Below are 71866 nucleotides of genomic sequence, written 5' to 3'. Positions count from 1 at the left end.
GCTGTATCAGACATTTTTGTCATTAATGTAATAAATAACATTCGTATTTCGATTTATTATATCTTATTCGTGATATGTGCTGTGATATACTGTTCATTCTGTTGTATATACGTGTGACTTGATCCTGGCACGTATATGATTGCTCGGTTTATGCTCTTTTATAAACCGGGTGTTACATCATTCGAGCTTCCCAAACTGGGGTTCTGATGGCCGGCGGAAAGAACCTCATTGGCGTGGGGGCTAGGTGTTCTTCGAAAATCCGGCACAGGTAACGGAGTGCCTTTCTGATGGCCAAGGGATAGGTGTCTTGGTGCCTAAATCCTGTAGCGGTCACTCGCCATGGCTGGATGTCGGGGGTAGCGATCACTCCTGGCGATGACCAGGATCACCCTGCAGCGGAGGGTACCATGGTGTTCGTACTCTCTGCTGTAGTACCTTGGGTGTTCCGTAACACCAAGGCTTTCCAGGGCGTTGATCAACAGCCTAGGGAAGCCAGGTGCAGCTTGGCAATTGCCCTGGGTCCAACCTTCCTCAGCCATCTGAAAACAAAGATAGGGTGAATAAACTTGCACAATTATTTGGGGTACACAAAGGGAGTATTTAATATTGCAACATGGCGGGATACAGACTTCATGGAGACACGATTATTAGGGCAGAGGTTCTAGCTTAGGGTGCTACTCCTATCATAGGGACTCTTCCTCGATCTAGATAGGGCGCTTCTTCAGTGGAAGACACTGATCCATCACGTCATCTTCGGTTTGAGTACCTTTATCCCAGTGGGTTTCTTCGGGTTCTTCCTCTTCAGTCTGAGTGCCTATGTCCCAATGGGTTCCTTCGGGTTCTTCTTCTTCAGTCTGAGTGCCTACATCCCATTGGGCTTCTTCGGGTTCTTCTTCTTCTTCCTCAATCCACCCACCTATTCTTCTGCGAGCCTCGTATTCTTGCATTCGGGCTTGGAGAGTGGCTAGGGAATTCTCGGCATGTGCGGCTCTTGTCCATTGTTCCTCCAGTTCTGCCTCACAATTTTACATTTGGGCTTGGAGAACGTCTAGGGAGTACTCGGCGCGTGCGGCTCTTGTCCGTTGTTCGTCCAGCTCTTGGGTTGCCTTTTCTGCTCTGTGGACTTGTTGCTTTAGTTGTGCCGCTTGTTCGCGGTAGAGCTCATCCAGGCCGGTGAGATAGATGGATAGGTGGGAGAACATATCTTCTAGGTCTTCTTCTTCTCTTCCAAGTCCTCTCATCCGGGCAATCCATGTGCGTCCTCTTCCTACAGTGGGCGGGAAAAATCCCATAGGATTCTGCTGAAGATGGTGCTTGTAGATCACACGCAGACGTCGGAGGGCTTTACGGGTGGCTTTCCGGTAGGTGTCAGGGAAACAAAATCCAGTGGTGGAGATGAACTAGGGATCCACATTAGGGTAGCGGGTGCTCTTTCCCACGAAAACCATTACGTCGCACCGAAGAGTGCCCCTGGAGTCGTACTCCCGGTAGACGTACTCTGGTGGGTCCACCACTCAAATGCGTTCCAGGCTGAGTATCAATAACTTAGGAAGGCCGGGCTCTGCATGACAGATTCCGCCAATCCATCCATTGTCAGCCATCGGGAACAGGACAAGAACCAGTGGTGAGTGTTTGTGTGAAAGAAGGATTAAGGCAAGAAAAGTCCTAGTGTGAAAGGGCTAGAAAAAGGGTTTCGCTCCTAGGGTCACGTCCTACAGCCAACCTATGGCTCTGATAACACCTGAAGCATCCCCTCATGAGAGAAGACTTAAATGTGATACAAACATCAGTCCCAGGAGGCTGATGACACATTTATTACATCAGATGGTTCATCACCGTACAACTCTACTTGGTAGTGAGCAGAGAAGCGCCACTATCGCGAGGATTACAACCCACACCCACACAACGATATTAAATATAAAAAGGGGGTCATCAGAGTCTTGCGCCATGAGGTATCTCTTGCGGGAGAACCTAATCCACAGGCAAGGCTGGGTGCAGGACGGTACCCTACTCAACGTCCTCTGGAATGAAGTCTGGGTCTTCCTCTGTAAAAATTGAGAATGGGGTGAGTACAAACGTACTCAGCAAGTCCAACTACACCCACAGAGGGGGAATAAACAAAGTATAATGCACAGGGTAATTCAAGGATAAGGTTAAGGTTTACTTTTGCGGAAAGCAATATTTTATGCAAGGGTTCATTTAAAAGAAAACATTTCCTAAACCAGTTTTCTTGTACCGAGTAACACGAAGGGTTGATCCACACAGGATCCAAGTTTTAGACTGCTACCAGACTCCTCATCCGTCGTAGCACACGGCACAACTGCCGGACACATTTTCGAAACAACTCACGCCAACCTGTGACACCCTAGGTGTCTGCACAGTAGTTGTGTATCTATTGTGTGCATCATGTGCTTGAATTGCTTGAAAAAGGATCTTTTTATAAATATAAAGGTTATATGTGTAATTATGATTTTATGCAAGGTCCTTTCTGCAGTTATATTTTAATAGGTTGTGAAATTATAGCTTTTGTGGAGGGTGTTTTTGCAAAATATAGTGTAATCATTGCATGGCAGGAAACTTTTCAAATCAGCCTAAGTTTGAAGTGAAATTGCAGTGAATTTGACAAAATTCCTAGAATTCAAAATCCCTTCTATGTTTTCAAAAATAGCTCTTGAATCTTTCATCAAAAAATTTTTTGCACAACATCAAAGTTGTAGATCTTGAAAAGTTGAACAACTTTAATGTTGGGCACTTTTTCATTTGAGCCCTATTTTAAAAGATATCTCTGCTTTCAGTTTGGTCCCTGGAAATTTCAGAAATTGCGTTTGGGTCCTTTTCCCTTTCCTCCAGCTCCTCTGCTCTGTCTCGCCGCCGCTGTGCAGTGCAGCGCCGCCCGCCCGCCGTGGAGAGCCGCCTCCCCGCGCCACCTCCTGCTCCTCGTGGCTTCCACACGTCGCGCCTGTGCTTCCCACCGCCCTCCTTTCTTCGCGCGGTCGCCACCTTGCCGTCGCCGTGGCCCGGCCAAGGCAGAGGCCGCCGCCTTCTCCTAGCGCGCGCCGGGCACTACAAAAACCCCAGCGCCCCATTCCGCACGCCCTTTTGCTTGCTCCTTGCTCCCACGCCACAGAACGCACCGCCGCTCCAACCAGAACGCCGGCGAGCTCAAGCCACCGTCGAGCCCACACCTCCGCACTTCCCCGCCCTCAATTGACCCCGTCAATCGCTCCACCTCATCCCCGCACAGCTCACGGGCAACTCCGTCTCGCTCAGAACTCACCGGAGCCACTCGCCGTCGTAGCCCGAGCTCCGCCGCCACCTGCCCGCAGTAGAACTCGTAGCTCCGCCCCTCCTCCGCCCGCGCTGAACCTGCCACTAGATCCGCCTCGCCCTCGCACAGCTGGTCGACCACTTCTCGTCGCCCAACCCTCACCGGAGTCACCCCGCCGCCATTAAACCTTCACCGCCGACCGCCCTGCTCCGTCGAGCTGCCGCCTCCGAGCCCCTCCCCGCACCCCAAGACCACCCTGAGGTGCGCTTGGAACCAGTGGAACTCCCACACCCCTCCACCCTCGCCGCCGGTGAGCCCCTTGCCGGGAAATGGCCGGTCAAACCCTGCGCTCCCCCTCTGACCCAGCCCAGGGACCTCGGGCTGGAAGAAACAAAACCCCAGGGGGTTATTTGAATAGCCGTAGACACATATGAATAGTATCTCTAGGGACTCCTTTGTAATTTTTTACAGTGCACTTTGAAATTCAGTAGAAATTCGTAGAAAATTCATAAATTAGCAAATCCAGTTGTTCTGGAATCCTTGAGAATAGATCTTTGCAGTAGAATCAAAATATGGTATATGTTTGTTGCAAGTTTTTGCTGTACAAGTTGTTTTGTGTCACTAGGTACATAAAGACTAGTTGTTTTATCTTTTCCTTAACTGATGATTGAAGCCATGTCTTGTAGTGAAATTTTTATGGTAGTTTGTTCTTGTAACTCTTGTATTTCTATAAAAATTTCGTGGTCAGTTCTCATGTGTAGCTATTTCTTTGATTTAATCATTGTTTAGTAGACTTTATTTATGATAAATAGTTTATGCTGATGATGAATCATGAAAATATTTCTGAGTGATCCTGTTTAATAGATTAGCTTGTAAATAAAGTTTGAGCCTCAGTTCATGAATAGAACAGGAGCTAAAAATGAATATTGCTAGACCTATGTTTGTTTTGTTTATTTTCTCAGAATTAATTCTTTGTAGATAAAATCATGAAAAATTCACAGTAGCTAACTCATCCCTGTGTAGGTCTTCTGTTAAATATTGAGCTTCTTTTTTGCTCTAGATTAATCTGTGTAATTCAATATTGTTCTAGGTGTGGTCTGAATAGTTGAATTGTTATGATTAAATGGCTACATGTTTTGGCATGAATTTTACAGGAGAGCTTAATCTGTTGTCATTCTGTTTAGGATAATTTTTACTAAATTTATTACTCTTTTTGCTCTGAGTTGTTAATTTATTAGCAAACCTTGAATTAATTGCTATAGGAATCAACCACCACTCACTTTATGAAGTTAGTATAGCTTTCTTGTGCTGTTGATCATGATGCCTTGTGTAGTTAGAATTGTTATTTAACTACTCTATAAACGATTGCCCATGTGTGTTTATAATACTATTCTTGCATTACATATAGATACGACTGCTTTGTCGGACGGGACGTACAAGCTGATCCCGGATTCCGAAGGAGGTGATCTCGAAGCTCAAGCGAACACCGCCGTACTAACTGAAGCCCCGGACCAAAGTTCGGAAGAGCCTAGGGCTGAAATAGTTAGCGACTACCGAGAAGACAATCCCCGGACATAACCTATATTTCAAATTATTATCATTTACTGTTATTATTTGCTTATGCATTTACAGTTCCTAGGTTTTGAATTGAAACCCTAGATGCATGATCCTAGGAACCTATGTACTGAACACTAGACTTGAGTTCGACTACTTGCTAAGCTTATAGGACCGGTAAAAGTCGAGTGATTGCCTGTCACTCGCGAGTTTTATAGGAATTGATTGTTTACCTTTCTGTTATCAATATAAGGACGACAGACGGGGTTGTGTTCGATATCATGACCTTATCTGAGACCCCGTCTGTGTTGATGAACTTACTAAGGTCGCGGTGTGTGGTAGCGGTGGTTAAGTTTTTGAGGGTACTAGCCACATGCCATAAATATGGTACGCGGGAAGCCTAGTAGCCGATTGGACCGGGGAGTGGATATACCTTTCACTCTCTCTTAGGGATAGGTTTTATTTTTATGTTGCGCAACACTACGACTTCAAGGGACAAGGTTCGGCCTTGGAGCCCTGTAGTCGGGGAGAGTGACCCTATCCACAAGCCGGAAAGAAAGGTAAATGGTTGTTTAGGAACGACCCGACGATGTTCCAGACGTGTGTGTTAGGTTCGCCTGGCCAGGTTAAGAAATTCGATTCGAATCGTCTACTTCTCACAGTTTGGGACTGCTTGATCCCTTTGCCACACAGAGTAATAAGAGCAACAATATTATTTATCAATCTTGATGTTTGCTTAGTTTTCTACCATGATTGGATAGTAGTTGCTTACATAGAATGATTAATCAACTAGAATCTTGAAAGCTAAAACTTGAAAGTAAGGATCTACTCTTTATTGCTTTTCAGCAAATGGAAAACCAGAGCCTCACAAAACCTTGCATAGTCTAGCTAAAGTGGGCTACTTATACCCGTGGACGGTTAAGTCTTACTGAGTATTAGAATACTCAGCTTTGCTGTTGAAACCCCTTTTTCAGGTATGAGTTTTGAGGATCAGATCGCTAGCTTGACCTACCCTTGCTCGTTGCCTCCTTGCTGGTCCGTAGAGTGGGATACGTCTTCGACCGGCAATGACTATGACGAGTGATACCATGCTTGGGCTAGCCTGGTATCCTTTTGCGACGTGTTGTAGCCGTCGTGTTTTATCTTCCGCTGTCTAAACTCTGAACTTAAGTTATGGCTTGTATAACTGTTTTACTAAAGTTGGTTTTGTAATAATGGTTTGAACTGGTTTGTAATCATTATTATGCCTGTGTTGTAAAATTGTGGTTGTAATATCTCTGGACTCGCCTTCGTGCGGGGTATGCTTGTTCGATTCGAGAACCGGTGGTTGTATCGGGACGTTACCCGACAGACCAAGAATTGTTCCGTTTGAAGTGCGTTTGAACCGGTGTTGCCTTTATGGTGATGGCCTGCGCACTTGAGCCGGGATAATTCAGGTGGTTCTGCCACACAACCCATCCCACAATAAACACTAGTTATGTGACCACACTGTAACTCGCCCAGTACCGTGGGCACGGCTATTCGAATAGCTTTTAACTCTGCAGAGGTGTGCAACTTTACCCACAAGCGGGGTACCGCAACTCGATCACCTTAGTGTCGGTGCAGATCCCAACAAAGCCATTACCCACCTTAGCTAGACCTGACTAGCCATCACGGGATGCACCAAGGGGTCATTGACTTATCACAGAGGTCGTAACCGGGGCATAAGTCACACAGAGCTAATTCCTTCTCCTTGATCACCCGTTGCTCTCAGCTCTCTTGATGGCTATCAGACTAACTAGTGGGGTTTATGCTAAGCCGTTGCCCATTCAACGGTCGAGTGGTTTGCACGATAGTGGAGTTAGGTGAGATGACACACCAACTCGGTCCTTAGTGGTGACAAGATGGATATCTCCCTTCCTTGCTCTGCCACACAGGCACAAGCACACCAACCGGCAAATCACACAGAAATGACATCCATCCCGTCTAAGCTCATCTTTCGAAATTCCATTTTTATCCCTTCCCACACACGCACACATTTTCTTTATAAAACAAGTTGTATTGAGTATGAGATCCTAAGCGTTCTAGCAGTGATTAACGTCCAAACAACACATTCAGACATTAATCTAGGTGGTCAAGGAATGGTTATAACAAATCAAGGGGTGGCTATCCAACCGTGTTTTCAGCAGGCAAAACATATGGAATTTTATAAAACAGGCCAATAGGTTGTGTTTATAAAAAGTAGGACAAAATATGCATCAAAGGGCGGGATTGAACTTGTCGTCTTCGAAGCCTTCGGGGAGGTCCTGGTCGAAGCACTGTCCTTTGGGCTCGGGGTCGCGGAACTGATCCTCATTCGCTGGCTCGCTGTACTACTCGTCAACGGGCTCACCTTCGTTCACACCGTGGTCTACGACGCATACAAACAAACACACAATCAAGAAAAAGAAATAAAAGTTTTATCGTTGAGCTCGAATCGGAAATAATTAAGATATGGAGTTCGGAGTAATATTTTCGGGCGGTTTCCTAATGGCATGGACAAAAATATATCATGAGAGGCGTGGTAAAGTTTTAGGTAGATGCGAGGTCGTTTGGCGCATGAAATGATATGTTATATAGAGGTTTAGGGGTTAAATAAGGGTTCAGGGCTCATTTGTAAATAGTTTTGGAATAGAAAAGGACTTAGTTGTAATTTCCAGAAATGTTCAGGGCATCCTAAAAATGATGTAGGGGCTTATTTAGTATTAGGTTTATAAGGTGGAAGGGTTTAGTTGTGAATATAATGAAGGTTAGAGATTTCTTTGCAAAAGGGCCAAAGGTGGAAGATCTCTTTAATAAATAAAAGAGAGGGGAGGGGGATTTCGGCTAATATGCCCCCCTCTTCTTCCTCCCAACCGCAGAATAGGGGAGGGGACTGTGTGGCGCCGGTGGCAGCCAATCCAGCCGTCCAGGGCCATGGCGGCGGCCGGGAGCGAGGGGGAAAGGAGGAGGGAGGTGCGGGGGCCCGATCCCTGGCCGCAGCTGGGCCAGAGGTGGCCCGAGGTGGCCTGGCCGCGACGACCGGCAGCAGCGGGCGGCAGGTAGTGCTGGACCGGCGCTGCAGAGCTCGTCGGCAGCCAGGGAGTGGGGAAGAAGGGTGAGGAGGAAGGGAGGAGCCCGGTGCGCCCCCTACCTTGGGCCGGGGCAATGCGGGGTGGCGGGATGACGGGAGCGGCGGCGGCGGGCTGCAGTGTGCGCGGCGGCGGCACTGCAAGCTAGAAGAGAGGGAGTTGGAGGTGGCGGAGGTGACTGTGAGGCGGAGGAGCGGCGCGGGGGTCGCTTTATAGCCCGAGCAAGGCGGTGGAGCGGCGCGGGGCAGGTGGCCGGCTAGCGAGCATCGCGGGGCGCCATTAATGGCGCTCCGGCCACTTGCTCGTGTCGCGACGCGGCGGCGTTGTTCGCTCGGCGGGTGGCGCGGTGAGGCAGGTGACAGGACGCGTCGAGCAGCGGTGAGCGGCGTGGCGGGCGTCCGGGGCACGCGGAGCGCGTGGGTACGGCGCGCGGGCAGGGCTCGGGGGCGTGCACGCGGGTGAGGAGTGCGGCGTGCGCGGACCGGGGTGGCTCGGCCAGGGAAGAGGAAGCGGGTGCGCGGGCGGTGCGGTGTCGCGGCTCGGCGCGCCGAGCGCCGCGTGCGGCGCGCGGAGGGGAGCGCGGCACGCGGGCAGGCCGGGAGCGGGGCGTGCGGAGCAGGGGCAGGCCGGGCTGAGCCGCGCTCGAGGGAGGAGAGAGGGAGGGAAGGAAGGAGAGGGAAAGAAAAGAGAAAGAGAGAAAAGAGAAAAAGGAAAATGGAGAAAAGGAAAGGAAAAAGAAAAAGAAATGGAGAAAAAGAGAAGAAAAATGGGAAAAAGGAAAAAGGAAAAAAGGAAAAGGGAAAACGGGCGAGCGCGCGCCGGCGGCGATCGCGGCCCCGGTCGGCCACGCGCGGCGTCGGTCACGCGTGCGCTCTTGGGCGCGACGCATGGGACGAGGGCGAACAGAGGGATGTGACCGCGGGGTTCAGATGTCAGGATCGGGTCCTTCGAAAGATCGGGAGATCGGGCGGGAAAATGGTTCGGGCTCAACGACGAAAAACTTTTGAAACAATTTTAGCGCGTGATTTATTTCGGTGGATTTTGGGATGTTACATAGCCACTTCATTATAAGCACGCACACACCTTGGCATTCATTAAGCAAATCTCTAGGTTGAATAATTCTTTTGATATCGAGAACTGTCGTGTGGTTGTTTGGATGTCGCTTAAATTTGTTGGGTCATGTTAGTCGTTGTGGAGTTCTTGATAATATTTATTTATACCATCTTGCTATTATATGACTTATGAGCCCGCGAATGTTAGAATTTATAGAGGAGACTCTGCCGAAATTTACTAGAATTTTTATACATAGTGCAATTTAATGTCTTTAATCGGTACTTGGGGCGTTACAGTTGGTATCAGAGCCATGTTATATTTCCTTGTTAGATTGTTTATGGCTAAACATTTGTGGAACTTGATTTAGGCCAATAATTAAAATTTGACACACTTATGCACAATAGGATGGGTTGCATGGGCTGCATTTTGTTTTCCGCTATCTATTTTCCTTATGTGCTTATTCCAGCTATGTTAACATGTTGCTAATTGTACCCTCATTGTTTTTCAAATTATTAGCATTATGCCGCCGCGAAGGAGTGCACGCAACGCTGCGCGTGGGAGAGGTCGTGGTAGAGGCCGTCGTCATGGTAGAGGCGATGTTAACCAGCAAGTTAACAATGAACAAGTGAACCAAGGCAATGAAGAGGTTGAAGGGGGGGGGGAGGAACACTTAGTTGCTTCTAGAGCTCCCGTCGGTGGTTGTGCAAATGCCCCGGTTCAGGCAATGACATTTAACAGGTGGATGTCTATGCGCTTGGATACCTATGATGGCTCAGGAACGCCTACTGATGCTTGCTGATTGGCTGCACAAGATGGAGAAGGTCATGGCTGCATGTAGGATGACTGCTGAGGAGATGGTCCTGTTTATTCCTCACCAGTTGACGGGCCAAGCTGATATTTGGTGGGTAGGAGTATGTGATGCATGGACTCCTGCTCGAGGTGCTATCACTTGGGAGGTTTTCATGGCGCAGCTCAGGGCTAAGTATTATCCAGACTCCTTCAGGGACAAGATGAATGATGCATTGAACCACATTCAGCAGGGGGACAAGACAGTGGATGAGTATGAGAGGGATTTCAGCAACATTGTTCGCTTTGTTCCTAGTGTTGCAAGTGATGAGCGCGAGAAGGCTCGGAAGTTTTCTCACACGACTTAATGCCCGGTACAGGGAGGTGATGGGAAGAAATCCTCCTACCACTTATATCACAGCAGTTGAGGAGGCTAGGGGTATGGAGACTCAGTTTCAAATTTGATGCTCCAGCAGAGGCGTAATGGAATTTCCAGTAACACCGGTGGTGAACATAAGAGGGTTCACTAGGAGGGAGGAGAGCCCTCACAGCAACCCTCTTTCAAGAAGTCTAAAGGAAACCAACCGTCTGAGCAGCCTTCCAAGTCCAAGCAATCAGGGGCTCAGTCTTTTTCGGGGTAGCACGATGGGAACTCCTCATTCATGTGTCCTGTTCTAGGACAAGGTTTAATTTGTTTCAAGTGCGGGTAGTCGCATCGTGCTTCAGAGTGTCGTTTTTTGGGTACATGCAACACTTGTGGCAAGGAGGGGCACATTAGTGTGGTTTGCAAGAGAAACCCAAATTATATCATCAAATGGCAACGTTCAGGTTCTTCTTCTATTGGATCCACCTCAGTTGCTAGTTCTAGGGGTTCGGCTCCTACAGTTGCTGCTCCTCGTGGCACAGTTTGGATGATGGCCGGTTCCCCAGCTCCATATTCTTCGTGTCCTCAGTACTACTATCCTCCACCGGGTTACTATTGGCCTCCACCTCAGCTTCCTACACCAAGTGCTCCTTTACAGTTACCTGCTCCGCCTGCTCCTACCACTCAGCTTCCTCAGTATGTAGCAGGAGGTTCTAGTTCGACTGCACCTTCTGGAGTTTACACTATTACTACAGCCTCTACTCTTGGACGCCCAGATATGGTTTCAGGTACTGTTAATGTTGATTCACATGATGCTCATGTCTTATTTGACTTGGATGCTACCTTCTCGTTTATTTCACTTGATTTTGCAAGAAGGGCCAATATTGCTAGCCAACAGATTTCTGAGTCAATTCATGTTAGTTCTCCTAGGGGCTTGATATCTAGTTCAGTGGTGTGCCCGGGTTGCACTTTCTCTATAGGTGGAGATGACTTTGTGGCTAACTTAATAGTGATCCTCTTACTGGTTTTTATGTTATTCTTGGCATGGATTGGCTACATCGCTATACAGTTGTTATCTCTTGTTTTTGGAAAACTGTTACACTTGAGGTGCCATCAGGACAGACCATAACTTTCCAAGCTAATACACCCAGTCTTTCTGTACTGGTGATGGCGTGTCTCTTTCCTGGCCATCGCCCAATAAAGATAGGCTTTCTTTGGAGCCTAGTTGAAATGCCCATCAATCGATTGAATATTGAGAAAATTTCGGTAGTGCGAGACTATCCTGATGTCTTCCCTGATGAGCTACCAGGAATGCCGCTCAAGCGTGAAGTGGAGTTTCGTATTGACCTTATACCTGGCACTCGTCCCGTATCTATTGCCCCATACTGTTTGTCCCGCCCTTTTCAAGAGGAATTGAGGAAGCAGTTGAATGATTTGTTGTCGAAGAAATTATTTCGGCGGAGTGTGTCACCGTGGAGGGCCCCTATGCTATTTACTAAGAAGAAGGATGGTAGTTGGCGTATGTGTATCGACTATCGTGGCTTGAATGCTGTGACAATCAAGAACAAGTACCCACTACCCCATATTGAGGTGTTGTTTGAGAGATTGGAAGGGGCTAGAGTATTTTCCAAGATTGATCTTCAGTCTGGGTATAATCAAATTCCAGATCGAGAAGAGGATATTGAGAAGACAACCTTTTCCACCATGTATGGCCATTATGAGTTCAGAGTTATGTCTTTTGGACTCACTAATGCGCCCCCATACTTCATGGAGACGATGAATAATTTGCATCAGGGATTGGAGGAGTTCATTGTGGTGTTTATTGATGATATACTTATCTTCTCCAAAACTGAAGCAGAGCATGAGGACCATTTGAGGAGAGTTCTTGAGACTCTAAGGAGTCATAAATTCTATGCTAAGTTCAAGAAGTGTGAGTTTTGGCTTTTAGAAGTTGGTTTTCTACGACATGTGATTAATAAACATGGCATCTCTGTTGACCCAGGAAAGGTTTCTATAGGAATATGGGGTAGCAAAATAAAAAATTTCTACCGCATAAACCAGGATTACTGCAGTTATAGATCACGGGATTACCACTAGACGCGCGGTTGCAGAACTTCTATAGCGCGTCGGTGTAGTGCAGATGGAAGCCGGCAGTGTAGTTGTGTGAACCACCTCACGAACGGCTCGTCCTTGTGCAGCAAGTGCAGCACCTCCACGAAGTCCACACGTACGGGAAGAAGCTTCGCTCTCCGGATTGCTAGATCCGCAAGAACGAACTATGGCTTGATGCGCGGGCGGAGGAGCAGTAGAGAGAGGGAGGGAGGCGCCAACTGAGGGACGGCTAGGGCTCCACCAGATAGGGTGCCCCCTCCTCCCCTCCTTTTTATAGCCCTGGTGGGCACCCCGAGATGGGACCTAGTGGGCCCCACCTTGGGCGCCCCGTTCAGGTGGGCTGCTCTAAGCCCCCACCAAAAGTCCAACCCTATGGACCTCTCAAGGCCCATTAGTGCATCAAAGCCCAGTCTAATTTGGATTTCATTCTAATTAGGCTTCTGGCCCTTACGTGTGTGACCCTATGGGCTCATGCGTGAATAGACATGGCCCAATACTCCTACTGGCCAATAGTTGATAGCGGTCTCTAGCAAGACGTGTCAACTCCTAAGCACGCGCAAATCATATCTGTCGAGCTGTCATAATCTTATACATGTTGTTCTCTTTGCCTCACGATATTTGATCTAGCTTGAAGCCGACCACTCTTTCTCGATCCTATGATTCGGAATCCTTGGTTAACTCTTAACCCTAGCATGGCCATGCACTTCTTGATCCAAATCACTCGAGGGGCCCAGAGATATCTCTCTCTTGTAGAGAGGGACAAATCCCATCTTGATCGACTATGTCTCACAGCATGCTTCTTGACAGATCCGAAAGCCACCTTTATAACTACCCTGTTACAGTGCAGCGTTTGATGGCTCCTAAGTAAGTTCACATCTTGAGTACATACGACGATCTCAGGTCTTAGGACACAGTGTACATATTGTGTAATGAGAAGTCATCATCTCGTGTTGGGTCAGTTCTGTCTCATGTCTCACATGAACCAACATTATTAGTTTGACATCCTCCTGTCCATGACTTGTGAAACATAGTCAATCAACTAATACATGTGCTAGTCTAATATTCGTATGTGTCCTCACATGAACTCCGACTAGGAACATTTTAGAATATTCATACAAGTATAGAGTTTCACAAATACTTCACACAAGCATTAATCAATACAAGTTGTCATCCATGAATATTCAAGGAATACTTTATTAATCATGAATACAAGGAAATATGATTGCCTCTAGGGCATATTTCCAACAGTTTCTACTATAGTGGAATGGGAAAGGCCAACGAATGTCAAGGAAGTCAGGAGTTTCTTGGGCATGGCAGGTTATTACCGGCGCTTTGTAACGGATTTCTCTATCATTGCTAAGCCTATGACAAAGATGACTCAGAAGAACATCAAGTTCGTACGGACTCAAGAGTGTGAGCATTGCTTTCAAATGTTGAAAGAGAAATTGGTGACTACTCCTATTCTTACCCTCCCTGAGCCCGGTAAACGTTTCACTGTTTATTAAGATGTTTCTCGCATAGGACTTGGTTGTATCCTTATGCAAGATGGAAAGGTAATTGCCTATGTATCAAGGTAATTAAAGACACATGAGCAGAACTACCCCACTCATGATTTAGAGCTTGTTGTGGTTGTTTTTGCACTTAAGATTTGGAGGCACTATTTATATGGGGAGTCATGTGACATTTCCACTGATCATAAGAATTTGAATTACATTTTCACTCAGAAGGATATGAATTTGAGGCAAAGAAGGTGGTTGGAGTTGATCAAAGATTATGATCTGAATATTCAGTACATGCCAGGCAAAGCAAATGTGGTGGCTGATGCCCTGAGTCATAAGGCTTCTCCTCCTTCCTTGAATGCTTTAATAGCTGATTTTGAGCGGATGGATATCTCGTACTGCTATGCTAGAGTGACGGAAGCAGAGATACAGTTGATTCTATCATCGGCTATACCAGAGCTTGTCTTGGAGACGCAACAACAGGACCGAGAGGATGAAGATTGATGTGGCCAAGTATGTGGCTTCATGTGGAGTTTGCTAGCGGGTGAAGGCTGAGCATAAGAGTCCCGCGGGAAAGTTGCAGTCCTTAGAGGTTTCTATGTGGCCTTGGGATGATATTGCTACGGATTTTGTGGTTGGTCTGCCACGCTCTCCGAGGGGACGAGACACTATATGGGTTGTAGTTGATCGACTGAGTAAGGTGGCTCTTTTTATTCCGATTAGGTCCACAAGTACAGCCAGTGATTTGGCACCTATCTACATGCGGGAGATAGTGCGATTGCATGGTGTACCTCACACCATTGTTTCAGACAGGGATGCCAAATTTGTTTCTAAGTTGTGGGATAGCTTGCAAAAGGCATTGGGCACTACTTTGAGGATGAGCACTGCTTTTCACCCTCAAACCGATGGACAGTCCGAACGGACGATTCAAACCTTGGAAGATATGCTTAGATCATGCGTACTATCTTGGAAAGGGAGTTGGGAGGATCATTTACCACTTGTGTAGTTTTCCTATAATAACAGCTATCATTCTTGTATTCATTGTGCTCTATGGGAGGAAGTGCAGATCACCACTTTGCTGGGATGTAGTGGGTGAGAAGGCTATTTTGGGGCCGGATTTGGTTCAACAAACCACTGAGTGGGTTGCTGATATTCGAGACCACATGTTAGCAGCAAAAGAGTTATGCTGATGTGAGAAGACGAGACCTAGAATTTGGAGAAGGCGATGAGGTACTTCTTACGGTGTCTCCTACCAAGGGTGTTGTGAGATTTGGTACTAAGGGAAAGTTTAGTCCAAGATTTATTGGCCCGTTCGTGATCAAAGAGCGTGTGGGCAAATTGGCTTATCGATTGGAGTTGCCTATGTCGATGAGGGGGGTTCACGATGTATTCCATGTCTCGATGCTGAGGAAATATGTAAGGGACCCAGAACATCATATTACTGTGGAACCGGTTACCATTGAGTAAGATTTGTCATTGGAGTCTCGACCGGTTAGAATTCTGGAAACATCGGAGAGAGTCCTTAGACGGAAGACATTCAAGTATGTGAAGGTACCATGGACTAATCAAACTAAGCACGAGGCAACATGGGAGCTTGAGTCACAGATGCGTGAGAATTACCCTGAGTTGTTTTCCATCTGGTGAGTAACCATGCCCTTGTTTATATTATTATTTTCAATATTCTTTTCTTCACATCAGCCATAAAGAATTCGAGGGCGAATTCCGTTGAAGGGGGGGAGAATGTAATATCCCAATTATTCAAATATTTTTTTTAATTTAGGGAGTTGATCAAAAATTGACTTTGTGAATCATTGGTCGGATGAATGATCAGAGACATGGTTGCATAGAGCTCGTTGAAGCGAATCCGTTTTACTACTCACGTGGCAATTTTGGATAATGGGTGAATCCGTGGAGAGCCGATGAATCCAGGCCGTTCGATATGCATTAGGTTTCTGTTTAATCTCTCTCGACAGCTTCTCGTGCCCGACCCCTATCGGTGTGCCACCGCCTCCTCTGTTCCTATCGTCCCTAGCACCATCTCCTCTTCCATCCTGCTGTCACCTCCCGAGCGCCGCCGCCCTCAGTTCTCTCCCTGCAAGCTGCTGCTCTACTCCTGGTTGGCCATTGCAGCCGCTCCAACCAGCAGGGTGAGTTGCACCTGTCGTTTCCCTCCATGTTGCTAGCACCTGTGTTGGTTTACATCCGCTGGGTGTGCACGATCTTGGCTCCTGTTCGTTTCCCCTAGACTGCTGGATTAATCTCCAATTATATCTACGTAGGGTTAGGACAGGGAAGTTAGCAGCAAGAAGAAGGAGAATCAGGGAGGGGAAAAGATTTGGGCCTTGCAAGATTCATCAAATCCCTTTACAAACCTTGATTTCTGGGTTAAGGTAATCCTCAATTATTTTCCTGAACCACGTGTATGGATTTAGGATGAATCAATTTGTAATTTAAGATTGTTGGCGTGTTCAGTTCATGCAGAAATCTTATCATTAAATCTGGTATCAATTGGCCCAAAATTTCAACATCTCAATAATGCAAAAGTTGTAGGTTCCTCATTATCTTTCCAACAGAACTGGTTTCGTTCAATTTGGATTAGCGGTTGAGGAGATATCATCAAAACTGTGTTGCTGTTCCATTTAGAAAATCTGTGCGCAGAAATTGTTTATATAGTTTCAACGTATTTAGAGTCCGAATTTCACCTGGGCGCTGTAACGCAAGTTGTAGGAAATTTTCTGTAGATGTCAAGATGTATTTATTTACTGCATTTGGCTAAGCGAATCAAAAGTTATGGGCCCAATAGCGGGTAACTCAGAGAATTAGTCAAATTTTCAGAAATTGCGAGAGTTCATGGTTTAGGCTTTTAGTTCGGAATTTCTTTGAGTATATAGGCTTTCGGTCAATATGAACTAGTTCTTAAGGGTGGTTTATTCCACAGGTTTGATAAATTCTAGTGGCGAGCGTGTGGCGCCGGATTCTCGACAAGGCTAAGGCAAGTGCAATGACGAATTTCTTGTTGTGTGGATATGCTTGCTGTCTTCTGGTTGCCTAATTGGATTATATTTAGTTGGTGGCTTTAGTTCATATGTCAGATTCTTCAAGTTCATGCTTTAATTTTCTGATTTAATCAAATGTTCAAGTTGCGTGTGCTTTCTTACATATTATTCAAGTGCCGGGGGTTTGAATAAACACCGGTTGTGCTTATGTTCAGGTTCCTGTGAATAAGTGCTGGCCCCACTTATTCGGCTTTACCGGTAAATGTAAAGGAAGTTTCAAGTGACGTCCGTTTCAGACGAAAACTACTGTTTCATTATTGTTTCATTGATCCTGGATTTTCGTTGTACATATACTTGTAGTCATTCTTCTGGTTCCGAATTGTGCTTCCTGAGTATTTTTACTCACTCTTGTGTTTATTTGGCTTTTAGGTACCCGTTGATCAAGTATGCATGGGATGGGAGTAGCCACTTCATTATAAGCACGCACACACCTTGGCATTCATTAAACAAATCTCTAGGTTGAACAATTCTTTTGATATCGAGAACTGTCGTGTGGTCGTTTGGAAGTCGCTTAAATTCGCTGGGTCATGTTAGTCGATGTGGAATTCTTGATAATATTTATTTATACCATCTTGCTATTATATGACTTGTGAGCCCGCGAATGTTAGAATTTACAGAGGAGACTCTGCCAAAATTTACTAGAATTTTTATACTTAGTGCAATTTAATGTCTTGAGTAGTAACCTCCAGGTAGGTCGGTACTTGGGGCGTTACACCGGACTTCATCTTCCATGTGTTGCTTCCCTATTGGCTCTCAACATCAGTTTGAGGTGCTAGAGCTAAAGTTTCCAGTCGTGCTCACCCTAGTTGCCACCTATATATATGAGAGGGGGGGGGGGGCTCATTTGGAGGCACACCACAAGTTGCTCATCAACTCATTTCTATGTTGCTTAGTCTATAGGCTAGTGGAGTTTTGGTATTAGGTACAGTCTTTTCCTTTGTACTTCTTGGATATTTGTAACAGACATACCTTATAGTTATTTATATTTGCGTGACCTATAATCTGCAGTGTCAAACATATATTACATAAAAAGTTTGTATTTATACTTTTCACCTTGCAGCATTAGACAAGTAACTCTAGTGCCACGGCACCTGTTCTAGTATCCAAATATTTGCTCTAATATGATGTCTGTCCATCCGGAGTGTGGGGGCTCCGCGCGGGGTACTACAGTATCACTTATTAATGTAGACATGTTTTCTGGGTTAATCAAGTGTTGCTGGATAACGCCCTTTCCCACAGTTTGTAGAGGTAACCTGAAGATGGAGACAGCCTTATTTTGGTCACCATAAAGTACTGTGATGATTGTTAATGGTGTATGCCTTTGACTTCTATGTATGTACCTAGTTACCTACCGGCAAACTACTTATGATTGTTGGGTTTTTGTACAACGTGCATGCTTTTCGATTGGTGTTAGCGCCTGTATGCTACATCTTTTGTTTGCCATATAGGCGGTCTTGGTGTGACACCATTACTCATTGGTTAGACATGGTCCATTGCAGCCCTGCTCCCTGGTGTAGATTCTGTCAGCAAGCATCAATCGGTGCCACCGAGGCTTTGATTTCTCCTATTGCCACATTTCAATCTTCATCTATGACTGTTTATTACATCCCACGCTTTGATTTGCGCCGCAGGGCTTTGTGCCTTTGATTTTTTACAATGGGTATCTATTTGACAGCCATACCTCTATTGACATTGCCCGTCCTTCAATTTGGGACATCAGGTATCAACCACATAAGTTTTTATTTCACTATACTATTTCTACGTGAGCATGGATCCATTCTTTTTGCCAAATATTGTTTTGCACCCCTATATCTTTCAATTCCTATCATATTTCAAAACTTTCAATTTCTATATATCTTGTCACCATGAAGCAAAAATACATATTGATAACATAGGAATAATTTTGATTATAGAGTTGTTGCTCTTTTTTTTATAGAGTTGTAGCCATTATGACATGACTTGTTTACATCTAGATTTTGCTCTTAGAATAACTAGGGCAAATTCCTTCTTGAAATGAGCAAGACAATTATCTGGATTATTGGGATCCCTTTGAAGATAATATCACTACGCTGTATCCAAATGCACCAGCACACTAGAATGATCAGTTCCATGAAGAAGGGGACTGCTAGTTGATTCCTTAGCTGCTCTAGTGTCAAAAATGGATCCTCATGGTCACCCAGCTGAAGTTGAATGTTGGACCAACATTTTTGTGGGAAAGGACAGTCAATGAAGAGATGTTCCAAACTCGCTTCCACATCTTGATTACAGCAAACACAATTCTATGAAGGCATGCCCATATTCCGTTGTTTGAGAGGGCCTCTAGTCCTAAGCCTTGTGTTTGTTTTCACATTCTGATTTCCAGAGCCAATTAAATGCAGGATACACAAATCCATGTCCCGTGAGATGAACATAAGCTTTAGAGGAAGAAAAGGAAGGGAGTCCCCCAGATGTATGTCCAAAAATCAGTATCAGTAGAATCCGGCAAATCCAAGATGCTTTGTGCCACCTCCATCAGTTGATGAAGGATAAATCAGATAGAGGGAGATGCAGAAATGATTCTGGACCATGTGCATCTTTCTCCATCTTCAGTGAAACCTGCTATTCTTTGCAAAGGAGTAGAGTTCAGGATATAGTTGTTTAAAGACTCTGTTTGCCCAGAGGTCATCCCAAAAGAGGCAGAGGGTACCATCTCGAATGTTTACCATGGCGAAACGTTTGACTGAGTCAAGGAGCTTGAGGTTGTCTCTCCACCAGAAAGACCCATTTTTTCTATGGCAACGAGCCATTGCTGTAGTGAACTTCCCAGATTAAATGGACCCAAGTGTTAGAGTATATTAGGCAGCTCCGGATATGATTAGTTTAAGATTGATTGTAATCCCGGGATAACCTTCCTTATCTATAGAAGAGGCTACTTGCCCTCCAAGCCATGTACTACTATATATTCGCCCTATGGGCTCAATGCAATACATCGACCATATTATACGCATCCTACTATCCTATGTGGCATAAGACGCCTAGGTTATGAGATCCTAACCCTAGCCGCGTCGTCACTTCCGCTGCACCCGCGCGCCCCCGGGGAGATCGAGATTGATCTCCGCCGGGGGCAGCGCCCTCCAAGGATGCGCCGAGGATCCCTCTGATCCGCGCCACCATCGTCGTCAACAAGCAGCAGGAGAGCTAACATCTGCTGTCGCTGTGGCCGCGTCGCTCGTCGGCATCGCCATGGCCCCGCCTTGGGCCGCCACTGCCTTTGCGTCGTCGTCCCCAGCCCCGCTCAGAGCTTCCCCCGCCCCTTCCACGCCTTAGGCCAGCCCCCCTCCCAGCGCCGCTGCCCCCGCACGGACTGCGCCCTGTGCGCGTGCACGAGGGCAGGAGCCAACACCGCGCCGTCGGGCGGACGGGCCGCAGCATCGTCGGTCGACGTCGCTGTCGGGCCGCCGCATCGTGGGCTCCGCCCCACCGCCCTTACCTCGCCGGCTCCATCCTCTGCACCGTCGGCCGCCGCCGTCCTTCCTCCCCCAGCGCCGCCTCTGCTTCTCGAGAAGATGCGGCTAGGGGGGCGGATCTTGGCCTGCCGTGCCGCTGCTGAACGGAGGAGAGCCGCTCGGGTTTCTGATCTCCTCTATTTTCTCTGTCCCGTGTTGACCACGCGGGGAAGCGATAAGGAGGAGAGAGGAATTTTCTACGTGCACCCGAGATTGTACCCGGAGGTCTCCCTGCTGCTGTGTGTGATTTTTTAGGTTCTTCCCGATTCGTTATCGGATTTGCGTCGCCCTGCCGTTCGTCGCCGCTTCGTCATCGACACCCCCAAAGAACGAAGGTGTTGCTGCGCCCTTCCAAGCTGCAGTGATGACGTTCGTGATCAAGCCACCCTACCGGTGTCGTCGCCTTTTCAGGTGATGGCGCCACTCGCTGCCGGTCTTCGTCAAGCAGGTGCTCGATCCGCCTCCGCGCCTCGAGTCGTTTTCACGCGGACATCGCCGCCGATGTTCTTCAAGGAAGACGTCGTCGCCACACCTGATCTGAGCACGACACCTGCTGCTACCTGCGCTGTCGCCACCCCTGTTCTGAGCATGACCTAAGTTGCAAACCGCGCCGTCTACCATCGTCATCCGCCGCACCGTCCTGCTGTTGTCTTCAGCGAGAAGCTGCTGAGTTTGTGTACTCGAGAACCTCGACGACGCTTCGACCCGCGTCCCCTCCACGGCTTCGACCACGTCCACCTCGACTTCGGCTACTACGGCACTAAAGGGCTATCATCTGCATGAGTCTCCAATCAAAGTTTTCGCACCGGCGTTCCGACTGCAGGGGGGATACGTCTCCATTGTTCTCCAGTCTGACCGTTCATGTTGCTACCGCTACGACTGCGGGGGGATGTTAGAGTATATTAGGCAGCTCCGGATATGGTTAGTTTAGGACTGATTGTAATCCCGGGATAACCTTTCTTATCTCTAGGAGAGGCTACTTGCCCCCAAGCCATGTACTCCTATATATTCACCCTAGGGGTTCAATGCAATACATCGACCACATTATACGCATTCTACTGTCCTACACCAAGGGATATCCAATCTGTTGAAGAACTTGTGTAAAATCTTTATAAGTGAAGCATCATTTTGTGTTTTGAGATTGAGCACTCCAAGCCCTACTTCTATTTTGGAAAGATAGACCATTTCCCAAGCATCCTTAGGAGGCTGTTTAGCATTAATATCAGCTCCCCTTCAAAGACCGTGTTTCCTATATTTATGCACCTCATGAAATACAATGGCAAGGCTGAAAATATAGAATTGGTAACTTCAAGTCTACCAGCTTTTGGTATAAGTGCACAAGTGCAAGAAAGTCTTCTTTCACATTAGGTCACCATAGGTAAGAAGTCAATAACCTTAGGTTTAGTTGTTCCAATGCAAGCGGCAAACTGAGATATGTAAAAGGGAGAGAACCCACTTGACATCCAAAGGACTGAGCTAAAAATGACGCAGCCTGTTCCTCCGTGTTGATAGGTACCAGCATTGATTTTTAGTAGTTAACTTTCAAACCTGTGGAGTTGAGAAGGATTACATCGGGTTTTTTAGAAAGTTAAGTTGAGTAGAGCAGCCCTCCATTATGATTAAGGTATTATGTGCATATTGCACAATTGGTAAGTCTTGTGAGTATAGTCACCATGGGGATTTCTCAATATGATAATGTACGACAGATGAATCTGTAGAACATTAAAATATGGTCTTGCTACTAAATTTAGCGTGGACTCTTTATTTAACCACTAATTTTCTTCCCAATTCATATAAAAGTTAGTCGTTGATTTCCTTATTTATTTAAATTCCAAATATATATGTATATTTATTAGTCATATTTGATTCGATGTGGAATTTTTGGGTTAGTCCAAACCAATAGGTTTTTGTAAAATCGAATGGTGTATATACTTATTGGTCCTATTCGATATGGACTCTATGTTAGTCTAGACCATTAGATCTTGATAAAATCCGACAGCATATATTTTTCTTTTTTATTGATTGATGTGGAAATTTCTAGGCCCTTTCAACAAAGATGAGGACTTCTTTTAACACTATTAAATATTAAGATAATAGATAGAAGATTCTGTATACCTATTATTACGGAGGACTCAAAGCAATGGCCCGTTGATAGCGTCGACCCGGACTGTCCCGCCGCTCTTAGAGCATCTCCAAGAGCTCTTGTATATAGTATGAGTTAGATAAAAAAAAGAAGAGAAAAAACGGCATCCAACAGCTACTGCAACCGGCTCGCCATCTATCCTAGTTTTGTATCCTTCCACCTCCGCTAGGCATCTTTGCCCAGCGTGCGGCACTCGCCATCCCACACCGACGCTTCTGGCCCCACCCGCCCGCGTTCCCTGCAGGCAGGGATGTTCCTCCGTCAGGCCTCCAACTCTGGCGCCCCGTTCCTCCGCCGGGCGGCCTCCCCCGGCAGCGCTGGTGCGGTGGTGCGAGCGGGAGCTGGAGGAGCACGAGGGGCGATGGTGCGAGCAGGAGCTGGAGGAGTGCAAGGTGTGGTGCGAGCCGGAACTGGAGGAGCACGAGGCGAATGGGAGGAGCAGTGGAGGGCGGGGCTGGGCGGCGCGATGGCCGGCCCCCAGTCCCCGCGCGCGCGGCGCGCCTGCTCCGCTATCACTTGCTCGCGCGGCCGCCTCCCAATCCCCGCATGCGCGGCGCGCCTGCTCTGCTGTAGGCTGCTCGTGCGGCCGCCTCCAGTCCGCGCCTGGCGTGCCTGCTCCAGTGCTCCACCGTCGGCGGCCAGCAGTCGCCTCCCAGTCACCTGAGTGTGTCACTGGCGCTGGACCACAAGGCGTCGCCATTCCTAAAGAAGACCATGGACATCTCGTGTGGTAGCAGGCGGAGAACAAGGCCATGGTCAGGAAGGGCGATAGGTGCTGCCGACCCGAGCCCACGCGTACGTTCCGCTGCGGCAGCTCGCGCGGCCGCCGCCGCTAGCCTGTGCGCCCGCTCCACCGCCGGTGGTCTGCACGGCCGCTTTTCCCACTCCCCAGTCCACGGTTTTGAACATGACCATCAAATTTTAGCTAGTCTCTTGGATTACTCTACAGAAATAGGTGATTTTCTACTTTTACAAATGGTCTGTAACCTTCAAATTTAGCTAATACAATACAAGAGCTCTTTGAGATGCTCTTAGAAGACGTCGTTGTCCCTTCTAAAAACTTTGAATTTCTCGCACGAGCAAAATTACTATTACTTTTCATTGGCCAAGTGCAGAAGCACCCAAAGTTGGACAGCTCCAATTTGTCGGGTCGCGCGGACCTGGAAGTCAAGACATAAAAACTTTGAATTTCTCGCACGAGCAAAATTACTATTACTTTTCATTGGCCAAGTGCAGAAGCACCCAAAGTTGGACAGCTCCAACTTGTCGGGTCGCGCGGACCTGGAAGTCAAAACATTTGTCTTCATTTTCCGACGTCCACAAATTTCATGTACCCGGAGAAATTATCTGAACGGACGAAGAGATGCGAACACACAAATCTAATTAGTGAGCTGCCGCCTCAGCACCTGGGCAATCTACTGCTCCTTCCCTACTAACCATGGCACCGCTGCATTTCCTCATCCTGCTCGCCATCGTCTCCCCAATTGCCGGTACCGGGGCCTATTCCTCCGCCGCAGCAGGATTCTTCGCGCTCAGGCCCATAGGACCATACTACTGCTCTACTACGGGCAACTACACTTACAAGAGCCTGTACCAGGTGAACCTCGGCAAACTCATGGAGGACCTGCAATCGGGTGCCAACGCCAACCGCGCCGGCTTGGATTACGCTGTAGCCGGTGAGGCGCCCGATGCTGTATTTGGTCTCACTGTGCTACGCCGACCGTAACTGGACCGAGTGCCAGGGCTGCCTCCAAGCGGCGACCACTGGTGTGGAGCTGCTTTGCCCATACAGCCGGCAGATGAAGGCCCGCGAAGACGCCTGCGTGCTCCGGTACTCCAACGAGTCGTTCTTCTCCGTCGCCGATCTGACATCGGCGTTTCACGTCTCGGATAATGAAACCTCCATCACCGACTTCGCCGGCGTCAACGCCACGCTGTGGAGTCTGATGTCCCGGCTAGCGGCGGAGGCTGCCGTCTCCAAGCTACGCCTGGCGAAAGGGAGCCAGGTGTACAAGGGCTCGCAAGGCACCTCGCAGGTGATTTACGGGCTGGCACAGTGCACCAGGGACCTTAATGCTAGCGAGTGCAGCAGGTGCCTCACCTTCTTCGTCGAGGAGCTGTTAAGCATACCCTCGGATTGGATCAACGATGCCGTCAGGGGCTACAGCTGTAACGTGGCGTACAAGATTGGGGAGGACTTCGATAGCAGCATTCCACCTGCTATTGCATCGGCGCCAATGGCGCCGTTGGCGCTTGCCCAACCACCAGGTAAGTGTTTGCAACTATGATCAAACTAATGCAACCAATTTTCTTGTAGTCACTTTATTATATTTTGCACTTTATTATCTGTCATATACTGATCTTATGCGTTGAATTGGCTAATAATGATAATAATAATTGTGGTACAGACTTGTTCCATGCGAAAGATCCATCGCCTCGCACCAGACCGATGTTGGGGATAGTAGGCGGCGTAACAGCTGGTTCTATAGCTTTCGTCATCTGCACCGGCATCTTGGTTTGCATCTTGGTGCGTCACCGCAAAATAAAGGCAAGAGAGCTAGAAGTGGGTATGTTTGACGATGATCCTCTGCAAGATAACATGTTCGAGAAAGGAACAGGACCGAGACGATTCCGGTACAGTGAGCTAACCACCGCAGCCAGATTCTTCTCCGATGATGAGAAGCTGGGAGAAGGTGGTTTCGGGTCGGTGTACAAAGGATACTTAAAAGATTTGGACCTTCGGGTCGCCATAAAAAGAGTATCCAAGAGCTCCCAGCAGGGGAGAAAGGAGTACATCTCTGAGGTGAAGATCATAAGCCGTCTGAAGCATCGCAATCTGGTGCAGCTTATAGGCTGGTGTCATGGCGGTGGTGAGCTCTTGCTTGTCTATGAGCTCATGCCCAATGGAAGCCTTAACTCTCATATTCATAGCCAGAACAATGTATTATCGTGGCAACTCAGGTACCACCACTAGCAGTATCTCCCGCTTGCTTTTTCAAATTTATATTAATTAAAGGCTCATATTTATTGCATTATACCTTTAGGCATGACATCGTGCTTGGAGTCGGATCTGCTTCTATACCTGCACCAGGAGTGGGAGCAGTGTGTTTTGCACCGTGACATCAAACCTAGCAATATCTTGCTTGACGCCTCCTTCAATGCCAAGCTTGGCGATTTCGGGCTCGCGAGGATGGTCGACCACGAACGACAAGCTCACACAACTGCCCTTGCCGGCACTATGGGGTACATGGACCCAGAATGCATGCTAAGTGGTAGTGCCAGCACCACATCCGATGTCTACAGCTTTGGCATCGTCCTCCTTGAGATTGCTTGCGGCCGACGACCAATTGTTGTAGTACAAGACAGCGAAGAATACGCCACCATGCACCTAGTGCAGTGGGTATGGGAATTTTTTGGTCGCGGAAGGATCATCGACGCCGCCGATACACGGTTGAATGGCGAATTTGATGGTGATGAGATGGAGCGAGTTATGATCACGGCTCTCTGGTGCGCGCACCCTGACCGCACCCTGAGGCCGTCCATCAGGCAAGCGATGAGTGTGCTCCGGATGGAGGCACCCCTGCCGAACCTCCCCACCAACATGCCGGTGGCGACATTCATGGCTCCGATGCATCACAGTCAGGCAGAATCTGGGGCCACGACCGGCAGCAGCAGTGGCAGCGCAGGCACCAAACATTCAAGCATCGGGGCCAAGACGTCTGCCTTGCCGAGATGACAAATCCCCCGTTGGTATTGAATAAACCTAATTAAATATTCCAGGTATTACTCTGGTACCATCAGGATTATTAGCAGCCTGTATGGCCACTCCGAATTGGAGGTTTATTGTTATTTAATAAGGTGACACATAAGCCGTGTAAAAATCAGAGGTAACGGAATCGTGGAACGCCGACGCCCTATCTTGGGTCGTGCAACGAGTTCGTGTTAATTGGCGTGATACAAAGATCACGCCATCATGGTTTGTACAGATATATATAGTCAGGTTAATCGGCTAGGATTCATCTAGAACCTAGTTACAGAAGTCCTAGTCTGATACGACAACTATTGTCCTAGCGCTTTGCACCTTGACCATGATTACATCAGCTTCATCTAACACTCCCCCTCAATCCAAACTTTTAAGATTGAGATTGTGCTTGAAAGTCTCCAGTGACCTCACTGTAAGAGGTTTTGTAAATCCGTCAGCAACTTGATCCTTTGATGGAACAAAATCAATTTCCAGCAACTTTCGAGAAACCCTTTCACGAATAAAATGATAGTCCGCTAATATGTTTGGTACCTGCATGAAAAACTTGATTAGCTGAAAGATACTTTGCTCCTATATTGTCACACCACAATTTGGCTGTTCTAGGCACTTGAGCTTAAACCTCTTGCAATAAAATTTGTATCCACATTATCTCTGTAGTGGCATTAGCAAGACCTTTGTATTCTGCTTCTGTACTTGACCGAGAAACAGTGGCTTGTTTTCGCGCACTCCATGAAACAAGATTCGGCCCCAAGAATACTGCAAAGCCACCTGTTGAACGCCGATCAACTAAGCATCCTGCCCAATCAGCAACTGAAAAGGCACGTACAAGTAACGAAGCATATTTGCAAATCTTCAATCGCAACCGCAAGGTATGCTTGAGATATTTCAGATTCCTTTTAAAAGCAGCCCAATGTATTGTTGTTGGAGCATGTAAGAATTGGCATACCTTATTAACCGAAAAAGATATGTCAGGCCTAGTTAAAGAAAAATATTGCAAAGCACCCACTACACTTCTATAATGTGTAGCATCATTAGGTCCAAGAGGATCTCCTTCATGCACCGAGAGTTTCACTGAAATAGATAGACAAGTGCTGACCGGTTTGCAATCACTCATGCCAACCATTTTTAATATATCAGAGGCATACTTTTCTTGTGTCAATACTATGCCATCACATACTTTGTTCACTTCAATTCCAAGGAAATAATGCAGCTGTCCCAAATCCATTAAAGCAAAGTCCTTGCTGACACCTTTTAGAAGTGCAGAATCTGGCATTCTGAGCAGAACTGGCAACAATAATGTCATCTACATAGATAAGCACAAAAATAGATGTGTCAGCCTTAGAAGCTTTAAACCCCAGCTCATGTAACTTTGTACTCAGTCTTGAGTACCATGCTCTCGGCGCTTGTTTGAGCCCGTACCAAGCTTTATCTAATTTACACACATAACTTGGAGGAGCAGACGGGTCTGTATGCCCTGGTGGTTGCCTCATATAAACTTCTAATATCCCGTGAAGAAAAGCATTTTGCACATCTAGTTGTCGTAAACTCCACCCTTTTGACACAGCAATGGACAAGACAACTCTGATCGTGGCAGCTTTAACAACTAGATTAAACGTATCATAGTCTATGCCATACCTTTGTTTGAAGCCTTTTGTTACCAACCGGGCCTTGTATCTATCTAGGCTCCGATCTTGCTTCCTCTTAATCTTATAAACCCATTTGCAGTCAGTGACATTGCTTCCCTTCATCGGAGGAACCAAGTGCCAAGTTTTATTTTTCATCAACGCTAAATACTCTGCATCCATGGCTGCTTTCAATTTTTATCTCCTACAACTTCCTCTAAATTTTGAGGATCACCAGAAGAAGTAAGAAGACTGTAACTAACTGTGCCATCCATATATACCTTTTCTTTCCGTATTCCACTTAGGAGCCGAGTCCTTGGTCTGGTTGCCACTGGTGCATCAGCTGCAGAGGATACAGTTATCGAATCCTGATGAAAAACAGCGCCAGGCGGCTCAGAAGCACCATGACTTAATCGAGCAGGAAACTTGTCCATCTGAGATTCGCTCCCAGTCGGTGTTTAGCCGCCAAGCCTGCTTAGGGATACCCTTAGCAGTAGGATTGTAGGTAAGAGATCGACTAGCTCTGGAACCCGATGGTGCAAGAAACACAAGGATTTAGACAGGTTCGGGCCGCGAGGTGTCTAATACCCTACATCATGTGTGGTTGCTTGTATTGCCTAAGATGTTTTGTGAGGTTGTTCTGTTTTGAGAGGGTTCCTGCCCGCCCTTATATACTTTGGGAGGACAGGGTTATATGGAAAGTCCTAGCGAGTACTGTTGGAGTCCTACTCCGACAAGGTCAGGTAGTTTCCTTGTACTACAACTAGTTCTACGTCTATTCGGGTACTTACAATAGAAGTAAGGTACATCCATGAACTATTCCATATTCCAAAACATTCTATGCCTATGAGCAGTCCCACTGCCCTGGGTCTGATAAGCCCCCATGCTCTTCGTAGCCAAGTCCTGCAGGCATCGAGTACTTGGAGAGACATCTTCCTGTACTTTGAGTACTCTGAACATCCGTCGAGTGCTTCCGAGTCTTCTATTGCATACTTCGAGTAATCTTGCAAGTACTTCTGGTTGCTCCGAGGCTGTGAGGTGCTCAATGCCCCAAATTATTCTTTTTATATGGTGCGCGATGTACTCGCGCTCCATATGGAGTAGCCCCCAAGCCTTAGGTTGAATCGTAGAATCAGGCTGAGGGTCACTTCAGTCTTTTTTCTCTTTATCTTCCAAAAAATTTGAAATTAAGGATCTAAGTCGTGGCATATACTTTTATTCTAATAATATAAGCAAGTAAAATCAGATCCAATATCTAAAAGACCTCTTTTTCGGAAAGTATCCCAGAAAAATGATACAGATAGATACCCCACATCGATTGTACCCAAAATATTTCTCAAAAATAAAACAACGGATCTTATCACCTTCCTGTACATTCACGTGTGGTTTCACAATGACAAGGGTCAATTCTGTTTCCCCGTGACTGCTGTGTCGGTAGTGCCACACACTGAATCCCAGTGATCCATACGCGTCTATAAAAGATGAGCAAGAGATCTTTTGAGGAACACCGAACCATGGAAGCCATGGCTCAAGATTGGTATTCCCAGTTAAAAAGCTGTCGTCGTCCTGATAGAAGTAGATATTTTCCAGTGAGTGGTGCTAGAAGAGTACTTGCGAGTGATAAGGATAGTTTGTATTACCTAAACCTGCATCCGTGCAGCTCCCAACTTAGCCATTATGGGCGTCTTGCCCCTGCAACTACCCTGGTGGGGGGAGCTTCAAGGATATCGGTGGTCTGGTTGTGTATACTCTTGGAATTTCCAGGATGAAAGTTCCAAAGAAATGGCATCTTCGGTAAAAAGACTAAACCTTGTTGCAATGTATTCAGGGAGAAGCAGGAATTCCTTTTCAAGATCCAAGAAGAGGACTTGTGAAGCACTTACTGTAATCTACCTCCTTACTCTTGAAACTTTTCTCCTAGAGTACGAATGTTAGTTATTCCCAATCTGGGAATAGCAAGTTTTAAAGCTTTGTAACGGCCAATGGCCAATGTAAGCCTCGTAAGTTTACTCAAAATGTAATATCGAGTAGTTTTAAGATCTGAGTATGTTCTTTTTCCGGAATGTAATCCTAGGAAAAAATAAATATCAGAATTATCTCTTTTTACCGCAAAAAGGGTAAAATGTCTTTTGAACTTCTCGATATTTACCCCGTTACCACCGCCACTGTCTATTTAAGTGTACAGTAAATTAGGGTTCTTACCACATTGGCCGCCATTCTCCGCCTCTACGTAAGAATAGATCTGCCTTTGCTTTTCTCATCACTCTTGCTCCCAGATCTACTCTTTTTCTTGCGTTTTTGTCTTCCGTGACTTTGGGTTAGGGTAGCCAGTGCATGCGCGAGAATTGACTAGTGACCTTCCGTATGGCGCCCAAGAAGTCCACGAAGGGAAAGGATGCCAAATGTAGATCCACCCTAGCCGAGGGGTGGCTGCCAAGTAAGTGCACAGAGCTCCATTTGCAAACCCTTGTTAGTGAGGGTCTCCAGCATGCTAGATCTGTGGTCCAGTGGCGTCCAGCCCTAGGCCACAACCGTCCGTATGAAAATACGGGCGAAATCGTTGCTTTTGCACCCTATTTTGAGCGCAGTTTTGGTCTTCCTTGTTCCAATTTCTTTTGTTGTCTTCTATATTATTACGGAATCCAGTTGCATCACCTTCTTCCAAACTCTATTCTCCATATTTCCATCTTCGTACATCTGTGCGAAGCTTTTCTGGGCATCGAGCCCCATTTTGAGCTTTTCCGCCATCTCTTCCACTTCAAACCACAACCAAATTCCAAAGAACGCCATGTTGTTGGAGGTGCGGATATTCAGCTCCATCAAGGGATGGAATAAGTGCATGTTCCATACAAGTTGTCGTGGAAAGTAATCGACTGGAAGCAGAAGTGGTTCTATATCGGAAACCATGGCAACACACTCCCAGAGATCACTCCGGGCCCCCAACTATCAGGCCTGAATGGAAAAGAGAGCCAGTAGATGATAGACAGATCCAGGATCTACACGACAGGATCGCTGATCTGAAGCATGATAAGATAACCATGGAATAAGTGCATGTTCCATACAAGTTGTCGAGGAAAGTAATCGACTGGAAGCAGAAGTGGTTCTATATCAGAAACCATGGCAACACACTCCCAGAGATCACTCCGGGGCCCCCAACTATCAGGCCTGAATGGAAAAGAGAGCCAGTAGATGATAGACAGATCTAGGATCTACACGACTGGATCGCAGATCTGAAGCATGATAAGATAACCCGGGAGGCTGTAGATATGGACTGGATGAAGCATAGGATAAAGCCATTACAAGCCCGCCAAAATTTTGGATTTGAGTATCAGGGGATTAGCGACCCATCCCGCTTCTCGACTGCAGAGATCTCTGATGGAGAAGCTCTGCGTTGCGTCCAGCGAGTACCTGACAATGTGGATAAAGTTCCACACATCCCAGATACTTTCTCGGTGATAAATCCTCCAACAAAGGTATGTGTAAAAGTAGTCGATTCGTTGATTTTGAGTACTTTTTGCTTTGCAAATGTCGGTATCTAACATTCAGTCTTTTGGCAGGAGGACATAGACGTTTATAGGAGTAGTCCCCCCTTGCCAGGCATTACTCGCCCCTCCCATCTTCTCCTGAGTGCTCATGCAAGGCCAAAGCCACATTGGGGATCTTCCAATAATTGATGATTACATAGATAGTTCTGATAGCGAACTTGACCGTGCAGAAGCTAGGGGGTCAGCTGGGAGTGGGGGTGGAAAGGATTGGTGTCCTAGCCTGAGCGAGGACACGGCGGCTGAGCACCCGAAAGCTCCACACACAACTACGCGGAAGCGCAGGGCTCCTTCACAGCTTAGTGATACCAAATAAGTATGGATTTCTATTATATTGCAATGTACTCGACTACTTTTGAGGTTTCATCAAGTTGTTTTTCATTTCTTCCTTTCTTTTCTTGAGTCCGGCGAGGAAGGCTCCTCGATCAACGGCATCTGGGGATGATGCCAAGACGGGAACGAAAGTCCCCTCCACACTGGAGGACCCATCAACGGAGACAAGGATCACTCTGCCAGACACTGCTACCTCGGCGAGTGGTTCGAATAAGGAAGCTGCCGCCCAAGGGGAGAAAGGTGCGGCCACCAGCGAGTCCTCGGCAACGTCGGGTACCATGGTGGTATAGCCTCAGCCTCTTCGCAAGCTGACGGCACGAGGGAAACTCCCCATCAAGAAGGCGACCTTGTAAGTGTTATTTCCCTTGTCATGTATCGTCATTTGACTCTTGTCGAATACTTAATTTGCTATTTTATTGTATCAAGGCGAGCCTTGGTGTGGAGGGTACAAGCGGCAGTGCGTCCGCAGCCCCCAAACCCACGGAAGCGGCTCCCAAGGATGCCCCAGACACAGACGCCTAGTCTGCGGAAGAACTAGTGCCGTCCATGCTCCGAGACTCGACATATCCTGACGTCGATGAAGACCGGTAGCCATTGGAGGAGATCCCCACAGGTGAGCCCATTATGCCTCCTCCCTTTGATTTGGATCGATTGCCTTTTGCTCGAAGTTTTTACCCGAGAGGAGTCTTCCCAGGTCCACCTCCACAAGAGGATCCTGTGAGGAAGACTATCGCTGAGCCTCGCCGGGAGGTTGTGACGTTGCTGGTGGTGGGGGCGAGTACTTCCAATGCTCCAGCAGGGAGTACCCCGCCACCAGCCGAGAAGATCAAGCTTGCACAGGAAAGTATGGAGAAATGCTAGAAACTTGTGCAAGGCCAGATGTCTGAGTGCCAGAAGATCATGGCGGTAAGTATTATTTTTATCGAGTACTTTATTTTTGTAGATCGAGTAGCTACTTGCTGATCCTTGTCTGTTTGTCCAGGAGATGGCCGAGCAAGAGAGCAGCAAGCCCCCAGAGGGCCAGGAGCTTCTCGCTCCGAGAGAGCAGGTGTCCAAGCTTACAGTGCACAAGGAGGCTCTCGAGGAGCGAGTGGCTGCTCAGAGTGAGAAGCATAAGAAATGCTCAAAAGAGCAAAGAGGTAAGTCCTTTTAGCTTGTTATCGACGAATCTACTTGTTTTCTTCATGTGTTTGGTACTTATAAATTTTTACTATACTGTAACACCCGGTTTATAAAAGGACATAAACCGAGCAATCATATACGTGCCAGGATCAAGTCACACATATATACAACATAATGAACAGTATATCACAGCACATATCACGTAAAAGATATAATAAAGCGAGTACGAATATTATTTATTACATTAATGATAAAAATGTCTGATACAGCGGAAGCGAAGTACAAATATGATAGAAACTCTCGTCGGAAGCTGAGCAGGGCGCCACAGGGACGTCGACTGGGAGACGAACGCCTAGAAGTCCTCGTAGTCCTGGTAGCGCTGAGCGAACTCCCTCGCGTCGGCAGGAACTGAGCAGCAGTAGCATATCCAAGAGGAAAAAGTAGAGAGGATGCAAGAGTGAGTACACAACTTGTACTCAACAAGTATAACACAAACTATGAGGCTCTAAGGTTGGCTGACTGACTGCATTAGTTTTTAAGTCTTGGCAAAATTTTATTAAAGCTATTTACTACAAGTTGATGAATTACCATAAACCCAGTTACATAGTAATTAATCAAAATTAATCATGTTACTACTGAGAACCAAACCAAAACCACCAAGGTAACCCCGAGAGGCACCCCCTTGTCGGAAGGAGATAACCCCACTAATCAAAAGGAGGATCTGGGCCGCTCATGACCGTGAGCATGGCTAGTATACCAGTTTTACACTCTGCAGAGGTTGCACATCTTTACCCACAAGTCGTGAGTTACGCTAGTTGTTCATCACACTTCCTTAGGTGAGATGACTAGCAAACTCACTACGAGGCCGTTACAAAGGACACGTTGGTAAGGTGTAACCGCTAAGGATTCAGACAATGCAACGATGGTACCCACCTCGAGGGGTACGCAGACCAAGCCTCGTAGCCTGGGCACCATTGAAGCTCGACTCCCCTCTTGCCCCGTCGGTAAGTTACTCCCGAACCAAAATGACCTAATTAGTAAGCCAAGACCGTCCTATTCCAGTCTTGTGGTAGCGCTGTTGTCCCAGGTTGTCGCTCTATGAACCGGTCCTTATGGAGAGTGGCCAACCAGGCAGTAAGCACCGTGCTGGCCCCCTAAACCATATTTCTAACAAAACCAATTTTAACGAGAAGTGAGCCACTCAAGCCACACAGAGGGCCACTCTCAGAATTAAGTTGCATATACCATTAATCAAATTAATTAAAAAGGACCTAGTGTGTTATAGCGCGGCACCTAGCACAACTAACCAAAATGCAACCCAAAAGATATATATAAAGTATATAAAGTATATAAAGTGTGGTTTACTCTTGCCAAGTGGGGAGTCAGAATTGATTGTGCTCAGCGGTCAGTTCCCTTGTTAGCATCTAATGGCCAAGAGGTGACAGTCAGTGCTACAGATCATTCTGGTTTTTTTCATCAGATGGAGGCTAGACCCACGGATGGTATTCGTGTGGTGTCTGAATTCCCGGACGTCTTTCCGGAAGACTTACCAGAAGAAGGAAGAGGAGTTGATGAAGACATATCCTAATCTCTTTGCTAGCCAGTCCAGAATCTTGGGACAAGATTCCTGTAAGGGGGTAGGATTTGTAACACCCTAATTTAAATTTCAGCATTTAATAATAAATTTAATTGGCTTTATTTAAATTTCTAAGGTTTATTGTGTTTAGTATGGCATTTAATCTAATTTTTGTTCCTCAAGTAAATAAAATTTTATCATAGGTTTAATTTTGTTGTTGCATCATGCTGGAGCATTGTTTTATTTGTTTGAGTGCTAGAGTGAATTCAATTTCAAATTTGAATTCATTTGGTTTTAGTTTGAGTTGAGTTTGAATAGGGAAAAGAAAAAGAGAGAGGAAATAGAAATAGAAAAGAAAACCCAAACCCAGTGACCAGCCCAGCACCCGACCCAGTCTGGCCCGTTCAATCTAGCCCGCTCACCCCCTCCTTCTCCCGCGCTCTGGCCCAGCATCTACGCACGCGGCCCATCCCTCCGCAGGCCAACGCCCCGCTCGCCCGGCCCAAGCGCGCGGCCCAGACGTTCCCCGCGCCTCAGCTCCGCTTCGCCAGCGCACCGCTCGCCCGTCACTGACCATCCGGACCCGCCTGGTCAGGCCCGTCTTCCCCGCCTCTCCCGTCCTCGCAACCGCACGCCGAGATCCCCGGCCACAAATTCCGCCAGCCTTCCCACCTCAGGCGCGCACGCCAAGGCAACCCGCCGCCCTACAAATAGAAGCCCGAGCCTCCCCTCCTCCTCCCATCCGCAGTCGCCACCCCTAACCCTAGCGCCCGCTCCCCTCGCTCCGCCGCACCATAGCTCTACGCCGCTGCGGTCCAGCAGCCCGGCCACGCCACAGCCCCGAAAAACCCCCGCAGGAGCTCCGCCGCCGCCCTCACGCAGATCTGATCTAGGCCGTCAGATCTGAGGTGAACGGCTCTGATTAGATCCGGATCCCACCAAACCAGAGCCACGCGATCGAGATCCAACGACCAACATGCAAAGATACCAGTTCGGCCTGGTTCATTTGCTAAAGAGCCCCTGCACTTTAGTAGATTCAACCCGCACTCCAAGTCTGTTCAGAAGTATTTACAGTTCGGCCCAAAAACTTGCACGGACCCCCCTGGCTTTTCTCAGAATAGAACCCGCCGTCCAGGCTTAGTCTTTTTGCGAGTTAGACCCCAGAGTTTTAGTTTAATTACGTTTTAGTCCTCGGTTTTGCCCAGAAAACCCCTAGAAACTCCAGTTTTCTTACAAATAGGTCCCTGGAACTTATTTTTGGACTAGATTATGCGTTTTAGCTCTGTTTTAGGCATTCTTTATATCCACGGGATCATTGTAACGCGTAGAATAGTTTTAGACTAGTTTAGTGTGCTGTTTTTTATGTATTAATGTACTGTTTCTTAGTGTTAGCATTTATTTGCATGTATGTTTATGTTGTTGCCTTGTTTTTGGCCATGTGTTCGTGAGTAGACGTTGAGCTACCGGAGGAGCCCCAGTACCAGTACCCGGAGCAGCTGTCTTCCGACCAGTTTGAGCAGCAGCAGGAGCAGTACGAGGAAGGCAAGTATAACATGAACAACACCTATCATTTTAAATACATTTTCATACTGCATTTTAATACTGTATGCCTATAAGGACTTTCCTAGCCACTTTATATCCTTTATATATATCCTTTGGGTTGCATTTTGGTTAGTTGTGCTAGGTGCTGCGCTATAACACACTTGGTCCTTTTTAATTAATTTGATTAATGGTATATGCAACTTAATTCTGAGAGTGGCCCTCTGTGTGGCTTGAGTGGCTCACTTCTCGTTAAAATTGGTTTTGTTAGAAACATAGTTTAGGGGGCCAGCACGGTGCTTACTGCCTGGTTGGCCACTCTCCATAAGGATCGGTTCATAGAGCGACAACCTGGGACAACAGCGCTACCACAAGACTGGAATGGGACGGTCTTGGCTTACTAATTAGGTCATTTTGGTTCGGGAGTAACTTACCGACGGGGCAAGAGGGGAGTCGAGCTTCAATGGTGCCCAGGCTACGAGGCTTGGTCTGCGTACCCCTCGAGGTGGGTACCATCGTTGCATTGCCTGAATCCTTAGCGGTTACACCTTACCAACGTGTCCTTTGTAACGGCCTCGTAGTGAGTTTGCTAGTCATCTCACCTAAGGAAGTGTGATGAACAACTAGCGTAGCTCACGACTTGTGGGTAAAGATGTGCAACCTCTGCAGAGTGTAAAACTGGTATACTAGCCGTGCTCACGGTCATGAGCGGCCCAGATCCTTCTTTTGATTAGTGGGGTTATCTCCTTCCGACGAGGGGGGTGCCTCTCGGGGTTACCTTGGTGGTTTCGGTTTGGTTCTCAGTAGTAACATGATTAATTTTGATTAATTACTATGTAACTGGGTTTATGGTAATTCATCAACTTGTAGTAAATAGCTTTAATAAAATTTTGCCAAGACTTAAAAGCTAATGCAGTTGAGTCAGCCAACCTTAGAGTCTCATAGTTTGTGTTATACTTGTTGAGTACAAATTGTGTACTCACTCTTGCCTCTTCTCTATTTTTTCCTCTTGGATACGCTACTGCTGCTCAGTTCCTGCCGACGCGAGGGAGTTCGCTCAGCGCTACCAGGATTACGAGGACTTCTAGGCGTTCGTCTCCCAGTCGACGTCCCTGTGGCGCCCTGCTCAGCTTCCGACGAGAGTTATCATTTATGTATTACGCTTTCGCATACTCTGTACCAGACTTTTGTCATTAATGTAATAAATAACATTCGTATTCGCTTTATTATATCTTTTTACGTGATATGTGCTATGATATACTGTTCATTCTGTTGTATATACGTGTGACTTGATCCTGGCACGTATATGATTGCTCGGTTTATGTCCTTTTATAAACCGGGTGTTACATATACACATACACAGCACTCTGAAAATCATTGAAGATTCAGGAGAGTATGGTGCTAGATTTAAAGCTTCTTATGTACCATCGTGCAGATGAAATCGAGAAGCTTCAAAAGATGAAGGCCGACTATGACGTGCAGCTGGTCGAGATGTTGCAACATGTCAAGGACTTGTCAGAGTCCAATACCTCGTTGCAGCATGAACTTGATGAGCTAAAGGTCGTAACTCAAGCTATTGTGGACATGGTGGACATCTCCGAGGAGGATGCCGAGGCCCATTCTTCTTGGTGGAACAACTTCAAAAAGTTCCCCAAGGAATCATGAAGTACCTCTCGAAGACCACCCGACAGTACGTGTCACACGTGCTCGGGTTGGTGAAGTTCTACTTGCCACAGGCTAACCTGGCTCCACTTGGCGAAGGCGAAGGCCTGAATCCCGACTCTGACGAAGGCAAGTTCGACGAGTACCTTGGGGAGGTCAAGCCGGTAGCCGACAGGATAGCCGACAGCTTGGAGCAGGACGCCTGAATCTGAACTTATGTGTTGTAATATCTTGCTGTGAGATACTTTATTGGCCAGTGTGCCACAAACACTCTTGTCGTGTACAAATTTCAATTTATTTTGTATTAAGTCACGATGCTTGAGTGTTCCTTATTGTGATGAGTCTTAGGAAGCAAATATCCTTAGTCATCACCTGTTACAAGTAGTACTTTTATGCGTAGTTGTGGCAGCAACATGCCTACTCGATTTAGGAGTGAAAGTAGGATATCAATCCTTTATTCGAGCATGTTTGCTCTTGCTCATCCTTACTTGTGGGGATGTTGCGGGAGGAGCCGGCGACGACAGTGACATGGTAGGCTCGGAGTGTCCTTCATCATCAGCTGAGACGTGGGGACTCTCATGCAGATGAGTCTGCTCTGCTGCTGGTGCCGGATCTGTTTGGCTGCTGGTGAAAATTGCATCGTCCATCCCGTCACCTGTATCATCAGGAGTGGTATTTTCTCTACCAGAATCGTTAGTGAACGCATTAGTATTATGAGAATTAAACATATGTTCACCCAATAATTCTCCCCCGTGATCAGATGAAAGCAGATGAGATGGAAGAAGAGATATTTCAGATTGAAGGTGTGCACCAGCATTGGGATGTAGCTTAGCAAACGGAAAAACGTTTTCATCAAAGACAACATCAGGTGAGATGTACACACGTCAAACCTTTATGCAAATTGCTATAGCCTAGATACACACATTGTTTGGACGGGAATTGAAGCTTATGTGCATTGTACGGCCGAAGACTTGGCCAACAAGCACACCCAAAAACACGCAAGAATGTGTAGTCAGGATTTTGATGAAAAAGCCGATTCAAAGGTGTTTCAAAATTTATTACCTTGTTAGGAATATGGTTAATGACATAAGTGGATGCAAGGAATGCTTCGCCCCAATATTTTAGAGGCAAAGACACGTGCGCTAAAAGAGAAATCCCAACTTCAATTATGTGACGGTGTTTCCTTTCTGCAGCTCCATTTTGTTGTTGTGCATGGGGACAGGAAACAAGATGAGAGATGCCAATTTTACCAAAAAAAAGGGTGGAGCTTTTGTTATTCTCCACCCAGTCAGTCTGCACAGCAATGATTTTTCTATCAAAAAGTCTCTCCACAAGGTTCTGAAACTAATGAAACCGTTGAAACACTTCAGATTTAAATTTGATGAGATAAATCCAAGTAAACTTGCTATAGTCATCAATAAAACTAATATAGTATTTATTCCTTCCAAATGAGTCTTTGGATAAGGAAGTTGATGACTCTTTGCCTTTTGGCAGGCATCATAGCTAGACTGGCTATTTACTTGAATCAAGACATGGCAAACTATTGCTACTGATAACTTTAGTGACAATGGGAGCAGATGGACGACCCAAACGGCTGTGCCATCTTTCAAAAGAAGGCTTGACAGCTCCAAATGCCTGCATTATTGAAGGTGATGCTGGAAGGGGATAAAGGCCTTTATCACAGAACCCCTTAAGGATGATGTTCTTCGTGGCCGGAATGCCGAGAAGAGGATTGCCGGTAGATGAACTTCATGCCATGGAGTTTTCAACCTAAGCTCTGATTACCATGTAAAAATCAGAGGTAGTGGAATCATGGAATGCCGACGCCCTATCTTGGGTCGTGCGACGAGTTCGTGTTAATTGGCGTGATACAAAATTCACGGTTTGTACAGATATATATAGTCAGGTTAATCGGCTAGGATACATCTAGAACCTAGTTACAGAAGTCCTAATCTGATACGACAACTATTGCCCTAAAGCTTTGCGCCTTGACCATGATTACATCAGCTTCATCTAACAAGCCAATGACGGTATGCCTCTGTATAGATATGCCGATGACGCTGCATTCTATGTTGCACCAACACAAACCGATGTTAGGACGCTAAAAGACATCCTCTACCGCTTTTGCTTGGCAACAGGCATGGTCACAAAGGTTCATAAGTGCACAGTTGCAACAATTTATTCTGCGGGAGTTGATCTCGATGAGGAACTGGCACCCTTTAATTTCCAGCAAAACGGGAAGCATTCCCTTTCACATACTACGATGGGTACACTTCCAACCACTCATCGATAAGGTGGCCGGGAGATTGAGCTCCTGGCAAGGGTGCCTACTAAATATTGCGGGGCGTAACACGCTAGTCAGCGCGGTGCTTTCTTGTCAACCAATCTATTTTCTTACTGTGCTAAGAGCTTCTGATGAGGTGTTCAACTATCTAGGCTCAAGGCGCAAAAGATTTCTTTGGGCAGGGTTTGAATGGCTTTCAGGAGGCAAATGCAAGGTCAATTGGTGCAGATGTAATAGGCCAACAAAGCTAGGAGGGCTGGGGATTCTTGACCTTAAGAGCTTTGCATGGGAACTTCGGTTACGCTGGCTCTGTCACTTTTGGAAGAGCGACACCAAGCCATGGGTAGGAATAGAAATCCCATGTGATGAGATTGATCGACAGCTTTTCAACACTTCCACCACAATCACTATTGGGGGATGGGAGTAAGGACCATTTCTAGCAGTCAGCTTGGTTGGAAGGCCAATTAAGCACCCAAATACCTGGCACCCAACTTGTATGCCTGCAGTAAAAGGAAGTGCTTATCAGTTAGAGATGCGATCCATATTCTGCAGAGGACGATTTGGACTCCTTGTTTCGTCACCAGCTGCCTTGTATTTACTTCATCTTGGACCTCCTTGTCCCAATAGCATGCTCGTGACTCAAGTAGCAATCGCGAGCGAGGCAGTCTCTTATATTCTATCTGCAGTGAGCTCACCTCGTCCAAAGCTTTGTCCTGGTGGCTCTCACTCCTATGTTCCTACATGCTAGATGCTACGCTAACAAGCAAAAATGGCTTGATATGCAGCGTAGAGGCACAATGACCACGTGTACCATATTACGTACTGCAAGCAAAACATGTAGGACTGAAAACAAAAGGTTTTACTTAAAAGGAATATATTGAAACCAGCAGGGTATCCTTAAAGGTACTGACTTTTTTTTACATCTACTGACCATCCATTCGTATATACTAGAAAGATGGCGCGGCATTGCCGCACCTGAAGGCCCTTTCTCGATTTTTTTATATGAAATATTGATGACGAAAGATTACCACGCGTGCTTTTGTTCTCAAGTTTTTTAATCCTAATATTGAATTGTGAACCCACGTGTTCCTTTTTTTGTTAACTAATGTTTAGTGCATTTCTTGCTGCCACTCATAGGGGCTTTCCTATTTTATGGCAGCGTGGTTATGTTCAGGGTAGTAGTCAAGAATTGGTTGGTGCACTAATTATATATTTTTTATAAAAAAAGGGTGTACCCAGTGCCGTAGGCTTCCCGCACTGTGCGGGGTCTGGGAAAATCTTCATACTACACATAACATTAATTTGAGAAGCTAATTTCTGGTGGTAGTTATGGCTGTGCTAATACTAGCACACTTGCAATTTTATTGACAGCACAGACATTAGCTGTCTCTTCTTTCCTTCATCGTTCTTTTCTCTTTGCACTGACGGACAAATAAGTACATCACTCTTTTCTGCTCTTTCATCTCCCTCGTAGCAGTCCTCTGATCTACACAGAACAGCAACTACCAGTGCCCAAATCGCCAAATCGGCCTCCAGGAACTGCAAATCTTGAAGTATGCCATCTCTATGCTACTCCCCCTGATGTTCTACAGCCATCTCTCCCACTTTCCCCTTCGATTTTGGCCACGCTCTCAGGCCAGGGAATGGCCCACGCTGGGACACCCTTTCGTGTTTTAGAGATACAGAATAATGGACCATTACAAAAAGGGATAAGTCTATTTTACAACCTCGAACTAGTCAAGAAGTCCGTTTTTCAACCTCCAACTAAAAAACCGGGTAACATAGGTCCTCGAACTGGCAAAACCGTCCGAATCACCCCCTCGATCACTGTAGCAAGCTGTTTTGAGGACGGTTTTGCTACAGTAACATTTCCGAATTTCTGGAATTTCACACCTCTCAATTAAATAATAAAGAAAACATAGTTAATATTGTCTAAAAATCATGATATTTTTTTGGGAGGTAGATAAAAAGGCAAGGAATTTATTTTGGCTAGATGTGCTACATTAAACATAAAGGAATTTGAATTATAAAATTTTAAAAATAGGTAGAATTCAAAATTCCTTGAATTTTTAGGTCAGCTAAACCTTTGATAAAAATGCATTAAAAATATGATAATTCATAATTTTTTATTTAGTTTAGTTAGGTACTTTTTATTGGCCCAAGTTTTTATGAAAGTTTTTGAATTCCTTCGCAATGCTCAAATTTGAATCAAATTTGATTCCTCAAATTTTAATTTATGAATATTCTATAGAACTTGGGCCAATAAAAAGTACCTAACTAAACTAAATAAAAAATTATGAATTATCATATTTTTAATGCATTTTTATCATAGGTTTAGCTGACCTAAAAATTCAAGGAATTTTGAATTCTACATATTTTTAAAATTTTATAATTCAAATTCCTTTATGTCTATTGTAGCACATCTAGCCAAAATAGATTCCTTGTCTTTTGATCTACCTCCCAAAAAAATATCATGATTTTTAGACAATATTAACTATGCTTTCTTTATTATTTAATTGAGAGAGGTGTGAAATTCCAGAAATTCGGAAAATTTACTGTAGCAAAACCGCCTTTGGCTGAGCCAGGGTTGTTTTTCAAACGGTTTCGTTAGTTGGGGGTGTAGGATGTCCGGTTTCGTAGTTCAAGGGCCAAAATCGGACTAGCGTGATAGTTCAGGGTTGAAAAACAGACTTTTCCCAAGGCTAGATTGACAGTCTGTCTCTAACTCTGTTGGGGTTAGTTTCTGGACTAATGACTTTCCATGGCGACCTATCCACTGAGTTTGACAATCAATTCCCCCTTTTGCAATCTGGAGCTTGCTTTATAGACTAAAGACATTTACTCTCACCTTGCAAATTCAGCTAAGGTCAAAGTAAACAAAGCACGTTTTATGCATGACTTTGGCCCTTGTCGGACTTGACAAAATTCTGTCCAACGCTCCCGAAATGGCCGTCAGACCAAGCAAAAGATCTAATAATACACGGTAAAGACTGATCTCACGCCACGACCGGCTTGCAGGAATTTGCTCACAAGTCACAAAACAATCCAAGTTTTTGATCCGTGTAAGTTGTCATCTCAACAAGGACGATGCCTTAGTCAAAACGGCACGGGAACGCGTCGTGCCAATGCTGGAGCTGCCGCTGCTACCGGTCACATCAAGAGATTCATGAGAAAGGGACGCAACAGCAGAAGGCACGAACGTTGCGACCGGCATCGCCGCCGGTAGTACTGGAAGCGGCGCTTCGAGCCGCAGCACGCTGACGGCCTGCCTGATGGACGGCCTCAGGCTGCGGTCAGGGTGCGCGCATCAGAGCGCCGTGATCATCAAGCGCTCCATTTCCCGGTGGTCGAATTCACCGTCCAGCCGAGCATCGGCCGCGTCGATGATCCTTCCGCGGCCGTAGAGTTCCCAGACCCACTGCACCAGGTGCATTGTGGTCGGTTCGTCGGTGCCGGTGCCTGTGCCCGCTTCTTCAAGGACCACGATTGGCCGGCGGCCGCAGGCAATCTCGAGGGCCACCACGCCGAAGCTGTAAATATCGGACATGGCGCTAGCGCTGCCGGAGACCATGCACTCCGGGTCCATGTAGCCCATCATGCCGGCGAGCGCTGTGGTGTGAGATTCCCGGCTGTGGTCGACGAGCCTCGCCAGCCCGAAGTCGCCGAGCTTGGCATTGAAGGATGCATCCAGCATCACATTGCTCGGCTTGATGTCACGGTGCACGACGCACTGCTCCCAGTCCTGGTGAAGGTATAGAAGTGCAGAACCGATACCAAGCACAATCTGATGCCTGAAGATAACACATAACACATGACAAAAACCATAAACCTGAGTGATTTTCAAACAACTCTGGAAAAGATAGTCCTATATGCATGATTATGTGTGGTACCTGAGAGGCCACGGCAACACTTTTGTCATGAGTGTGAATATGGGTGTCAAGACTGCCATTGGGCATGAATTCGTAGACAAGCAAGAGCTCGCCACCGCCATGGCACCATCCAATGAGCTGAACGAGGTTGCGGTGTCTCAGTCGGCTTATGATCTTCACCTCGGAAATGTACTCCTTCCTCCCCTGCTTGGAGGTCCTGGACACCCTTTTTATGGCGACATGAAGGTTCATGTCCTTGAGGTAGCCGTGGTTGATAGAGATCGGGTGCTCTAGCCTAAGAGGGGTAGGTGGTGAATTAGGTACTATTAAAACGTTAACCTATGGCTCCAACTAATTTGCACAAAACTTAAACTAGACCAAGCTATCTAGATGTGCAACTACAGTTCACCTTAGTGTAAAAACCTCATCCCAAAAGAGTTTTGCAACCTATAGTCAATCCTAGCAAGATACTACACTAAGAAAGTAAAGGCACACAAGTTGCAATATTAAAAGCAGAAGCTTAAGGAGAAGGATGAGAGGAAGCGAACTCTCAACACGAGGATATATCCCGTGTTTCGGTTTGCCACAAAGGCGCCCCTACGTCCACGTTGTTGAAGCACTCACGAAGAGTATCGCTTCCCGGCAATCAAGTCTCTTCCGTAAATACAATCACGGTTACCTTGATCCCGATCTTCACTAAGGAAGATTGCCCACGAAGGAGGGGTCTTCATCCCCCGCACAAAGTTGTCGATGCCGCTCCACACCAAGACGGAGGGTCGTTGACGAGCCGGCGGGCCACCAATTCTCCAAGGAGGCCGGTGCACCGAGATACAAGTTTGGTTCACTCTAGAACCACAGCACAAGGATCTAAATCTTGCTTGATCACTCACTCAAGAGTTAACCTAGCACTAACACTCACAAAGCTTGTGCTAAGGACTAAGGATTTGATCTCTTTGCTCTTGGATGCCTTGGAGGTGTTCTTGGATGTGTGTGTGATGTCTTGGGACTCCAGCAAACTTCAAATGGCCGGGAGAGCTCAAATATATAGGCCTCCAAGTCAAACTAGCCGTTTGTAGCCGTTAGCAGCTTTCTGCGTAGGCATCGGAACATCCGGTGCATAGTGCATCGGTTCTTCCGGTCACTCTGCGTTTTGAACTAGCCATTGGCTTCTCTGACACGGCCGCAACACCTTCAGGGACCATCGGTTGAACCGATGCTTAGGCGTCGGTTGTTCTGGTGACACTTGATTCGCAGATAGCCGTTGCTCCTTGCTGACATCATTACACCGACGCTTGCTCCGATGGGGCATCGGTTCATCCGGTGCTGAAGGCTTAGTTGCTGTACGCTTGACAATGTCTCTGGAACATAGTATATTGAATGCAGCGATGCTTGACTTGATACCGTCGGTTCAACCAGTGCTTCACTTCTTTCTTCACTTGATCTCCAGAGGCGCTCAGTCTTGCACCAATACCAGGGCGTCGGATCTTCCGACAACCATCGGATGCACCGATGCTATAGGCATCGGTTCTTCCGGTGCTACTGATTTCAATAGAACTCATCCAATTCAGCGTTTTTTAGTTCTTTTCTTCGTGTTTGCTTTTTATGGCCTTTTTACATCATCTCTGGGATCTAGAAATGTTCACTCAATAAAACCATTAGTCCCATTAATTGTGTTATCATACGATCACCAAAATCACTCGAAATGGCATAAATGGTGCCATATTCGTTACAATCTCCCCCTTTTTGGTGATTGATGACAACACAATCAAAACAAGCATAAATTTTGCAAAAATTGATAAATTTAACCACTTACACTCGCTTGGATGTTTACTACCATTTAATGATGGTTGGCCTCCCCCTAAAACCATGATCCCCCCTTTTGTTCCTCCCCCTATCTCGCTACTTCTCCCTCATGACTTGATTCACTTGGCATTTATTCTCCTTTAGAATATACTTTTTCTTCTTGGGAACATTTCTCTGTCTTTGTTGGGAACATGACTTGCTTTGATCCACATCTCTCCCCCTTTGGAATCAAATCACCTAAAAGGTCTTGTACCTAAAAGGTCTTGCAAAACAATATAGCTCAAGAGAAGATTAGTAGCCTAGGGAGTTAGTTCCATGACTTATGATCCAAATGTATGATATCAATGAAGATACCAATTGAAAATTTACTAAGGTGGATCACAAAATCACGAAACTAGCATGACATGAGCTAAGCTTTCTAAAAGTATGTGCACAAAATGATAATGTGAAAATAAAGTGCACAACTAGATGTTATAACTAGAAACCTTAGATCATATCATGCATGGAGGTACCTCTAAAAATGATAAGAAATTGACAAAGATACCAATTGAATGAGTTTAGAACCTTGCATACCTCCGGGGGACTACTTAGTTTACCTTGCTTGTACCAATTGAAAGTGACTTGCAACCAATTGAAAATCTTTAAGAGGTGAGCACTTGCTACCCCAAGGTTAAGCAAATATATGAGCACATAGCCTATGAACTTAGATATGAGCATTTAAGTTTAATAGAGCATGGCTCAATATGCAAGATGCACAATTTATCTAATCACTCTTGTAGAGTTGTTTGTTCACATTGAGCGTGAATAACATTCTCTTAGAGTGTTAACTCCATCGTGAGACTACAAAAGATAAACTTGCAAATATGTTAGTCTCAAAATCACAAACCATAGAGTGAACTCACCCGAAATGTGTGCATTTAGTGTTTGAATCACCAAGCAAATGTATGCACATTGTTTTTGACAACAATGGGAAGTTTACCCTATAGCTTGTGTTCATGGTACACATATGAAACACATACCTCATGAAGTCCATGTACCATGAAGGATAACCTTGTGTAGCTTTCTACACACTTATCAAACCATGTAGATTGCTCATGGGTTAGAATCATGACACAAGCAACCTACCATATATAACACTAGGAGATGCAAAACATGCAAACATCCTAGCAAGAGCAATGGAGCTACATGATGCTTGAATTTAAATCTAGCTACCATTACTTTGTGGGGGACTTGGGCAATAAATTTTCAAGTATTGAGCATAGCTTCTTTGGCTTGAACCTTCACTTCAACTTGTAAGCTAAGCCTCCAAATCCCCCGAAGCCATTCTTGGGCTTCAAGTCTCCTTTGGAACCCACACCATTTGAGGCCCCTTCATATTGGAGATGATGTCCTTGGGCACCCAAATGGAGTGGTTCCAACTCCTTTCCTTCTTCCCAACCTTGTGAGCAACCACCTTGCAATTTGTCTTCTTTTTGATCACATAGAAGGTGCTATTGCTTTTGTTCCTCCGATTGGGCTTGGTGTAGATGAGAGAACTCTTGATTGTGAGCTTCTTTTTGTTCTTCTCATCCAGAAGCTTCTTCCTTGTTTGAAGACACTTGTTAGACTTGTGGCCTTCTTTGTGGCACTTGGAGCAAGTCGCGGTGGACACCTTCTCAAGCTCCTTCACCATGTCTTCACGGTTATCTTGAGAAGGTTGGACATTGCTCTCTATGCCTTTGCCCTTCAATCTATACAAGTCCTTCATGAGCCTTTCCACTTCTTGCTTGAGCTCATCATTCTCCTTGGCAATGAGATCATCACATAATTCTACAACAACATTCTCATTGCATTTCTCATTGCAAGGGTTAGAGCAAGATTCATCCATTAAATCAATGCAAGAAATTGAAGCATCTACCCTAGAGATAGGAATTGCACAAGAGATAGTTTGCTTCATTTTCAAAGAGACATTTGTATCATTAATGCTCTCAAATTTTAATTTAAGCTCTTCATGCTCCTTGCTAAGAAATTTGAATTTGCACATCAAATCTTCAAAATTTGTAGCAAGAGAAGCATTTTGATCTTTGAGAGCACTAAAGTTTTTGATTTCCTTCGATTGCTTCTTAATGACTTTTTGATGCTCATGAATAAGGTCAAGAAGTTCATCAATTGAAGGAGAGTCGGAATCATCATCACTTACATCGCTGTCCATACCTTTGGCCATAAAGCAAGTGTTGGATGATGATCCCATGCAGGTGGTGAATTTCTTGTTTGTTTCATCACTTGAACTTGCACTTGATTCTTCACCACCGCTTATCCATTCACCAAATACGGCATATGATTCATGTTTGGGCTTCTTCTCCTTGTTTTGCTTGTTCTTCTTGAACTTCTTCTCAACCTTCATAAGTTGATGGTGAGGCCCATCTTTGAGGAAGGCCATATACCCCAATGAGTTGATTTCCTTCAAGTATTTGTTCTTCTTCTTTACTTGCTTGTAGAGGTTGGGGTTCATTGGCTCTTTTTCATCATTTGAAGAGCTTCTTACATCCTCTTCTTCCACATCACTTGAGCTACCTTTGATGACCATCTTCTTCAACTTCTTGAGGTGTTTGCATGCAAGTACACTATGTGTTGGTGAAGATGATGGCGCTTTTGCCTTGATGTCATTGCGTAGCTCATCGGCAATCACCTTGTTGAGGACTTGATTTGGTGTCATTGTGTCGAGCTCTTTCTCATATAAAATTGTGGTCACCAAATCATAGTCCGACCTTCGGAGTGAGTGAAGGATCTTGCGAATGAGTTCCAAATCTTCAATTTGCTTCTGTAAGGATCGATGGACCAAGAGGGGGGGAATTGGGCCTTTTTCAAATTTCTAAAACAAAGTAAAGCAACCTTAACCTATGCAATACTAGTAAGGCTCAATTCACCAACCGGCTAGCTAAGCGAACTACACAAGCTTATGAAGATACAACTAGATATAAAACTAAGCAAGGTAGAGCTAAGCTATGATCTCTAAGGTCAAGCACATGAATAATTGCATGAAAGTAAGTGCTTGAAAGTAAAGAGTGGGCAAGAGACAACTGTATTTTTTCCCGTGGTGTCGATGTGTTGGCACACACCCCTAATCCACGTTGTGACACTCACTAAGAGTCTTGTCACCTCCCAAGTCACCGAGACGAGGGCGCTCACTAGGAGTCTCTGTTCACCATCCCGGCGTGGTGGAGCTCAAGCCACGTACAAACTTCTTCGGGCTCCCACAATCGTTGGCAAGCTCCGGAAGAAACACCTTCAATCACCAAGATCGCCTAGGTGCTGCCAATCACCAAGAGTAACAAGCTAGGGTCTTCACTTGAGCAAGAACCGATCACCAAGAACGAATGCACACAAGCTTCTCTCTACTCAAGTCCTTAGTCTTGCTTCTTGAATGATTGAATGAACAAATGTGTGGAAGATGAAGCTCAAGATGGCTCTCAACAATATATGAGTGTATGAATGTTGCCTAGTGTTAAGAGAGTGCAAAATGACCCATTGGAGGGGTATATATAGGCAGCTCACACGAATAGAGCCGTTGGAGAAAAGCTACCAGAAAACTACGAAGCGCCGGTTAATCCGACGATCCTCCAATAGCCATCGTCGGTTTAACCGATGAAAGTAAACTGCCCTTTCTGAAAACTAGCCGTTACAACTTGGTCAGATTAACCGACGTATCATCGGTTTAACCGGTGAGTGTAGTTGTCCACTGATCAACTGAAAAACCAAGTCTCTGGACAACTGCACCGACGTTAACTCAAATCCATCATCGGTTTAACCAGTGAGTACAACTTCTGAAATCCCTGGAAAAACCATCTCACTGGTCAATTGCACCGACGTCTCATTTCAAACAGCGTCGGTTTAACCGGTGTATTGAACTTAAAAAGCCCTGAAAAAACCAACTCTGGACTAATGCACCGACGTTAATTCAAACAACATCGGTTTAACCGGTGTATAGAACCTGTCCAGACTCTGCTGACTGCGTTTAACCGACGTATTGAAAAGTGGTAGCGTCGGTTAAACCGGTGTATAGACTTTTTCTGATTTTGCCTTTTCTGATTTGAGTCTTGAGTGAAATCTAAATATTCTTGAGATATAAGTTGAAAACCACTTATTTGAACTTCTAGGAACCTGAGTGACCATAGTGTGCATCCATTTTCAAATGACCATGTCCATGCTCAAGTTACTTGACCTTAACCCCTCTTAATAGTGCGATCACTACAAAACTATAAAACCTATACTAACCTAAGTGTCCTTCTCAACCTTACGACACTTAGGACTAGAAAGATCCTTAATCTTGTTATATATTTGAGTTGAATACCGAGATCGCCTTTTTGAATAACGAAATTTAGGGGCCTCTTTTGACATATGACCAAATGAGCGATAATGATCTATTAAGCTGCACAAACTCATTAGTCACAATAATGGTTGTCATTAATCACCGAAACAAACCTAGAGGGCCTAGATGCTTACAATCTCCCCCTTTTTGTTGATTGTTGACAACACAAACATAAAATATAATGAGAGAACGAGAAATATAAATAGGATAAACTCAAGCAAACTCGAAAGAGAACCAAGGAGCTCAACGGCTCAAACGAAATCCATAGATATGTCTCAAAGCACAGCATACTCAAGAGTCAAATGTACATATCCATGAACTAACACCAAATGATATATAACATCAAAGTCCTGATAACTACGAGCTCTCTCTATCTCTACCCTCCCCCTGACTCCAACTCCCCCTGACTCTCTCCCCCTTTGGCATCAAAGCACCAAAAAGGCGAGCTACTGGTCCGGCTATCGTGGTACGGTGTGGAAGCGGTCCGGGTCATCGTCGTCATCGTCGTCGGACGGAGAACCCTCGGTGACGGACGGGAGCTGAGGGTCTGAGCTAACTGGAGGTGTAGCTATCGTGGAGGCTCTCGTGCTGGCACTGCCTGGAAGAGGGTCCGTAGAAGTGGTAGCCGGCTCAGCAGAAGATGTGTCAACATCTGAAGTAGTAAGTGCTGAAGCTGCTGGCTGTGTCGTCTGCGGAACTATACACTCCTCTCCTCCTCCCCCTGAAGGTAGTGACTGTGGTACAACGGGGAGGGCGATTGACTGAACTGCTGATGGTGAGTCCTGGAAGAGTGTAGTCGCTGGCAGTGGTGAGAAGAGCGGACGACCGGTAGACCCAAGGAGTGCAGACATCGAGAACGTGGTCTCCGGTGTCGCTGTAGTGGCTGGAGCTGCAGTGGGCGCTGGAGTTGGAGTGACTGCAAGCTGAGGTGCTCCAACACCCTGAAGGCCTGGCTGCTGCGGGGCGAGTCCGGTGTAAGTGTATAGCTGTGTGATCATCCCGAACATCGCCATCATGCCCTGCTGCATCTGCTGGAACTGAGCGTCTGTCCTCTATGATACTCGATCAATAAGCCCGACAAAATGCTCCTCGGCTGCAGCCCGCTCTCGGGCGACCTCTCTCTGAATCGCTGCAAGCTGAGCCTCATGGGCTCTCCTGGCCTCCTCCTGTGCTATCCTGTAACACCCTAATTCAAATTTCAGCAATTTATAATAAATTTAATTGGTTTTACTTTCTAAGGTTTATTGTGTTAGACTTGCATTTAATCTAATTTTTGTTCCATAAATAATTAAAATCCATCATAGGTTAATTTTGTTGTTGCATCATGCTGGAGCATCTTTTCTTTTGTTGTGTGGTTAGGTTTTGAATTCAAATTTGTTTGAATTCAATTAGTTGTATTTGGTTAGAATTAGGAAGGAAAAGAAATAGAAATATAGAAGAGAGCCTCAAACCCAAAACCACTCAGCCCAAACCCGACCCAGCTTGGGCCCAAGCGCCGCAGCGGCCCATCCCGCAACCCAACTCCTCCGCGCTCGGGCCGACCAGCCTTACCCCGCTCGGCCCACTTCCCCTCCCACCACGCGCGGCCCAGTCGGGCCTGCCTCCGAGCTCGCTCTCTCCTGGGCCCGTTCCTCCCTCACCCCGCGTAGCACTCCCCTCAGCTCTCCTCAGCCCGCAAGCACGCCTCATCCCGCTGACCTCCTGGCCCCACTGGCCAGAACCTTCCTCTTCCTCCGCCCAAGATCCTCGCCGTGACGCCGCGTCTCTGTTTCGCGCCGAGGCCCGCTGCCCGCTGCCCTGTGGTCCCGCTCCGCTCCGCGCGCGCCCGAGGTCCACTGCCCAGCCCTCCGAGCGCCTGTCTCTTCTAGAAGTTTCCCCCACACGAGCCGGATCGAGTCAGAGCCGGGAACGCGCAATCAGTTGCCGCGATCCGTTTTCCCCGCGCAGGGTTCCGCCGAGATCACCGGGGCTCGCCTGCGTCGAGGATCACGGTCTTCCCCTTTAATTGGCCTGTGAGCCTTCCCTGCGCTTCGCACTTCCCCTAACTGCGCAGCAGAGCCGAATCCCGCTCTGCCCCGCCTCACCGAGCTCCGCCGCCACAGGTGAGCGTTTCACCGGAATTAGTCGCCGCCGGTGACTTTTGGCCCGCCCTGACTCACCTTACAACCTCGCAAGCACACCCCACACCGACCCGCGCTGCCCAGAAGTCCGAAGGCCCCTTGCCTCGATCCGTCTCCGACTCCGTCCGAGCGCCGCCGCTCGGGCCTCGTCGCCGACCCCCTCTGCACCACATCTCCGCCTGAACCTTGCACGGTGAGCACTAGCCCTGTTTCCTCTCCCTGTTGCGCTAGGTCCTAGGGCTAGTAGACCACCGCGGAGGCTGGAACGGCGAACGTCGCCGCTCCGCCGCCGCTGGCGCCGCAGTTCGCCGTGGCGGACTCGCTGCAGCGCTCCGCAGCCCCGCGCAAGGCCCGCACTGGCTTGCCTTCGCTTCGCAGGCGCTCCCCGAGTCTTTTGCGGCCGGGATTCCGCACCAGAACCGCCCGAAACTCACCTCGCCGGCGAGCTCCGCCGAGCAGGCCCGCCGCCGCCTTAGCACCCGTCGTTCCGGACCCCCCCGAACACCGCTAACCCCTTGGGAGGATCGCGCGTGTCGCCTAGAGGCTTCTAGACCCCAGCCCTGCTCAAATCTCCCCCGGGGAGGCCGAGATTGGCCACCTCCGGCCGCCCGCCGCCGCAGGAGCACGTCGCCGGCGCGTCCCGCCGCCGCCCCCGCGCCCCTTTGCCCTGGACCGCCGGATCCACAGGCAACGGCCCTGATTAGATCAAGTTGCCGTCCAACCCGAGCCGCGCGATCGCGATCCGACGTCCCAGGATCGTGCGTACCGGTTCGCCCGCGCCCTTTTGCTAAAGAGACCCTGGGTTTATTCTAAATAAACCCGCAGTCCATCTCAGTTGAAATATATTTTCAAGTATGCCCTTCCTTTTAACACTTAGACCCCTGATCTTTTTAGATTTTGAACCCGCCGTCCAGCACCTGGCCTTTTGCACGCTAGCCCTCAGATTTAGTCGTTAATTGCGTTTTAGTCCTCGGTTTTTGTAGAAAACCCCCTGGAACTTCAGTTTTCTTACAAATAAGCCCCCAGAACTTGTTTTTGGCCTAGCAAATGCGTTTTAGCTCCGTTTTTAGCGTTCTTTATGTCCACGCGATCGTTGTAACGAGTAGAACAGTTTAGACTTAGTTTTTCTTGCTGTTTTATTGTAATGATGTACTGTTTCTTAGTTTTTGTTAATGTTTGTTTGTATGCTTATTTTCGTGCATTGTTTTGGCCATGTGTTCGTGAGTAGACGCTGATCCAGTTGAGGAGCCCCAGTACCAGTACCAGGAGCAGCCTTCTTCCGAGCACTTTGAGCAGCAGTCAGAGCAGTACGAGGAAGGCAAGTATAACATGAACAACCTATCACTTTTAAATACATTTTCATACTGCATTTTAATACTGTATGCCTATAAGGACTTTCCTAGCCACTTTATATCCTTTATATATACCCTTGGGTTGCATTTTTGGTTAGTTGTGCTAGGTTGCTGCGCTATAACACACTCTGGTCCTTTTTAATTAAATTGATTAATGGTTTACTTGAATTTAATTCTGAGAGTGGCACTCTGTGTGGCTTGAGTGGCTCACGTCTCGTTAAAATTTGGCTTTTGTTAGAAACATGGTTTAGGGGGCCAGCACGGTGCTTAGTGCTTGGTTGGCCACTCTCCATAAGGACCGGTTCATAGAGCGACAACCTGGGACAACAGCGCTACCACAAGGCTAGAATGGGATAGACTTGGCGTAATAATTAGATCTTTTTGGTTTGGAGTAACTTACCTGCGGGGCAAGAGTAGTAAGCTTCAATGGTCCCTGATCCTCCGGCTTGGTCTGTGCTACGTGCTTGTACCCCTGGAGGTGGGCCCCATCGTCGCCGACCTAACTCTCGCGGTTACGCCTTACCAACGAGATTCTTTTTAAAGGCCTCGTAGTGAGTCGCTGGCCATCTCACCTAAGGAAGTGTGATGAACAACTGGCGTAGCTCACGACTTGTGGGTAAAGATGTGCAACCTCTGCAGAGTGTAAAACTGGTATACTAGCCGTGCTCACGGTTATGAGCGGCCCAGATCCTCCTTTTGATTAGTGAAGTTATCTCCTTCCGACGAGGGAGGTGCTTCTCGGGGTTATCTTGGTGGCTTGGTTTTGGTTTGGTTCTCAGTAGTATCATAATTAAATCTGATTAATTACTATGTAACTGGGTTAATGGTAATTCATCAACTCGTAGTAAATAGCTTTAATAAAATTTTGCCAACACTTAAAAGCTAATGCAGTTAAGTCAGCCAGCCTAGAGCCTCATAGTTTGTGTTATACTTGTTGAGTACAAGTTGTGTACTCACTCTTGCCTCTTCTCTACTTTTTCCTCTTGGCTTCGTTACTGCTGCTCAGTTCCTGCCGACTCGAGGGAGTTCGTCCAGCGCTACCAGGACTACGAGGACTTCTAGGTGCTTCGTCTCCCAGTCGACGTCCCTGTGGCGCCCTGCTTCAGCTTCGGAGAGCTTTATTCGTATTTTGTACTTCGCTTCCGCTGTATCAGACATTTTGTCATTATTGTAATAAATAACATTCGTATTCACTTTATTATGTCTTTTTACGTGATATGTGCTATGATATACTGTTCATTCTGTTGTATATACGTGTGACTTGATCCTGGCACGTATATGATTGCTCGGTTTATGTTCTTTTATAAACCGGGTGTTACAGAGTGGTATCAGAGCCGTATCGACTGTAGGACGAAGCCTAGATAGAACTGGTCGAGTTTTAGGACTTCTTCTCACCAATCCTTGACTGCTGAAACTATTTTACTATTATACCCCTTGACTTCTATGACTTTTATCCTTCTTGCCTTGATTTCTCTCTCTGAAGAATAGTTTTCGTAGATTTTGGCCTGAATCAGTCATCTGACCACCATGAGTACTAGCTAGGTGACCCTTTCATAATAATACGATAGCACGTTCTGCGACGCGTTGTGTTAGTCGAGTCGTATGCTAAACTCGGCTAAGTCGTGAAAATTGTCTGCTTGTTATTATGCTACATGTTTGATTTGGATTTTTGGTTGATTGCATAGTTTAGTAGATAAATTTGTTTAAAGAAAATCAGTATTAAGTAAAGTTAATTAAATAATAAAATGAGTTAGATCGTTGGGGGTAAAACCGTCCACTCTATCCTCTCTATTTTATCATGCCTTGAGTTTCCCCGGTCTTCGTTGTTGGGAAGAAGGATAATACGGAGAGGATATGATATCCAGTGATTCACTGGCAAGGACGTCACCGACGAGGACGTCGGTTTCTGTAAGGGGGTAGGGATGTGACACCCCGGCCTACAGTTAGTACAAGAGAAGTTGAGAATCTCTCAGACGAAACCGAAGAGTTATGCTCTAGTTCCTAGTTCCCGGATTTATGTGACATTTATCTGGAGTTATCAGCAGTAATGCCTGAGCAGTGTTATCTAAATAGGATAGAACCTTAAATAATGGAGTTTTTCTCTCTTCCTTGACCTTACCCATCTGTGTTTCCTTTTGCCCCAGCTCAGATGTCGGCAGAACAAAAAGACCTTGGAGACAGTGCAATGGGTGATGGTGAGAAAACTTGCCAGTGTTGCCAATTCTATGGTGTTCCTTGTCGTCAAGTTCGTGCGACTGAAGATGAAGCCACAACTAAAAGGAACCAGAGGTTGTTCTCCGGTACGAAGAGAAAGATACCCCATCAAGGGCAGCTAGCGGAGGATTCCCTTTTCCTTGACGGTCCATCGGTCGATGAGCTACAGACTATCCAGAAGAGAAATGATCCTGAGTGCTCTAGAGATACACAGGTCAGGAACCGAGCACTCTATGATTATGTTGATGGGTTGACTATCACTATGAATGTGATCCAGCCACGCGGTCGCAAGGAGTCCAAAGAGCAAGCAGCAGAAATAATGCAAGATGTGAAGATAAGTTCACAGGGAGGTCAACGAAGTAGCGCCATTCACCGCCACCGCATGTGCTACAAATGCGGGCAGAAAGGTCATTATGCTAAAAGTTGTCCAGCACCTCAGGCTCCACAGCAGGCAGGACAGCAGGGGCGCCCAGCCCAACCCAGGGCGCCACGACAGGGGAAGGTGGACCACGTGACGGCCAAGTCAGCTGCTGAGGCTCCTAATGTGGTTATTGGTACATTCATGGTCAACTCTTATCCAGCTACGGTGCTTTTCGATACCGGTGCTACTCATTCTTTCATTTCCAAGTCATTTGCCGAGCAGCATCGTATTCCAGTTTCGTGTCTGAGGTTAGCTATGGTAGTTGCCTCACCTGGGGGCCCAATACACACATGCTCTATATGCTCCAGAGTTAGTATTGTCATAAGAGGGGCAGAATTCCGCACTGGTTTGATCGTCATTGATTCCTTGGGGATAGATGTGATTTTGGGCATGGAGATCCTTACCAGATGGGGAGTCCGTATTGATTGTGCTCAGCGGACAGTTCACTTGTCAGCATCTGATGACCAAGAGGTTATGGTCAGTGCTACAGAGTCTTCTGGTTTTCTTCATCAGATGGAGGCTAGACCCACGGATGGTATTCGCGTGGCGTCTGAATGCCCGGATGTCTTTCCGGAAGACTTGTCAGAAAAAGGAAGAGAAGTTGATGAAGACCTATCCTGATCTCTTTGCTAGCCAGCCCAGAATCTCGGGACGAGATTCCTGTAAGGGGGTAGGATTTGTAACACCCTAATTCAAATTTCAGCAATTTATAATAAATTTAATTGGTTTTATTTTCTAAGGTTTATTGTGTTAGACTTGCATTTAATCTAATTTTTGTTCCATAAATAATTAAAATCCATCATAGGTTAATTTTGTTGTTGCATCATGCTGGAGCATCTTTTCTTTTGTTGTGTGGTTAGGTTTTGAATTCAAATTTGTTTGAATTCAATTAGTTGTATTTGGTTAGAATTAGGAAGGAAAAGAAATAGAAATATAGAAGAGAGCCTCAAACCCAAAACCACTCAGCCCAAACCCGACCCAGCTTGGGCCCAAGCGCCGCAGCGGCCCATCCCGCAACCCAACTCCTCCGCGCTCGGGCCGACCAGCCTTACCCCGCTCGGCCCACTTCCCCTCCCACCACGCGCGGCCCAGTCGGGCCTGCCTCCGAGCTCGCTCTCTCCTGGGCCCGTTCCTCCCTCACCCCGCGCAGCACTCCCCTCAGCTCTCCTCAGCCCGCAAGCACGCCTCATCCCGCTGACCTCCTGGCCCCACTGGCCAGAACCTTCCTCTTCCTCCGCCCAAGATCCTCGCCGTGACGCCGCGTCTCTGTTTCGCGCCGAGGCCCGCTGCCCTGTGGTCCCGCTCCGCTCCGCGCGCACCCGAGGTCCACTGCCCAGCCCTCCGAGCGCCTGTCTCTTCTAGAAGTTTCCCCCACACGAGCCGGATCGAGTCAGAGCCGGGAACGCGCAATCAGTTGCCGCGATCCGTTTTCCCCGCGCAGGGTTCCGCCGAGATCACCGGGGCTCGCCTGCGTCGAGGATCACGGTCTTCCCCTTTAATTGGCCCGTGAGCCTTCCCTGCGCTTCGCACTTCCCCTAACTGCGCAGCAGAGCCGAATCCCGCTCTGCCCCGCCTCACCGAGCTCCGCCGCCACAGGTGAGCGTTTCACCGGAATTAGTCGCCGCCGGTGACTTTTGGCCCGCCCTGACTCACCTTACAACCTCGCAGGCACACCCCACACCGACCCGCGCTGCCCAGAAGTCCGGAGGCCCCTTGCCTCGATCCGTCTCCGACTCCGTCCGAGCGCCGCCGCTCGGGCCTCGTCGCCGACCCCCTCTGCACCACATCTCCGCCTGAACCTTGCACGGTGAGCACTAGCCCTGTTTCCTCTCCCTGTTGCGCTAGGTCCTAGGGCTAGTAGACCACCGCGGAGGCTGGAACGGCGAACGTCGCCGCTCCGCCGCCGCTGGCGCTGCAGTTCGCCGTGGCGGACTCGCTGCAGCGCTCCGCAGCCCCGCGCAAGGCCCGCACTGGCTTGCCTTCGCTTCGCAGGCGCTCCCCGAGTCTTTTGCGGCCGGGATTCCGCACCAGAACCGCCCGAAACTCACCTCGCCGGCGAGCTCCGCCGAGCAGGCCCGCCGCCGCCTTAGCACCCGTCGTTCCGGACCCCCCCGAACACCGCTAACCCCTTGGGAGGATCGCGCGTGTCGCCTAGAGGCTTCTAGACCCCAGCCCTGCTCAAATCTCCCCCGGGGAGGCCGAGATTGGCCACCTCCGGCCGCCCGCCGCCGCAGGAGCACGTCGCCGGCGCGTCCCGCCGCCGCCCCCGCGCCCCTTTGCCCTGGACCGCCGGATCCACAGGCAACGGCCCTGATTAGATCAAGTTGCCGTCCAACCCGAGCCGCGCGATCGCGATCCGACGTCCCAGGATCGTGCGTACCGGTTCGCCCGCGCCCTTTTGCTAAAGAGACCCTGGGTTTATTCTAAATAAACCCGCAGTCCATCTCAGTTGAAATATATTTTCAAGTATGCCCTTCCTTTTAACACTTAGACCCCTGATCTTTTTAGATTTTGAACCCGCCGTCCAGCACCTGGCCTTTTGCACGCTAGCCCTCAGATTTAGTCGTTAATTGCGTTTTAGTCCTCGGTTTTTGTAGAAAACCCCCTGGAACTTCAGTTTTCTTACAAATAAGCCCCCAGAACTTGTTTTTGGCCTAGCAAATGCGTTTTAGCTCCGTTTTTAGCGTTCTTTATGTCCACGCGATCGTTGTAACGAGTAGAACAGTTTAGACTTAGTTTTTCTTGCTGTTTTATTGTAATGATGTACTGTTTCTTAGTTTTTGTTAATGTTTGTTTGTATGCTTATTTTCGTGCATTGTTTTGGCCATGTGTTCGTGAGTAGACGCTGATCCAGTTGAGGAGCCCCAGTACCAGTACCAGGAGCAGCCTTCTTCCGAGCACTTTGAGCAGCAGTCAGAGCAGTACGAGGAAGGTAAGTATAACATGAACAACCTATCACTTTTAAATACATTTTCATACTGCATTTTAATACTGTATGCCTATAAGGACTTTCCTAGCCACTTTATATCCTTTATATATACCCTTGGGTCGCATTTTTGGTTAGTTGTGCTAGGTTGCTGCGCTATAACACACTCTGGTCCTTTTTAATTAAATTGATTAATGGTTTACTTGAATTTAATTCTGAGAGTGGCACTCTGTGTGGCTTGAGTGGCTCACGTCTCGTTAAAATTTGGCTTTTGTTAGAAACATGGTTTAGGGGGCCAGCATGGTGCTTAGTGCTTGGTTGGCCACTCTCCATAAGGACCGGTTCATAGAGCGACAACCTGGGACAACAGCGCTACCACAAGGCTAGAATGGGATAGACTTGGCGTAATAATTAGATCTTTTTGGTTTGGAGTAACTTACCTGCGGGGCAAGAGTAGTAAGCTTCAATGGTCCCTGCTCCTTCGGCTTGGCCTGTGCTACGTGCTTGTACCCCTGGAGGTGGGCCCCATCGTCGCCGACCTAACTCTCGCGGTTACGCCTTACCAACGAGATTCTTTTTAAAGGCCTCGTAGTGAGTCGCTGGCCATCTCACCTAAGGAAGTGTGATGAACAACTGGCGTAGCTCACGACTTGTGGGTAAAGATGTGCAACCTCTGCAGAGTGTAAAACTGGTATACTAGCCGTGCTCACGGTTATGAGCGGCCCAGATCCTCCTTTTGATTAGTGAAGTTATCTCCTTCCGACGAGGGAGGTGCTTCTCGGGGTTATCTTGGTGGCTTGGTTTTGGTTTGGTTCTCAGTAGTATCATAATTAAATCTGATTAATTACTATGTAACTGGGTTAATGGTAATTCATCAACTCGTAGTAAATAGCTTTAATAAAATTTTGCCAACACTTAAAAGCTAATGCAGTTAAGTCAGCCAGCCTAGAGCCTCATAGTTTGTGTTATACTTGTTGAGTACAAGTTGTGTACTCACTCTTGCCTCTTCTCTACTTTTTCCTCTTGGCTTCGTTACTGCTGCTCAGTTCCTGCCGACTCGAAGGAGTTCGTCCAGCGCTACCAGGACTACGAGGACTTCTAGGTGCTTCGTCTCCCAGTCGACGTCCCTGTGGCGCCCTGCTTCAGCTTCGGAGAGCTTTATTCGTATTTTGTACTTCGCTTCCGCTGTATCAGACATTTTGTCATTATTGTAATAAATAACATTCGTATTCGCTTTATTATGTCTTTTTACGTGATATGTGCTATGATATACTGTTCATTCTGTTGTATATACGTGTGACTTGATCCTGGCACGTATATGATTGCTCGGTTTATGTTCTTTTATAAACCGGGTGTTACATATCCGATCCTCTCGCTGCTGAGTGACAAGCTGCTGAAGTAGAGAGGTAAGCTCGGACGGCTGAGTCACCTGGGACTCTGTAATAGTAGCAGCTGCCGGTGACTCTGGAGCTGGCTCTCGGGACCCTCCTGCCTCGTGGTCGTGACTGGCGGGTGCTGCAGGAAAGTACTCGGCACCCTCGGAGGAGTCTGACTCAAGCTCAGACCAGTGTATCTCATCATCTCTTCCGGGAAGCTGTGCCTCGGCAGCTAGCGGTGCCTCATCCTCCTGTGCCACTCGGGCCTGTGTCTCAGGTGACAACTGTGCCATGGTAGCTCTCTCTGCCTGTCTGCCTCTCTTCCGGTCCTGGGGAGCTGTCGGACGGTAAACTGGGAACCGGGGAGCCTCATCCTGACGGTACACACTGCTGACAGGTGACTCTGCTGGTACAATCATAGAACAAATATAGCTGATCCAGTGTGCATAAGGGAACTGCCTCACGACCCCCATCCCGTCAGTGATCACATCCTCGATCTCAGCCAAAATGAAGTCAACAATGTCAAAAGGCTCGTGAGTGAGGATGTGTAGGAGCAGTAGCTGCTGCAGGCCGGTGAACCCCTCTGGGTAGCCACTCCTCGGTAACAGAGTCCTCCGAAGGGCCACGTGAACTGCGTATGCCTCTGGGGTCAGCAGGCTAGGAACTCTGGCATAGGAGGCTGGAAACGGCTGGCGGAAGCACTGAGAGATCGCCTCGTGAGAAGGTGCAATCCCACCAATCATCGCTCTGTGCGGTGGATCTGCATCTCCATATACCATCTCGTGCAGGGAGACATCAACCAAATCAACTCCAAGTATCCCTACTATCGTCGCCCTGGACAGACCAAAAACCTGACCTCTAAACACGAAGTGTACGGTTCTACGCTCAGGAGCTATCCAGGCCGCGGCATAGAAAACTCTGACCCAGTCCTCGATAAACCTGTTCTGCTCTATCTGAAGTAACCTGGGCAGGCCTCTGAAGTGAGCAAAATACTCTCTGACGTCTGCTCCCCCTGCTGCTGTCCTCAGAGAGACCCAGTCTAGCACTCTGTGCGGGAAGATCCTGTGCCCTCGCCTCTGGTAGGTCTCGTAGAAGCTGGCCTGAAGAAGTGTCCAGAATCTACGGTTGACCCTGCTGTCACGGGTCACGGGGAACTAGTCCTCCTCTCCAACACTCCACCTGAGCCTCTTGACCTTCGCCGCATTGGCCTTGGTCAAGTTCTGGAGCAGCACACCTAGCTCCAGACGCACAACAGTGTCCATACGGAACACTGCGCGCTCGGCCTCTAGGGCCTCGGCTCTACGGGCGGCTGCTGCTGCTGTGGATCTGCGAGGCTCCTGTGGCTGGTGACCTCCTCGTGTCCTCGGTCCAGTGCGACGCTCGGTCGCTGGCGAAGTCTCTGCTGCTGGGGACGTCTGCTGTGTGTGGCCAGACTGTCGTAGAGTCGGTGACCCCTGAGTACTCTGCCCCTGAGACTGCTCAGACTGCTCTGCCTCTGAATCTGCAGCTGTATCTAAGTGATCTAACTCTGCTACTGCCTCTGTCATGGCTCTGGTGGCCCTGGCACCTCGGACCCTGCCCATACCTCGACCTCTGCCCCTGCCCCTGGCCGGCTGCTCCCTAATCGCGAATGGACGAGCACGGCCTGACGCCTGCTCCTCGGCGGCCTTGGCCACCATCTCGGCCTCTCTCTCTGCGCGGGTCTGCTTGCGGACGGGCTTCTCCACAACAACCTCCTTCCCCTTCCTCTTCTCATGACCCATCTCGGTCAGGCAATACCTCGAACACCCTGCAAGCACTGGGTGAGGGTGTGCTGCGGCGTGTGGCGTGGAGGCGCGGCTGCGTGGGCGTCGGCGTGCAAAGCGTGGAGGCGCGGCTGCGTGTGGACGGCGTATGCGGCGGTGGTGCACGGGCGGCATGGGAGCGCGCGGGCGAAGCGCGAGCTGCGGCGACTGCGTGGAGCGCGCGCGCGGGGGTGCAAGGCGTGGCGGCATGCAGGCGGGCGGCGCATGGAGTGTGCAGCGGCGGCGTGGAATGGCGATGGCGGCGGCTCGAGTTGGTAGAGACACGGGCGAAACAGAGGAAGAGAAAGCGGCGCGCGCAAGAGACATATATGACAAGTGGGCCCCGCGATTTTCCTTAACACCGGTCGATCCGACGCTTAGGGTATGAACGCCGGTTGATTGCATCGGTACAGTTCACCCGAGACTCCAGCAGAAATTCATCTGAACGCCGGTTGATCCGACGATATGTACTTTGAACTCGCCGGTTGAACGCTGCTAGCACCGGTTGATTGACAGGTCAGATCAGTGTTACATTCACCGGTTGATCCGATGTTCTGATATTTGCATACGCCGGTTGAACGCCTGGTTTGACTGAGCTGAGACAGAAACTTAGTAACGCCGGTTAAACCGATGGGTATAGGTCCATTAAGCATCGGTTTAACCGGTGAACCCGAAAACCCTTCACTCAGCTCACTCTTCTATGCTAAGTCCAATAAACTTATAAAATTCAACCAAACACAAGTTAATGGACTTGCATAGGCGACTTTACCCCTCAAAATATTTAGGATAGCACACTAGCTTAATAATTTTTCTTTTCGAATACAAGGAAAAGCCGCAATGCGAGACAAAGCGCCAAATAAAATGTATGAGCCTTGTCATAGGAATATTGAAGATAGAAAGCTTCAAACTCATCATGACATGACTCACTAGGCAATAATGCACCTAACACTTTGCTTTTTTCACTTTTCATGAATTAAGATCTTGTATATGAAACAAGTCTCATTTTCATCAAGTGATCTCCTTTGTGACCCTTACGCATGCAATGATAATGCAAACTACAACCACATGCGCAAAAAGAGTAAACATGAAGTGCACATCTATATGACAAGAAATGCATAACAAGAATTTAAGATCTACTTGTCAAGTTTGAACCCACGGGAAGCTTCTTCATGATGAGCCTTTCTACAAGCCTAGAGGAAAACAAGTGGACCACCACCTCTAGCTAAACCCTTGCTCATCACTATCTTACCATGGTTAGACAAGTGTCCTATATGTATGCATTTTTCTATATGACATGGAAACTTACATGATGTTTGCCGCATCTAATACATTAAGCTCATTCCTGAGCCTAACAAAAGTACTCTCATCTAATGGTTTTGTGAAAATATCCGCCAATTGCTCCTCGGATCTCACACCTTGAAGAGATATGTCTCCTTTAGCTTCGTGATCACGCAAAGAAGTGATGGCGAATATCAATGTGCTTTGTGCGAGAGTGTTGAACTAGATTTTTGGCAATTTTTACGGCACTTTCATTGTCACAAAGGAGTGGGATCCTATCTAGTTTCACACCAAAGTCCAAAAGGGTTTGCTTCATATATAGGATTTGGGCACAACATGCATCGGCCGCTATATATTCCGCTTCTGTGGTGGACAAAGCCACGGAATTTTGCTTCTTACTCGACCAAGAAACTAGAGAACGCCCAAGCAAGTGGCAACCCCCGGAGGTACTCTTGCAATCCACACGGCTTCCGGCAAAATCTGAATCCGAGTATCCTAAGAGATCCAAGCTAGCGCCTTTGGGGTACCACAAGCCTATGCTTGGGGTGTGCTTGAGATACCGAAGGATCCTATTCACAGCCAAGAGGTGTGATTCCTTTGGGTTTGCTTGAAAGCGGGCACACAAGCACACACTAAACATTATATCGGGCCTAGATGCGGTAAGGTAAAGCAAAGACCCTATCATAGAACGATAGAGGGATTGATCAACCGGTTTACCGTCCACATCTAAGTCGAGATGCCCATTGGTTGCCATGGGTGTCTTGATTGGCTTGCACTCATCCATCTTGAACTTCTTCAAGATATCTTTAGTATACTTTTCTTGATGGATGAATGTCCCATCCTTTAATTGTTTGACTTGAAAACCAAGGAAGAAGGTCAATTCGCCAATCATGGACATCTCGAATTCCCTAGACATCATGGTAGCAAACTCATGGCTTAGTGAATCATTAGTTGAGCCAAAGATAATATCGTCAACATAAATTTGACAAATGAAAAGATCCCCGTTGACGTCTTTTGTGAACAAAGTGGTGTCCACCCTCCCGATCTTGAATCCTTCCATGATTAGGAAGTCACGAAGCCTCTCATACCAAGCCCTTGGAGCTTGTTTGAGCCCATAGAGTGCCTTGTGCAACCTATAAACATGGTTAGGATTCCTCGGATCTTCAAACCCGGGAGGTTGCTCAACATAAACAAGTTCGTTAATAACACCATTTAAGAATGCACTTTTCACATCCATTTGATATAACTTAATATTATGATGTGAAGAGTAAGCAAGAAGGATGCGGATAGCTTCAAGTCTTGCGACCGGAACAAAAGTTTCACCAAAATCCAAACCTTCGACTTGAGAAAGCCCTTTTGCCACAAGTCTTGCTTTGTTGCGTATCACCACCCCATGTTCATCTTGCTTGTTTCGAAAGACCCACTTAGTGCCGATGATGTTCTTGTCTTTCGGAGGAGTTTAGAGGACCCAAACTTTATTGTGGGTGAAGTTGTTCAATTCTTCTTGCATGGCCATCACCCAATCCGAGTCCTCAAGCGCTTCCTCTATGCTAGTGGGTTCAATACAAGAAACAAACGAGTAATATTCGCAAAATGAAGCATGCTTAGAGCGAGTTCTTACTCCCTTGGAAGGACTACCAATTGGATGATCCTTGGAGATGCGACCATGCTTCACTAGCGGTACTTGCGTGGATGCTTGTTGGGGTGGATCATGGGTGACTTGTGCTTGTGGTGGAACAATTTGCTCTTCTTGTTCTTGGACTTGGGGTGTTGGCGTTGGCACATTTTTTTGAGGTTGTGGATCATCTTTTTCTTGATCTTCATCCACTTGGAGTGCCGTAGAGGTGCTTAGTGTAGATGAGGAAGGTCCTCCCCCGTGATCATTGCCTTCATGCACCTCTTCCAGCTTGATATCCCCAATGGACATCTTCTTCAAAGCTTCATCAATCTCCTCATCACCTACATTGTCATAGCCAACAACCACCTCTTGGGAGCCATTAGATTCATCAAACTCCACATCACATATTTCTTCAACTAACCCGGAGGTTTGATGAATACTCTATATGCTTTGGAGTTTGATGCATAACCAAGAAAGAAACCTTCATCACATCTACTCTCAAACTTACCGAGCCTTTTCTTCTTATAGATGAAGCATTTGCAACCAAAGACTCGAAAGTATGATATATTTGGTTTCTTCCTGGTGATGAGCTCATATGGAGTTTTCTTGAGGAGTCGGTGGGGATACACTCGGTTGGATGCATGACACGCCGTGTTGATTGCTTCCGCCCAAAACTTCTCGGACGTGCCATAATCATCCAACATTGCTCTTGCTAGAGTGATGAGTGTCTTGTTCTTTCTTTCCACCACTCCATTTTGTTGAGGCATGTAGGTGGCGGAGAATTCATGCTTGATGCCCTCTTCATCGCACCATTCTTCAATCTTCATATTTTTGAACTCGGTGCCGTTGTCACTTTGGATCTTCACAATTAGGGAGTTGTACTCCCTTTGAACTCTTCTTGCAAATGTCTTGAAGACTTCCGGAGTTTCACCCTTATCGCCTAGAAACATGACACAAGTATAGCGTGAAAAATCATCAACGATTACTATGCAATAGAGGTTACCACCAATGCTCTTGTATGTAGTTGGACCAAAGAGATCCATGTGTAGTAGCTCGAGCGGCTTGGAGGTAGACAACATCGTCTTGATGGGATGATGTGTTGCAACTTGCTTTCCGGTTTGACATGCTTTACATAACTTGTTCTTGTCAAATGTGACATCCTTCAAGCCGGTGATCATCCCTCTCTTGTGGGCTTTATTGAGGTTGCTCATGCCAATATGAGCAATTCTTCTATGCCAAAGCCACCCAAGAGACGACTTGGTGAAGAGGCATGTCATGGAGCTTGTTTGCTTTGAAGAGAAATCCACCAAGTAAATGTTACCATACCTAAACCCCGTGAATACCAATGACTTGTCTTCTTCAAGAGTTACTACAACACCATTCTTGTCAAAGGTACACATTAGTCCAAGATCACATAATTGAGCAATAGAAATGAGATTAAAACTAAGTGCTTCTACAAACAAGACATTAGAAATAGATAAATCTTTAGAGATTGCTATTCTTCCCAAACCTAAAACTTTTCCCCTTGAGTTATCACCATAGGTGACATGTTCATGATCGCCGGGGTCTTCAAGAGAGGTGAACATGCTATCATTGCCGGTCATGTGTTGAGAGCAACCGCTATCAAGTACCCAATGTTTTCCACCGGCTTTGTAGTTCACCTACACACATGAGAATTCACTTTTGAGTTTTTGGAACCCAAACAAGCTTTGGGCCTTGCACATGTGTGACAAGAGCTTTTGGGACCCAAAGTTGCTTGGGGAGCTTCTTCTTTGACTCCTTAGTGATTTTGCCAATGAATTTGGCCTTCACCTTGCCCTTCACTTTACTCAAAAGAAAATGGTTATTTTGAAACATTGATGAGTAATTCTTAGGTAAAGTAGGGAAAGGACGTGATGGCAAGGTGCACTCCCTAGTGTGGTGCCCGGTGACTTGGCAATGTTGGCAATATGAACCAACTTTCTTGATGAAGCTAGTCTTGATCTCCGGAGAAGGAGTAGTGCCTTGATTTGGTTCCGGAAATGAACCAAGACCTTTCTTGCCATAGTCACGAGCATTGTTGAAGAGAATTTCCTTGTGGATGTATTCTCCTCTTGAGTGCTTCTCCACACTACTCTTGAGGCTTGCCACTTGATCCATCAATTCCTTTTCCCTAGAAGGAGCAAGCTCGGGCACAATATTAGTGGCATTTGCATTAATGAGTAGGTCATCACATGAAGTAGAAGCATTGACCTTTTCAATAGTTTCATTGACAAAGTTCTCAAGACTTGGGTCAATTGTTTCATAGGCAAATTCAAGTTCTTGATATTTGTGAGCCAACTCCCTATGCTCTTGTTTAAGTTTTTTGTGGCTCTCTTCAACTTGCTTAGCAAGTACAAGTGACTCATTGTGCTTTTTGAGCAAGTCATTGTACTTGCCAAGCAAATCGGAGTGGGCAAGCTCTAACTTGGCATGAGTGCTCTCAAGAATCTTGACTTTGCCCTTTTCCCTCTTGATAACGGATGTATACTCATTAATGAGGTTAGTGAACTCATAAGGGTCAAGCTCTTCATCACTATCATTGTCCCTATCCACCTCACATACCTTTGTTTTACCTTTTGCCATGAGCCACATGGGAGGTGGAGGTAGCGATGATTCTTCATTGGTGAGGGCGATGGTGACGATATCTTCTTTCTCATCACTTGACTCTTCTCTTGATGAGACATCGGTCACTCACTCTTGTTTTTCTACCAAGAAGCTTCTCTTGGTGTTGCCCTTTTTCTTTGGGAAAAGCTTGGTCTTCTTGTCATGGCTCTTCTTCTTCCCGAGTTTCTTGTTTTTGTTCTTCTTGTCATCTTCATCATCGCTTGAATCATGGCGATGCTTGCTCTTGTTGTCCTTCTTTCTCTTGTCCGGCTTGGGGCAATTTGGAGCAATGTGACCTTTTTCTCCACAATTGTAGCAATTTTTGTTCTTGACATCTCCCCATGGCCGGAACATTCTTCTTTTAGGGTCAAAGTTGAAACCCTTCTTGTTGATCATGTCATTCAAGCGTGTGAACTTTCTCATCATAAGAGCAAGTTCTCTATCATCTTCTTCATTGGATGAGCTTTCATGATGATCTTCTTCTTCATTGCTTGAGCTTGATTCTTGCTTGACCATCTTGAGCTTGCGGTGCTTGTTGATCTTAGTTTTGAGAGCGATTGTTTTGCTTGTAGTTGGCTCTTCGGACATACCAAGGATACCCATTTCATGAGCGCGAATTTCGCCCACAAGCTCTCCTACTTCCATCGTATCAAGATTCTCCTTTTGAAGCATAGCATTGATGATGTTGTACTTGGGCTTCGGAAGGAGCATGAGAATCTTGCGGTTGATGGAGCCACTGTCAATTTTAGAAACTTCAAGTGCATTAATGTCCTTGACAATGACATTCAAGCGAGAATACATATCATTGCAATTTTCATGAGCTAGCATCTTCAAAGAATCATACTTAGCTCTAAACAAGTGATATTTTTGTTCACTAACTTTTGTAGAGCCTTCATGAATTTCAATTAGCTCTTTCCATATGTCACTTGCTAAGTCCATGCCGTTTACTCTAGCAAAGACTTCCTCACTAATGGCTTCGAAAATTGCATTTCTAGCCTTAGCATTCCATTTTAATTGCTCCAAGGTGGGAGTTATGGTGAACCCGGTCTTTGTTGCCAACCACACTTCGGGGGCAATCGCATCAAGGTATGCGGCCATACGAACTTTCCAATAGGCAAAGTTCTTGCCCTCGAAGTGAGGCGGCGAACCGCCCATCTTGGCCATAGCTCTAGGTGGTGAAGCCTAATGATCCAAATGAGCAACGAGGCTCTGATACCAATTGTAAGGATCGATGGACCATGAGGGGGTGAATTGGGCCTTTTTCAAATTTCTAAAACAAAGTAAAGCAACCTTAACCTATGCAATACTAGTAAGGCTCAATTCACCAACCGGCTAGCTAAGCAAACTACACAAGCTTATGAAGATACAACTAGATATAAAACTAAGCAAGGTAGAGCTAAGCTATGATCTCTAAGGTCAAGCACATGAATAATTGCATGAAAGTAAGTGCTTGAAAGTAAAGAGTGGGCAAGAGACAACCGAATTTTTTCCCGTGGTGTCGATGTGTTGGCACACACCCCTAATCCATCTTGTGACACTCACTAAGAGTCTCCGTTCACCATCCCGGCGTGGTGGAGCTCAAGCCACGTACAAACTTCTTCGGGCTCCCACAATCGTTGGCAAGCTCCGAAAGAAACACCTTCAATCACCAAAATCGCCTAGGTGCTGCCAATCACCAAGAGTAACAAGCTAGGGTCTTCACTTGAGCAAGAACCGATCACCAAGAACGGATGCACACAAGCTTCTCTCTACTCAAGTCCTTAGTCTTGCTTCTTGAATGATTGAATGAACAAATGTGTGGAAGATGAAGCTCAAGATGGCTCTCAACAATATATGAGTGTATGAATGTTGCCTGGTGTTAAGAGAGTGCAAAATGACCCATTGGAGGGGTATATATAGGCAGCTCACACGAATAGAGCCGTTGGAGAAAAGCTACCAGAAAACTGCGAAGCACCGGTTAATCCGACGATCCTCCAATAGCCATCGTCGGTTTAACCGATGAAAGTAAACTGCCCTTTCTGAAAACTAGCCGTTACAACTTGGGCAGATTAACCGACGTATCATCGGTTTAACCGGTGAGTGTAGTTGTCCACTGATCAACTGAAAAACCAAGTCTCTGGACAACTGCACCGACGTTAACTCAAATCCATCATCGGTTTAACCGGTGAGTACAACTTCTGAAATCCCTGGAAAAACCATCTCACTGGTCAATTGCACCGACGTCTCATTTCAAACAGTGTCGGTTTAACCGGTGTATTGAACTTGAAAAGCCCTGAAAAAACCAACTCTGGACTAATGCACCGATGTTAATTCAAACAACATCGGTTTAACCGGTGTATAGAACCTGTCCAGACTCTGCTGATTGCGTTTAACCGACGTATAGAAAAGTGGAAGCGTCGGTTAAACCGGTGTATAGACTTTTTCTGATTTTGCCTTTTCTGATTTGAGTCTTGAGTGAAATCCAAATATTCTTGAGATATAAGTTGAAAACCACTTATTTGAACTTCTAGGAACCTGAGTGACCATAGTGTGCATCCATTTTCAAATGACCATGTCCATGCTCAAGTTACTTGACCTTAACCCCTCTTAATAGTGCGATCACTACAAAACTATAAAACCTATACTAACCTAAGTGTCCTTCTCAACCTTACGACACTTAGGACTAGAAAGATCCTTAGTCTTGTTATATATTTGAGTTGAATACCGAGATCGCCTTTTTGAATAACGAAATTTAGGGGCCTCTTTTGACATATGACCAAATGAGCGATAATGATCTATTAAGCTGCACAAACTCATTAGTCACAATAATGGTTGTCATTAATCACCGAAACAAACCTAGAGGGCCTAGATGCTTACAGCTTCACACCTAAGGAATTAATCTCATTCACAAGAGTGTTCAAGCGTGAGTACATTGATTCGGCATTCTCATCATCAAGTTGCTTAAAGCTATTAAGCTTTTCAATGAGAACATTATATCTTTCGTTGACAACATCCTCCATGCCCTCATGGTTCTCAATGATAGTCTTCCATAGCTCTTTAGTATTTTCACAAGAATAAACATGATTGAACACATTGTCACAAAGAGAAGACAAGATTATGCATTTAGCGGTGACATCATGTTGCTTCTCTTGTTGACCATTATTTTTTACACCTTCACTCACAATTCTCCAAACATTTAACCTAGTTGCTTGGATATGGGCTTGCATTAAAATCTTCCATCGTCGGAAGCCCGTGCCGTCGAACTGTGGAGCGGGTCTAAAAGGATCCATCCCTTTTCCCCCTAAGAGCTAACTCACTAGGCGGTGAAGCCTACCGATCTAATGAGCCGGTAAACACAAATTTGCAAATGGAATTGGCTTTCTTTGTGAGAGAAGTGAGTCCCGGCTTTGATACCAATTGAAAGAGATCGGGTGCTCTAGCCTAAGAGGGGGAGGGGGTGAATTAGGCACTATTAAAACATTAACCTATGGCTCCAACTAGTTTGCACAAAACTTAAACTAGACCAAGCTATCTAGATGTGCAACTACGGTTCACCTTAGTGTAAAAAGCTCATGCCAAAAAAGTTTTGCAACCTATAGCCAATCCTATCAAGATACTAAACTAAGAAAGTAAAGCCACACAAGTTGCAATATGAAAAGCAGAAGCTTAAGGACAAGTATGAGATGAAGCGAACTCTCGACACGAGGATATATCCCGTGGTTCAGTTTGCCACAAAGACGCCCCTATGTCCAAACGCTGCCGTAGGTGCTGTTTGGGAGCGAGATCGAAACATCAGCGAGGAAAGATTCGAGGCACTGGCTGCACTCGCTGGCATTGAGGTCCCTGGTGCACTGTGCGAACCCATACAGCACCTACTCGACGCCCCGCGAGTCCCTGTACCCCTGGCTCCCGTTGGCCAGCGGCAGCAAGGAGGCAGAGGCCTCGGCGGCGAGGCGCGCCATGAGCTCCCACCGCGAGGTGTTGAAGCCCGCCGCGTCGGCGACAAAGGAGTCGTCCTCCCACTCGTAGAAGGTGAAGCTGGTGTCGGCGGCCGAGGCGAAGGGTGCATCGTAGTAGCGCAGGATGCATGCCTCGTTGTAGAAGGACCTCATCTCCCGACTGAACGGGCACACCTGCTGCACCCTGGCGGGGGCTGCCCAGAGGCAGTTGCCGCACGCCGTCCAGTTGAGGATGGCGTAGCACACGGCGAGGCCGAACACCAAGTCGGGGGCCTCGCCGCCTGTGCCGTAGTGGAAGCCGCGGTCGGCGAGGGCGCTTGACGGGAGCTCGCTCATGAGCTG

General features: G+C 46.9%; 1 protein-coding gene and 2 pseudogenes across 5 annotated transcripts; 2 read left to right on the top strand and 1 right to left on the bottom strand.

Annotated features, from left to right (window-relative positions):
* The first annotated feature begins 23754 nt into the window (after window positions 1-23754).
* On the top strand, window positions 23755-26660 carry LOC120666123 (annotated as a pseudogene).
* Window positions 26661-31358: 4698 nt separating this feature from the next.
* On the top strand, window positions 31359-37902 carry LOC120666121. 5 transcript variants are annotated; one of them, XM_039945913.1, is made up of 6 exons: window positions 31359-31652; window positions 31740-32018; window positions 32096-32282; window positions 32364-32575; window positions 32652-32808; window positions 37342-37899. In XM_039945913.1, the coding sequence occupies exons 4-6, from the start codon at window positions 32549-32551 to the stop codon at window positions 37569-37571; spliced, it is 414 nt and encodes a 137-aa protein (XP_039801847.1). In that variant the 5' UTR covers window positions 31359-31652; window positions 31740-32018; window positions 32096-32282; window positions 32364-32548; the 3' UTR covers window positions 37572-37899. The 5 variants fall into 5 exon arrangements, 3 of the variants coding, with proteins under 3 accessions (XP_039801847.1, XP_039801848.1, XP_039801846.1); XR_005671569.1 differs by having other exon boundaries at window positions 31359-32018; window positions 37270-37900; XR_005671570.1 differs by lacking the exon at window positions 37342-37899 and adding an exon at window positions 35820-35872 and having other exon boundaries at window positions 31359-32018.
* Window positions 37903-42922: 5020 nt separating this feature from the next.
* Window positions 42923-70585, bottom strand: LOC120667861 (annotated as a pseudogene).
* Between the last annotated feature and the right edge of the window lie 1281 nt (window positions 70586-71866).

The sequence above is a fragment of the Panicum virgatum genome, chromosome 3N (assembly GCF_016808335.1).
Source record: "Panicum virgatum strain AP13 chromosome 3N, P.virgatum_v5, whole genome shotgun sequence".
In the NCBI taxonomy this organism is placed as follows: domain Eukaryota; kingdom Viridiplantae; phylum Streptophyta; class Magnoliopsida; order Poales; family Poaceae; genus Panicum; species Panicum virgatum.
Note: the sequence above shows the minus strand (reverse complement) of the source record. Positions and strands in the feature narration are given on the sequence as shown.

What these genes read in the sequence shown, in the direction of transcription:
- LOC120666121 (XM_039945913.1), top strand. Translation starts at nt 32,549, where the DNA reads ATGTCTGAGTGCCAGAAGATCATGGCG. An exon ending in AGTGCCAGAAGATCATGGCG is followed by an intron (nt 32,576 to 32,651) that starts GTAAGTATTATT and finishes CTGTTTGTCCAG; the next exon opens with GAGATGGCCGAGCAAGAGAG. An exon ending in ATGCTCAAAAGAGCAAAGAG is followed by an intron (nt 32,809 to 37,341) that starts GTAAGTCCTTTT and finishes ACCATCGTGCAG; the next exon opens with ATGAAATCGAGAAGCTTCAA.